We start from the raw sequence: 72,089 nt of genomic DNA on the forward strand, positions 1-72,089 counted from the left end.
ATGCAGGTAGTCAATGAGTGTGTGAAGCATGTATGTCAAGATGTGGCCCAGTGCCATACTGAATGGCCCAGTCATGGGTGTAGAGATGCAGCCCCATACGTGCAATGCAGTACCATCCATGTGTAGTGTGATAGATGTGGTAGTGTGGTGGTCAGGGTACACAACGTACATGAATGGGCTAGCAGTCACTGCAGTGTGCTGCTGCAGAGACAACTATGGCGATTTGAGGTGACATTGGGACTGTGTTCCCGGACATAACATGTGCATGGCAGTACTATGTATGTGTCCACAGGGTTAATACAATGTCCAGCCAAGGATTGGAACCCTGTAGTGAGTGAGAGTGTGTATTGTTGGTAGGTACCCCATTGGCAGGCACGATGCCAGCAACATCTGTGTTGGCAATGCCTGCATGACTGTGGTATGCCGCATTGAATGTGGATGTAGTCAAACAGCAGAGACATACCACCACACTGCGTGAGGGCCCACACTGCAATGTCTGGCAGTCATGTGTAGGTAGCTAGCTGTGGAGTATGTCATGCACCATGAGGACACACCATGACTGTCAAGTGACACACCACACACAGGTGAACATAACTACCGTGCAACAGCCTGCACATGTGCCCATACAGCACGTGTGCATGGAACAGGAATACCACTGTGGCCTGTGAAAAGGCCAGTACCACCATGTCTCAGTGTGGAATAGCATGGTCCCTACCAGTGTGTAAATGTAGCAGAAGTGCACTGTGATCAGTGTTGGCATAGGCACGTAGACTGTCCATCGTACGGGCTGCCATGCCATCACCTACCTCTGTCAGTGGATGTCAGTAATACCGGCTGTAGAGTGTATGTACCATGCATGCTGCTATGGTTGTGTGTTTAGGGTGTGGCTAGCAGGGATGAGAAGCATGGATGTTCAGCAAACAGAGGGGGGAGGTGTGTAGGCCTAGCACACAGACACATGGAGGTTTGGTGCATGCCGAGGGTAGTGTAGGTATGGTATGTGTCGTGTAATGTGTCACCCAGCTATGCATACTGCATGGCCAAGCATGTGTGGGTACATGGGAGTCCATACTAGGGAAGGGCGTGTTGCTGGCAATACATAGCAGTAGCAACTGTCCTAGGTGCAATGTACAGTATGCCAACCCGACCGCCATGTAACCTGTGGTGTACAGTGTATTCACTGTCGCGCGTCACAATGTGCGAAGGTCACGAACATGGGTATCTGAACATGGATTACCTATGATGCAATGTGTCATGGGAATATACAGTATGTGTGTAAATCACGGTGTGGTGTGGGAACCACCCACCCGTGTGTGTTGCAGTCCAGGTATGTGCCTGGGAGGTATGATCTGTGTACAATCTGGACTGGCAGGTGTGCCGTAGGGCATGGAGGCAGGTCCCAGGCACTGCAGATAAATGACATGTGTGCTGTACTGTGTGTGCAGTGCTAGTGTACAGCACAGTGGAGGGTGTAAGCATTGTCACACATCACTGCATGCTGTGCCTACCTGTGACAGCCCTGCCGGAGACAGACATGTGACACCGCTGCACAGGCAGCATAGCATGTGAAGATGTACATGTGGGCTGCACACCTTAGGCAGATGTCCACAGGTCATGTGTGCCACGGTAGTGTGGTTGAACACGACTATCAGACTGGACAAACACCACATGCCTGCATAACTACAGTATGACCATAGTCAACAGTCCCAGTGACAGAGTAGGCCAATGTACACTATCCCTGCATGCAGACCACTGGCTACTGGACACCTGGCTAGACACACACCTGTGGGTTAATTCACCATTGAGCCATCACATGTCCCAGTCCATGTGGGCCGTACAATGTCATCACAGGGTGGTCACAATAGCAGGTGGCAAGGCAGACACGGTGTACCAGGTGATGTGTCATGTGTGCATATGTCGACTAGCACAGCCGTTCACATGTCTGCAACATACTGGTGCACGATGTATACTGTTACATGATGAATGGAACTGCACTGTCACCCACTACAGGGCCATCTGACACAGGTGTGTTGTGACTGGTGTAACCCATGTTTGCACAGGATACACACTGCTGTTGTAGGCAGCCATGCTGGTGGCCACCAGTGATATATGCAGTGGTCATACAGACATACCGCATACAGTGTTCATGCAGGAATGTCCATTGTCGTGGACGATGTGCTGCTATGTGAATGTAGGTGTTTGTTGTGAATGTCACACATCCAGAAGACACCATCTGGTGCAGTCATGGTTGTCAACACCAGTACACACAGCCACAGCAGTCAGAACCCAGTCCTGACAATGTGTGTCAGTCACCCTCGCACTGTGTGACATATGTGCACATGGCGGAACACCTCCCACTGTCATCTAAGCTGGCTACATGATGGCTGGAATGTGCTGTAGAAATGTACAATGCTGGTAGCCCAATGAAGTACCTGGAATCAGACACAGTACGCTATGTCAGCCATGTAAACCATGCACAACAATGACCGCCCAACAGACACAAACAATGCATTGACACATGGAACATGTGCACATGACAACCCCAATGAGGTATGTTGCACATATTGATGTACAATTGTCATCTATGGCCATAGCATGGATGCAGACACACATACCCACAGGTAGTACCATGTGATGTAGGTAGGGGGCATTGCTCGTGTACATGTCACAGTAGTTGTACACACACATGTCCTGCATAGCCGACATGTAGGGGTAGCTGTGGTATGTGACTACTGGACATGCCCATACAAATGACCATGTCCCACAGGAGATGTGTTAGGTGTGTACCACATGTGACGGCTGACAACAAGCTGCGATGTGTACAGCTGCTCGGGTACCTGTGTGACATTGTCTGTGATGGGTGCAAAGGCACATAGTATCGTATTGCATGCACACAAGCCCCACATAGGTGCATAGCCTGAACATACAGTACAAGGAGTGTGTGGGATGATAGCAACCCACAGGTGGAGATGGGTACGGACGGCAGCCCACAACCACATGTGTGTGTACGGTGTTCACGCCCACGACACATGAGCATCTGAGAGGCTAGCGCCACAGCTGTACAGGGTCGCATGCATATATGTTCAGCAACATCCCTGTATGTCCCACCACTGGCCCGTGGACCGATGGACACCAACCAAATGTGCAGATATGAGATGTGCACAGCACATCACAGATGCCTACCGTAGAACAGGCCTACCGTAGACATGTGCACAGTAGGTCTGCGCCAGCTGCAGTCAAACACGCTAGGTGCCGAACCACAGCAATAGTCCAGGCAATGCCACAGATGGACGGCATGCCTCTGTGTATGTATGTTCGTGAATGCCTCCGCATAGCAATATAGCTGTGTCACCGCTGTGAACAACAATATGAATGGGTTGTATGTGTGAGGGTGCGCCATATGTGTATGGTCAGATCGACGATACCATCAGTGGGCCTGCTATGTGAACATCCCTGTCCCCATACATGGATACCTCTGCTGAGCCCAACACCACATTCACAGAGGGAGGGATGGCGGTGTGTAGTGCAGCAGCAGACATGTGGGTGGCAGCGCCACTGGATGTACACATATGTGGTACCCACATCAGTGCAGGCAGCCATCCATGTGCATGGGATAGCGGTGTGTGTCCACATACAGCACTGTGTCGATCAATATCCCAGCACATAGCACCTGCCAGGGCTACAGTGTATGCATGGATGTGTGATACCTGCATGCACCAGACACACCCTCAACAAGCAGCGCACAGCATACCTCGCTTGAGGACAGTGTCCACACCATGGTGATAAACATGTTGAATGTCCATATTCACACAGCTATGACATATGCAATGGACAGCCACCCTGCCAATACCGCCAACCCCAGGTGGATCACACCCAGTGCCATGTATGTGGCATACCCTGCCATATCATGCAGACCTGACCAGCAAGGCTGCATGAGCTATCACAGTCCTACATGGTGCAATGGACAAAAGGCACTCTCACTATCAACCATACACAGCAGTAATGTGGCGGTGATGCACCCTGTCATGTTACAGGTGCTGTGTGATGCTCTGCACAATGTGTGTGTGTACATGCTATGCATGGCCTTTCCTGCTAATGTGTCATGGTTACACATTGCTCCATGTCTATCACATGTGCAACACAGGTGAGCTGTGGCAAGTTGTCCAACACCCGTACAGTGCTGTGTGGAAGTACATGGCACAACACATGCATGTGCAGGTGTCCATGTGTATGTGTACAGTGCCGCTGCTGACGTTCACAATGGACACAGACGTGATGTGTACTGACATATACACAGCACCCAGGTGAACAGTAGCACAGACGCCACATGGGGACCTATGCCAACTGATATGGACATAGGTGCAGCCAGGTACACATGCCCACGGCAGGCTAACATCTACATGGTGCGAGTACAGTGTGATGGGGTGGCACACAGATATGATGTGACACCCAGTGCTCAATGGTGTGAAGCCAAAACATCGGCTGTGCACTGCCACGATGCCATTCACAGATCACTGTGCAGATGTCGCACATGTCATAGCAATGTATTTCCAACAGTATGCCAGCACAGCAGTGTGAATGTGACCTGCCACCATCATTATGTCTTCCAGATAATGCCACGTTCCCGGCTTCCACCTTTCATCCGACAGGAGGAGGAGGTGATAATTCCATACCTCCATAGTAATCACGCCGTTATTCAGCCATGTGCCACAGCAGGCACAGGAACGGCAGGAGATGTGGGAGGAGATGTGCAGGAGGGTGAACAGCCTGGGCGGATACAACCGCAGCTATCAGCAAATCCGCAGGCACTGCACAGACCTGATCGGCATGCAAGACAGCGTGCCGCTGCAATCGCCAGGCAACAACGTGGGACAGGTGGTGGGCCACCAACCCAGCCCCCACTCACAGCCACGGAGGAGCTCCTGGCCAGTCTGGGGACACCCACGGAACAACACGCAGAAACACTTGCGTCCATCGTGGAGGTGGGTGTCTCCCGAACTATGAGCCTGGAGCCGACTGGTAAGTCAGTGTTGCATGTTTGTATGATAAGCGACGTGTGTGTGGGTGTCATAGTACAACACATGATATAGCAATACATGCCAGGTATATGGCCACACAAGATGCAAACCATAGTATGCTATGTTGTGTTAGCAGACATGTGCATAGCACATGCTAACACACACATGCATGATGTGACATGCACAGTGCTGACCGTGGAGATAGTAATGGCTAATGTGTATACCTTTGTGTAATGTCTTTACAGGTACGCCTGGCGTGTCGCAAGGACAAGGGTCTGTTGCAGGTAAGTCTGTTGCTAGTCAAAGGCATGTTCTGCTGTATTGATATTCCCCATGTGTCTAGGCATGACATGCTCACCTGTGTGTGCCCCAGTCACGGTATACAGCTCGCACCACCCGACACACACACCACCCATGTACAGTAGATACAACCGTTAGCGTAGAGTGGTATGACACCACACAACCTATTGGTGTGTTACGTGCATTCAGCTATGCATACAATGGTGTAGGTGTTACACAATGGCTGCATGTGTAGTATGCATTGGTATGCCAGTGCAGTATGCACACAGTACCACATAGTGAGCTGTGATCTGGCCAGAGCACAGGTGTTACCAATGTGACCCATGCCCCTGCATCGGTGCACACGCTAGACATGGCACATGCCATGTCCCATGCACGTGGATGTCTGGCTGCAGCATTGTCACACCATGACATGACCTATGCACAACATAGCAGACATCCACACTGTCAGCATATCCGTAGAGAATGTGACACCTCACACTAGTATGGTTGTATGTCACATGGGCCACCACAGGGCCGTGTGCACGATGTCTACCACACACAATTGTCAATGACTCAGACAGACAAGGCCATGGTCGATACCTACAGGCATGTTGCCACACAGCACATCCACAGTGGGTAGTCACCGCTGCACCCTGTACACACATAGTGGGTTCATCACTGTAGTGGACCCCCTGGACATCCGATGTAGTACACCAGTGACATGGAATGCCTCTCCACAGCTACTACAGGTGCCTCCAATGTCCACTATATACGTGCTGCTGAGCAGCTGAACTGACTTACAGACATGGCAATGTAATGTGCCCAGGTCACGATCGCACAGACACATAGCTGTGTCCTGCTACTGTGCAGTGGCACAGAGCCCGCACTCCACACTGTACAGCTATGTACACAGCTCACAGCAAACGTACCTGCACAGACATCAGTGTTACCCATACATTGTATCTGTAGACTGTACACATAACACTGCACCATGACAGCCGAGGAGATGTGGTGCATGCGGTGGGACACCAACGCCACATGTCCACATGATACCGCACATGTTTGGGGTGTACAATACATAGTGTGGGCAGGCAGGTGTACTCTCAACTCGCCTGGCCACACGGTGTATCACGCTGATGCATGCGAACTACCATGAATGTGTGTACTGCATGCCTACTAAATGACACCTGCCTGTTGTACTGTCCCCACCAGGGCAGTGTACATACTGCCACTATGAATGTCTGGTCTGCATTCACTGGTCTGTGTTGTGTGAATGCTGCATGCCACCTGCATTATCACATGCATGCTGTGTGTGTGTGTGTGTGTGTGTGTGTGTGTGTGTGTGTGTGTGTGTGTGTGTGTGTGTGTGTGTGTGTCTGTATTGTAACCGATGGTATGTCTTTGTATTGACAGGTGCTGTAGGTGAGTTCCCTCCCGCGGTCAATCTGATGCTAGTGTCCCCACAGATACTAGTGGTGATGACCATGTGCATGAGGCACAGGCAGGGTCGTCACAGGCAGACACTGTGCCACCGGAGAACATCACACATACGCCCCTTTCAACCCCGCTCACGGTTCAGATGCCGACACATACCCCAACACCGTTGCCCATAGATGACGGTCAGTCAGCGTCTCTTGGCCCCGAGCAGGAATGTGTGGTGGCTGCAGAAGGTGTGGGTACACACGATGTTGCCAGTGTAAGGACTGGTGCAGTGCCACGCAGGCATGTGGCAGGTGCTGCTCGTAGGGGAGCACCGCTAGACATACACCTGCCGTACAGGTGCAGCAGCTGGTATAACCAGACGCATGTTCCAGACTGTAATGGCGGCGCAGGCACGCGCCGAACGGCAGAACCAGGAAGGGCAGAGGCTGCAGAGGTCCGCAATCCGCATCTTGAATGACAACATCCAGGCATTGGCGAATGCACAACAGCATCTTGCCGATGTTCTGATAGGAGATTGGGTGACATGGCTGGTATCCTCGACCGAGGCATGGCCATCCTTGAGCGCGGCGCAGTCCGTGCAGGAACCCCAGGTAGGGGTGAGGCATAGGGCACGTGGGCGGTGCCAGCAACACCACCTGCTGCAGGTCAGCGTGCGTGCCACCTCCCATGCCCACCCAGACAGTGCTGGTAGCAGCAGCAGTGCAGCTGCTACTACACCATCCACACCAGGACAGAGCAGGCCACGCGGACGTGGCCCTGGACGGCCCCGTGGGCACGCTTCCAGCGGACATGTGACATCGGAGAGTGGACAGTCCGCACTCCACCCGGTCGTGCCTGCGACCCCAGGCAGGCGCTGGTCACGCCGCCGCCGGCAGACACAGTGAGCCGTAACACCTGCAATGTACAGTCAGGAGCTGCCAAGCATACCCCTAGTAGGCATCACAGATGACTGAACTGTGTACACACACACCCACACACAGCAGACACAACTGTAGGGCTCCACCACACCCACATGCAATCTACATAGTCATGCCCACTCAATGCACAGGCCCTTACACACACACATGATGTCATCCATTGGTACAGCCCATGCCTGTGGCACACATATCACCCTGTGCATATGATGAAGTCTCTGCCGATAACTGTGAGCTACACCATCACTGCACGGTTAAGCTAACATATTCTGATGCACAGGGTGGACACGATAGTGAGAGGTGTATGTGATACCTGTGTCCGCATAGTACGTGATGTGTATGTTGTGGTGTGTGTGTATGGCTGGTGACAGGTGTGTATGTGATGTGGGTTGTGCACGGACATCATGCAGCAGACATACCATGCAGGACAGGTGCAGCATTCATTGATATGTGTACACAGTATGTGTGGTGGTTACATGTGTAGCACCATGTCGGTGCAGTTAACCCGTATGATACTGATGGTGTACTTGCACGTGCCTACTGGGAGCACTGTAATTAGTTCCCCACGTAGTCGTGGGTACCCACAGGCATGTCTGGCAACATCAGCATAGCACAGTTACCCGCATCCGCATGGACCCCTACATAGGTACATAGGCACACATGAACGTAACAGGATATGTGCCCTACGACATGTGTGGACCTAGCATGACTGTGTGTGGCGACTAACACCCCACAGGATGGGGATGCCATATCCATCAGTCCCCAGTCCCTGGTCTAGCAGTGACACACAGATGTTGCCTGGCGCATAACTATTGACACACATCCACAGGCCATCAGCAGTCCTGGAGGAAGGCAGTCAGGGCCTTTCCTTCACATGGCCTGGCACTCCTCCCCGTGTTGTAGGGGTGTCTGGCCGCTAACCCTGTTCCCCAGCACGCCTCACTCATCTTTGTGTTGAGGTGTTTGACAGTCGCTTCTGTGCCCGTGTTTGCATGGAGCCTGGGAGGTGGAATGTGCCCATGTCACCCAGGTCAGACATGGCCGCGTATGCCAGGCACAGATCACCACGGAGCAGATGTGCTGTGAAGATTTACAGCCGGTGTCCCCTTGGCCGTGCAGCTTGTGACACATGTCCTAGCACCGGCATCCCCGGCTTGTGGAACGCTTATGTCCTTCCGAAAGTGCTGCAGGCGCCAGGTTAGCTACAGGCCACATGTGCCATTGTACGCAGTCATTGCTCTGGTGTGTGATGTGTACAGGGTACAATGAACACCCCTGATGTGGTTGCGATTCCATCCAGACCAGGAGGCCACAATGGAATGTCTTCACACCCACATTGCCATTGTGTGTGTTGACAGAGGTTGCCGACAGGTGTGGTAGCCATTTCCTGAACATGTCCACCATCTTTAATGGCGCACCACCTACATGTGACATTGGGACGAACATGTCCTTCACACTGGGTAGTGCTGCACCTTCTCTGGCATTTAGTAGCAGGCCATGGCTCTGGCACCAGTCATCCATGTCTATGACGCCCTAGGTGGATGTCCGTAACGGGGTGTTGGGTATGTTGGCGGTGCGTAGTCATCTGCATACCTTGTCTGCTACAATCCCCTATGATTGCATGCACATTGAAGGTCGGATGCCATATGGCAGGGGCCCAGGAGTGAGCCCTGTGGGCCTCCACTGGGTCCAGATATGAGTGTGACAAGGCACCTTGAGCACCAACCCTGTGTGGTGTGACCTCCAACCTGTCTGAGAAGCATCGGGTGACATATGTCCCCACATGTATGCTGGCGAGCCTTCCATGGGTCCCATGTGTAGTGTGCTCTGAACGCCCCACCAGGTCATGGTACTGTGTGCAAACCCACGATCCCCATCAATGGCCTTGGTGACCACTCCAGACAGGACGAGCAGGTTCGGGAGGCAGGATCCGCCTTGACTATGTAGTTGTGGGTATGTTCCGCATTGGCTGTACACCGCTATCTGTAACCATGGCCACCTGTATGGACCTCCCACAGCTTTGCAGACAAGGCTTGTCAAGCGATAGGGTGTGGCTGCCGACAGTCCATAAGAGCACTACCCTGGCATAGTGGGACCACAGATGCCATATGGCATCCATTGGGGACATAGCCCATAGTAAGGCTAACATGTCACAGTGGTCGCATGTGTGGGCCGAGGGCCTCAATGAGGATGGGTAGCACACAGCCAGGGACACTATCGGTGCCCATTGCTGACGTGTCAACCGCCATAGAGATATGGGATCACCCAGGCCATATGAGATGTCTGGGAGGATACACTCTGGTGGGATGGATATGTTCCTCTTGGGAATGTATGCATGGAACATGTCCGCTGGTTTGCAGACAATGTCTGTGGGTGCAGTGACTGTTGTACCATTCTGGACCATTTCCAGCCAAGTCTGTGTGCCCCCAACCATGTCCTTACCACAGTTAGGGAAGGCCCTATGGTTGTCTCATGTGCCCTCTGCAGTACCACTCCCACAAGCGGCCGTGGATGATGGTATGTGGTCCGTATGGTGACGCCGGTATGAATGGGTGATGGTTTCCCTGGTACTGTCATTGCTCTGCCATGTATTAGCTCCAACTGTTGATGTACAGGTAGTCAGTGGCTGCGGTCCACCACACCATGTGCCTACCTGTGGTGGACAAGGTCCTGATGTCATCATGTTTGCCTGTTGCAGACATGCATGTGGGTGCTCAGAGAAGGCATTCGTTAGGCGTTTGCCGGTCTGGCCTGTGTTCAACACTGGCATGGAGGACTTGTAGGGTACCACACCGGTCGTATGATGTGTGTGGTTTTCTGTGGAGAGGTCATCACTGAGGTCCCCCATGCTGGTGTTGGTTACAGGATGTGGATGACCAGTGGATCCACTATACGGTCTTGCATCACCATTGAGGGCTGTACATCCTGTGTGGGGCATATCCTCACCATGTGTGATGGGCAGAACTGTCAGACATCCCCCCCTAGTATGTATGGTGCATGGCTGTTTAACAGTGGCCAGGTGTGTGAACACCTGGGACCGCTGGCGAGTGTGTTGTGCCATGGGTAATGTTCCCAGGCTATGTATGGGTGGTTCATGTCACCCAATACGGTGCTGTTGTGAGAGCATGCCCACTCACCAGTGTCCTCAGGACATCTGTGAAGGTATCCTGTGTTTGGGAGGGTTGTCTGTAGCATGCAACAAACTGTAGGCCAGTCCTACACATGGTTAATTGCACCTAGATATTCCCCGCAGCAACGGCCACGCCTGTGGCATGGCCGGGTTGCTGTTGTGTGGCTGGACACACAGGACGGTCCACATTCCGCCACCCATGCCGCCGCACCATGTGTATGCATGTCTGCTCTGTGCCGACTCTAAGTGTCTGAGCATGCCCAGTAGGCAGCTGTGTAGATAGACACACAGCACAGTGCACACCCCGCCCGTCTGCAGTTATACCCCGGTGCATGCCTGTATCCCCACGCAACGGCCACGCCTGTGGCATGGCCAGGTTTCTGTTGTGGCTGGACACACACGACGGTCCACATTCCGCCACCCATGCCGCCCCACCATGTGTATGCATGTCTGCTCTGTGCCGAGTCTAAGTGTCTGAGCATGCCCAGTAGGCAGTGATGTACTGATCAGTAGTTACTTGGTATTCCGACTGCAGCACTAACGCAGTTACAGTACGGCGACCTTGGGATGGTAACAGACCGCGTGACTGCGCACTCTGACTTAACTCCCGATCGGGCGCATTGCCTCTGCAAATGATACCACTCACGAGGGGTATGCCTCCTGACAGCGCCTGCTCAGTAAACTCGGTAGCTGCTCTGTAAATGCTTCATACTGTAGTGTGTTCATGTAGATAGGCGAGGTTCGCCCCCGTCCCTTCCGTGTGTCTGTGTGTGTGTGTGTGTGTGTGTGTGTGTGTGTGTGTGTGTGTTTCCAGCTGCCTCTGCGACTGATCATGCTTTTAGACGCCCGCAACACATGCCTTGGCTATTGCCAACTATTGTCTTGCGGGTGACGCCAGCAGCCTACAAGTATGCGTGTGACAGCGCCTGTTCAGTAAAGTCGGTAGCTGCTCTGTAAATGCTTCATACTGTAGTGTGTTCATGTAGATAGGCGAGGTTCGCCCCCGCCCCTTCCGTGTGTGTGTCTGTGTGTGTGTGTTTCCAGCTGCCTCTGCGACTGATTATGCTTTTAGACGCCCGCAACACATGCCTTGGCTATTGCCAACTATTGTCTTGGCGGGTGACGCCAGCAGCCTACAAGTATGCGCGGTGACAGCGCCTGTTCAGTAAAGTCGGTAGCTGCTCTGTAAATGCTTCATACTGTAGTGTGTTCATGTAGATAGGCGAGGTTCGCCCCCGCCCCTTCCGTGTGTGTGTGTCTGTGTGTGTGTGTTTCCAGCTGCCTCTGCGACTGATTATGCTTTTAGACGCCCGCAACACATGCCTTGGCTATTGCCAACTATTGTCTTGCGGGTGACGCCAGCAGCCTACAAGTATGCGCGGTGACAGCGCCTGTTCAGTAAAGTCGGTAGCTGCTCTGTAAATGCTTCATACTGTAGTGTGTTCATGTAGATAGGCGAGGTTCGCCCCCGCCCCTTCCGTGTGTGTGTGTCTCTGTGTGTGTGTGTTTCCAGCTGCCTCTGCGACTGATTATGCTTTTAGACGCCCGCAACACATGCCTTGGCTATTGCCAACTATTGTCTTGCGGGTGACGCCAGCAGCCTACAAGTATGCGGTGACAGCGCCTGTTCAGTAAAGTCGGTAGCGCTCTGTAAATGCTTCATACTGTAGTGTGTTCATGTAGATAGGCGAGGTTCGCCCCCGCCCCTTCCGTGTGTGTGTGTCTCTGTGTGTGTGTGTTTCCAGCTGCCTCTGCGACTGATTATGCTTTTAGACGCCCGCAACACATGCCTTGGCTATTGCCAACTATTGTCTTGCGGGTGACGCCAGCAGCCTACAAGTATGCGTGTGACAGCGCCTGTTCAGTAAAGTCGGTAGCTGCTCTGTAAATGCTTCATACTGTAGTGTGTTCATGTAGATAGGCGAGGTTCGCCCCGCCCCTTCCGTGTGTGTGTGTCTGTGTGTGTGTGTTTCCAGCTGCCTCTGCGACTGATTATGCTTTTAGACGCCCGCAACACATGCCTTGGCTATTGCCAACTATTGTCTTGCGGGTGACGCCAGCAGCCTACAAGTATGCGCGGTGACAGCGCCTGTTCAGTAAAGTCGGTAGCGCTCTGTAAATGCTTCATACTGTAGTGTGTTCATGTAGATAGGCGAGGTTCGCCCCCCGCCCCTTCCGTGTGTGTGTCTCTGTGTGTGTGTGTTTCCAGCTGCCTCTGCGACTGATTATGCTTTTAGACGCCCGCAACACATGCCTTGGCTATTGCCAACTATTGTCTTGGCGGGTGACGCCAGCAGCCTACAAGTATGCGGTGACAGCCTGTTCAGTAAAGTCGGTAGCTGCTCTGTAAATGCTTCATACTGTAGTGTGTTCATGTAGATAGGCGAGGTTCGCCCCCGCCCCTTCCGTGTGTGTGTGTCTCTGTGTGTGTGTGTTTCCAGCTGCCTCTGCGACTGATTATGCTTTTAGACGCCCGCAACACATGCCTTGGCTATTGCCAACTATTGTCTTGCGGGTGACGCCACCAGCCTACAAGTATGCCTCTGACAGCGCCACGCCAGTTAACTCGGTAGCTGCTCTGTAAATGCTTCATACTGTACTGAGTTCATGTAAATAGGCGAGGTTCATCTCCGTCCCTTCCGTGTGTGTGTGTGTGTGTCCCGTTCTTTCGCAAATACAACTGAATAAGCAAATCCTTAAAGTGTTCACAATCAACAGTGTGATATTTAAAATCATGTTAAGACTCACATTGTTGATTGTGAACATTCTTAGACATAGCTTTTTTCTGCACACGTTGTGGAAACAACGAAAACGTTGCATGTTTTAATGAACTGTTTAAATGTTACGAAGACTTGTGTTGTGTCGAACTACGGGGACTATTCTTGCTGCAGGTTGCTGGTTTGTTTGTGTTTCATAGTACAATATCATGTAATACGGTGTTCATAGTATGCTTTCTGTGATGTTGACATGTGTGTGTTGCGTTAGCAGTACGCCTCTGCTTTCTATGCTGTGGCTACATCTCCATTGCTCGCATAGACAGTGACAAATGGAAGTGTAAGGGTGGACATTTAAAGCCTGGATACTTCCATGTTATGTGTAAGTCTCACGGGGCCAACGGGTGATAGCGCATACATGTCTATGAAGTACCTTTGGATACCATATGCGACCTGTCGTGGACGAAATGTTTAAGTTGACTGTTCCATCTACCTATGTGTGACATGGTTTGTGGCCATAGGGTGCCAGCAAGTCTTCCCTGTTCATTGGGTGTTTGCCATGGTCTATTGACATCAATCCTATTAATTCACCGAAGGATGTCTTTCATTGGTGGCAACGCCATAGTTTGACCATCGTATGTCATTCCCAGCAGACGTGGAGATTGTGCCATTGGTATGTTTACACAGGTGACCCATCTGTTCCACTGTATGGAAGCGCAGGATCCCCATAGATGTGCTGGCAGATTGAGTGCTGTGTACGCCGGTATCTGCCCAGCGGTCTGGCTTTGAATGGGGAGTGTCTACTGTAGACCCTATCTGTATTCCCTGGGTTATGCCTTGCAACAGCTGTGGATTCCCCCAGGTTTGCAGCTATGGGTGCCATCTTGGCCGTGACGCTTGTCCATCCATGGAACTGCCTACTGGACACTAGTATCGGGCTGTCAACATTTCACAGCTGCATTCTCCATTTCCGTGGATGATCGGTATTAGTATTGGCGGAGTAACGATATGTTATGGCCACGCCCCGCACACGGGCAGGACAACGAATCATCTGCCAATCCACACCGACACCCATTTTTGCATACCCACGATCCCATGTCTGCAACCCTCGACAGTACCCCTTGCACACCCTTCATGTGTGCGGAAATGGGATGTGAACGACGGTATGGACGCAGCAGCCTGGGGAGTCCTATTCATATGTCCTGCATTTCATGGACGGCTGTCATCACCCTTGAAGACGCTTGTGGTGCATATATCTACCTGTGCCGTAGTCACGGCTGTCACCTCTTCCAGTTCACACTATGCTGCCCACACTTACTTAAGGAGTAATTTTTGGGTCCTGCAATGGACACCGATGTGCATATGTAAAGTTTAGAACATGTTGGACTGTGTCCATTCGGCCAGTGGGTTTGACTGCCGCTGTATGTTCCCCAGTCCCGGATGTCTGTCCGCCTACCCATATTATGTAGTGCTACGGAACCCGTGTCCTTCCACAATTTACCCATATGGTGTTACTGTAGTACTGCAGGTTGGCAACTGCTTTAAGTAATCCTCAGAGGTACCATTGTGAACTATCCGCCACTGTATTGTCATTATAACACAGCCGGTACATGTAGAACCTATTTATTCATGACAGTATGTTATTTATGTGTGGGAACGCCATATTTTAACCATAGTATGACCTTCCTAGTTGACGTTGTTGGTGTGCCATTAATATGTGTTCCACAGGTCGCACGTATGTTCCACAGAGTGGAAGCGGGTGATCCCCACATACTTGATAGCACCTTGGCTGCTGTGTACGCTGGGATTCGCACGGCAGGATGGATGTCTACTGTTGTTTCCATCTGTATGTCCTGTGTTATGCCTTACTACGGCTGTGTGATTCCACCAGGTTTGCTATTATGGGTGCCATCTTGTCCGTACGTTTGTCCATCCTTGGGAAATGCCTACTGGACACTGATGTAGGGCTGAACACATTTCACACCTGCCTTTAGCATTACCCAGTGGATGCTTTGCATCCTTAGTGGGGACTAAGGCACGCCCTGTACCCGCAGCCCTCCCACGGGCGGACAACGGATTATCTGCCAAACAACACCGAGCCCCATTTTGCATACCCAGGATACCATGACCGCAACCCCGCACGGTACGCATGACACATCCTTCATGTGTGCGGAACTGGGATATGGACGCACATGTATGGACACGGCAGTCTGGGGACCTCTGTTCATATGTCCTGCATGTCATGGACAGGTATCATCAACCTTAAACACGCTGGTGGTGCATATGTTCAGCTGTGCCGTAGTCACGGTTAGTACTCTGATTGGCCGATCCCGATGGATAACGGAGCAAACGCCGTAATTTTTGGAGTCCTACAATGGACACCGATGTGCATTTGTAAAGTGTAGAACGTGTTGGACTGTCACCATCTGGCCAGTGGTATTGACTGCCGCTGTATGTTCCCCAATCGTGGATGTCTGCTTGACTACCCATCGTTTGTATTACATGGCCTATCTATATCCACGGGCCAGTATGCGGAAATACAGCAAACCTTAAGGCCCTGCCCATCTTCATAAACGACATTATGGAACATATATCGGCAGAAACAGACACTGTCAAATACGATAGACTCCACAGTGAAAGGATACTGAGCTCTTTCACCTACTAACATGGGGCATCGTCGGAGTACGGAATGCATGACATAGCCGCCCCTTATACACTTCCTTCAGAGTCGGTTTAAAGCGAAATAATCAATAAACCTGCTCATAGTTAGGTGGACAGTGCTCCAAGTCTTGATTATAACGTGACATATACATATCAGTGTTGCATGCCTTACTTCATGGAAACAATAATACGGCAACAATGTGTTAATATATATACAATATTGGTAAATACAATCAGTATCCTGACACATAGTTGATAATTGTTGTGAGTGCACCTTAGAATGTAGTGTGTTGATCAGGATATTGTATATCAATGTGTATAATAGTAGCATTACGATAACAAAGCATGGAATCAATAAGTACTATTTAAGCATATATTTTACAATTATGAATGTAAATGTGTGGAGGAGACATCCTTAACCTTCCCTGGTTCCACTGGATCACACACGCACACGCACACCGCATGTCCGGATTGTGGGTTACGCAGGCGCACATGCATATCCGTAGTCCGCTTATATATGTTTACAGTGTCTGTGTGGTTACGTGTTTTGCGTTAGTTGTGACTATTCCGTAACATATGTCTGATCCGTTGACGGACGGTGCAGAAAGCACTTACAGCTTTATATATGTAACAGTCTTTGCAGCATGGACGCATTACGCATACGCACATCTATATGTTCTATAGTCGTAATTCAAACGTGACTGCATTCACGCTTGCCGGTTACTGTGACCAGTACACGGTAGCTGTTCGTTGTCATTAATATGCATACCCATGGTACCTATGTACATTTACATATCCCCCCCCCCGCACACACGCCCGCCACAGGCATCCATTCTCCTCCTGGGAAAGGTGCGGTACTGCATGTTGAACATTCCTAATTCCCTCGCCATGGCCCAGGATGCATATGTCGTCACCGCAGGGCTGTTCAGATGACAGGTGCTTATATCCCATACGCATACAGGCCTTCGATTGTCAGGGTGTTGCTGTGGTGCTTTGGGTTTGGTCTTGTCCGCCCACTGTACGGGACTGCCCTGACCCTGTACGAATGTTAGATGAGTCACATGGGCACGTTTTGTCCGTGTCCATGGTACCATGTCACGCCCCCAATTATTCAGAATCGTGTGCGCCGATTGGCCGGTGTACCCGGTGTAGATCTTGTTATACTAATTGCACACGGTCTGGTCGAACGGACCAATTTCCATTACTAACCCTCCGTATGTATGGCCTGTGTCGCAATATTACAAGGGTTTACCATTGCGTGACGACTTTCACTGAGCCACAGACATGTCCGCTGCTTGGTTTGGGCCGGTTCCGTTGTGCTACACATTTAACATGGCGGAACAGGTTGAACAGCTCAGCCACGAGGACATCGGGTTCTCCGTCGCTGTTTAGTATTGAATGTCTATGTGGAGTTTGTTTCACAAAGCGAGACAATGTCGACATTGTTAACGGACATCTCGCAGTACGCCCGCACCGCCGCTGGTGACGATGTCTGCCTTTTGGGCGAACAGGCATTATGCTGTGCCATTATGTCTGGGGATATATGGTTTCTTGACATAGATGATATGCCATACTAGCAATGACCCTAGCAATGACCCGCCTGGGTGTGGGTACTGCTGTATTACCCACGGGAAGAGTGGCCTTAGGTTAAGTGGTGCCCTAGGCAGAAGTTGCCACCGATACATCACCCGCTACCCTCCTGGTCTACCTACACCAAATAGAGTCTGGAAAGGTGCCCCGAGTAGAGCAACGCCCTAGACGGCTACCTACTTGGCCTATGCCTAAGGCCGGCTATGTGTGTGGTCCCTTGGGCATCGGACTCGAACGCCGCCACGCCTGCCGTGGGTATGTCCAGCATTACCCACATCCAGCCCCAAGGCAGTCAACACAGCATCCATGGGTCCAGATGGTGTCCCAGCTGTGTACTCCAGGAACTCTATGGGGAATTAAACCCACACTTAGGACAGCTGTTTAATCTTAGCCTCACCTCAGGATACGCACTGAGTAGTAGCACAGGGCTTACTGTAGTCACACTCCACATAGATGGTGCCTCCACTGACCCTGGTTATTACCATACCATTAGTTTGACAAGCCTTATCTGCAAAGCCATGGAGATGGATCATAATGGAACACATAGATAAAGACATAGGGGACTCGTGATACTTTGGATACAACCCAGTTTAGCTTGGTCAGAGTCAGATCATGCCTTTACACGTGTTTCACTTTGTAGAATCAGTCACCAAGGCCATTGATGAGGGTAAAGCAGTCCATACAGCCTACCTCAACCTGGCAAAGGCCTTCGACACAATACCCCCCTCGGGTATAATTGATAAACCCGCCATCTTGAATGTAAATCCATACATCGCCATATGGGTTGCAAACTGGCTAAGTCACAGAACACACATGGCCATAGTTGCTGGCGCCATGTCATACTCACAGCCAGTCACAGGTGGTGTCCCATGGGGCTCAGTCCTGGGTCCACTATTTCTCAGCATCTACGTTTCCAATGTACACGCATACACAGGGGGTTATGGTGACAATGTTTGCAGATGACTGCAAACCGGTGCCAAAGTCAGACACACATCTGACACAGATATCCTTCAGGAGTGCCTCACAGATGTGGATAAGTGGTACCAGAGACATGTCCTACAGCTAAATGCCAGGAAATGCATAGTCATACCCTTCGGGAAGAACAAGGTTACCCCTAGCTACCATATAGGTGGCAATCCACTGAGCACAGAGGGGGTTACCAGTGATCTGGGGACCCGGTTGTTGTTAACCGTTCGTTAGACACACATGTTGCTAACATAGTTAGGTAGACCTTCCACATTGCCCACATCATCATGAAGGGATTCACATCTAGATCAGGGGAGGTCATTGTCCCCTTGTACTCATCACTCATTAGACCTATGATTGGGTACAATGCACCGCACAGAATGTATCTGACCCAACACCTGCAGCAGCTGGAAAGGCACCAACAGTTCATCGACAAACAGATGCAGGGTCTCAGGTATATGTGTTATACTGACCAACTGAAAGAATTCCAGCTGTATACAGTTGCATACCACTTGCCCAGAGGTGACCCGTGCCTGGCATACAAGGCTATGTCGAACCCAGATCTGATGACTATGCTTCACGAAAGAAGTTAGATCCTCAGAACCACAAGGGCAGCTGACGACACCTTGACACTGTCATTAATCGAACGTGTTGTTGGGACAGATTCATCACCCAGACACTCACTATGCTGTGGAACAACATCCCAGTACATGTGAGGGCAAGCACCTCGCTGGCCTTGTGTTAGTATTTAGACATGGATGTCTGAATTGATTTATTTAAGTAACCTTCTAAATGAATATTTACATTAGCACATTGTGAATCTTTACATTTCGCTGGTCTATTTTACATTAGTCATAATCATACGGTTTATGTGTATATATTATGGTTCATTTATATTACTAGGTGTCTGCAGTTCTGTTAATATATTGGCACAATCCGTAGGACATATATATGTATCTTACACAGTCAGACATTTGGAAAACATTTTATGTTGGTTCATCTTTCATATATGTACATATATTTCTATTTTCCGATGAAGACTGTACCTTCAAGCAATGTCTGATGTCCTCACTGTGTGGAATCTGTAACCCAAGTAAGGTTTGTTTGCTTGTTTGCCTTTAAGGCATGTAATTAGTACCCAGCACATCTAATTTACTGACCAATTAAGGCTTTTAAATGTAGTAGGTTGGACTGCATTGTATGTATTCTGAATAAGTCTGCTTATGAAGCAGACGGCGGGCTCCAATAGACTATGGTGACTGCCTTTAATTCTTGGTGTGCTCTGAGTGGTCACTGACGGTCTCTACAGTACCTCGCCTTTGCTTTGGACTTCATCGGCTGGTTGTCTGTGTTTGTTGTATGGGGAATGTCAACTGTAGTCCCTATGTGTATTACTTGTGTAATGCCTTACTACGGCAGTGTAATTCCACCGGTTTGCAGTTATGGGTGCCATCTTAGTCATACGCTTGTCCATCCATGTGAATTGCCTACTGGACACTGGTATAGGGCTGTACACATTTCACACCTGCATTTTGCATTCTCCGTAGATGGTTTGCATTATTAGCGGAGAGTGAGGCAGGTGCTACGCGACACATCCTCCCACGGGCGGACAAAGGATTGCCTGCTAAACAACACCGAGGCCAGATTCTACATACCCAGACTCCCTTGACTGCAACAGTGGACAGTACCCATTACACATCCTTCATGTGTGCGGACTGTGATGTGGACGCAGTTCAATGGACCCGTACCCTGGGTATTTCTGTGCATGTGTGCTGCATTTCATGGACAGCTATCATCAACATTGAACACGCTATGCATATGTGTACCTGTGACGTGGTGACGACAATGAGATCACGTGAGTAATGCAGGAAGCTAGCGGCATTCTCTGAATAGAATTTTGGGTCCTACAATGGACACCGATGTGCATATGTCAAGTTAGATGTTGCTGGACTGTGTCCACCTGCCCAGTGCTTTTCACTGCTGGTGTATATTCCCCAATCGCGGATGTCTGTTTGACTACCCATTCCACATGGTGCTACATAACCAGGTGATTTAGTACTGTGAACAAATGACATACATCCAAAGATGCTGGTTAGCAACTGCTTCATATAAACCTCAGACATCCCAATGGGACATATCCGCCACTGTATTTCCAATATAACACCACCGAACATGTTGATTACCTATGTATTCATTTAACCATGTTGTCTTCATAGGTGGGAATGCCATAGTTTACATATCCTACCTGACGTTGTGTGTGTGCCTTTAGTATGTGTTCCACAGGTCGCACATCTGTTCCGCTGTACGGTAGCGGTGCTCCTCATTCTGTTGCTGGCAGATTGAGTGCTGTGTACGCCGGTGTTGGCACGACGGTCCGCTTTGTATGTGGAATGTCAACTGTAGTCCCTATGTGTATTTCCTGTGTTATGCCTTACCGCTGCTATGTCATTTACCCGGTTTGCAGTTGTGGGTGCCATCCTGGCCATACGGGTGTCCATCCATGACAATTGCCTACTGGACACTAGTATAGGGCTGTACACATTCCACACCTACATTTAGCATTCTCCGTGTATGGTTTGCATTATTAGCGGAGGGTAAGGCAGGTGCTACGACACATCCCTCCCACGGGCGGAGATAGGATTGCTCTGAAACAACACCGAGCCCAGAGTCTACATACCCAGAATCCCTTGACTGCAACAATTGACAGTACCCATTACACATCCGCCATGTGTGCGGACTGTGATGTGGACGCAGTTCTATGGACCCGTACCCTGGGTATTTCTGTGCATCTGTGCTGCATTACATGGACAGCTATCAGCAACATTAAACACGCTATGTGCATATGTGTACCTGTGACGACAATGAGTTCAGTTAGGTGATGAAATAAGGCGGCATTCCTGTCTTTAGACAAATTTTTGGGTCCTACAATGGACACCACTGTGCATATGTAAAGTGTAGAGCTTGTCGGACTGTGTCCTTGTGAGCAGTGGGTTTCACTGATACTGTGTGTTCAGCAATCGCGATGTCTGTTTGACTACCCATTCCACATGGTGCTACATAACCAGGTGATTTAGTACTGTGGACAAATGACATACATCCAAAGATGCTGGTTAGCAACTGCTTCATATAAACCGCAGACATCCCAATGGGACATATCCGCCACTGTATTTCCAATATAACACCACCGAACATGTTGATTACCTATGTATTCATTTAACCATGTTGTCTTCATAGGTGGGAATGCCATAGTTTACATATCCTACTTGACGCTGTGTGTGTGCCATTAGTATGTGTTCCACAGGTCGCACATCTGTTCCGCTTGTACGGTAGCGGTGCTCCTCATTCTGTTGCTGGCAGATTGAGTGCTGTGTACGCCGGTGTTGGCACGACGGTCCGCTTTGTATGTGGAATGTCAACTGTAGTCCCTATGTGTATTTCCTGTGTTATGCCTTACCGCTGCTATGTCATTTACCCGGTTTGCAGTTGTGGGTGCCATCCTGGCCATACGGGTGTCCATCCATGACAATTGCCTACTGGACACTAGTATAGGGCTGTACACATTCCACACCTACATTTAGCATTCTCCGTGTATGGTTTGCATTATTAGCGGAGAGTAAGGCAGGTGCTACGACACATCCCTCCCACGGGCGGAGAAAGGATTGCCTGCGAAACAACACCGAGCACAGAGTCTACATACCCAGAATCCCTTGACTGCAACAATTGACAGTACCCATTACACATCCGTCATGTGTGCGGACTGTGATGTGGACGCAGTTCTATGGACCCGTACCCTGGGTATTTCTGTGCATCTGTGCTGCATTACATGGACAGCTATCAGCAACATTAAACACGCTATGTGCATATGTGTACCTGTGACGACAATGAGTTCAGTTAGGTGATGAAAGAATGTGGCATTCCTGTCTTTAGACAAATTTTTGGGTCCTACAATGGACACCACTGTGCATATGTAAAGTTTAGAGCTTGTCGGACTGTGTCCTTGTGAGCAGTGGGTTTCACTGATACTGTGTGTTCAGCAATCGCGATGTCTGTTAGACTACCCATTCCACATGGTGCTACATAACCAGGTGATTTAGTACTGTGGACAAATGACATACATCCAAAGATGCTGGTTAGCAACTGCTTCATATAAACCGCAGACATCCCAATGGGACATATCCGTCACTGTATTTCCAATATAACACCACCGGAACATGTTGATTACCTATGTATTCATTTAACCATGTTGTCTTCATAGGTGGGAATGCCATAGTTTACATATCCTACGTGACGTGTGTGTGCCATTAGTATGTGTTCCACAGGTCGCACATCTGTTCCGCTGTATGGTAGCTGGTGCTCCTCAGTCTGTTGCTGGCAGATTGAGTGCTGTGTACGCCGGTGTTGGCACGGCGGTCCGACTTTGTATGTGGAATGTCAACTGCAGTCCCTATGTGTATTTCCTGTCTTATGCCTTACCGCAGCTGTGTAATTTACCGGGTTTGTGGTTGTGGGTGGCATCTTGGGCATACGGTTGTCCATCCATGACAATTGCCTACTGGACACTAGTATAGGGCTGTACACATTTCACACCTGCATTTAGCATTCTCCAGTGGATGGTTTGCATCATTAGCGGATAGTATGGCAGGTGCTACACACACATCCCTCCCACGGGGCGGACAAAGGATTGGCTGCGAAGCAACACCGAGCCCAGAGTCTACATACCCAGAATCCCTTGACTGCAACAATCGACAGTACCCATTACACATCCTTCATGTGTGCGGACTGTGATGTGGACGCAGTTCTATGGACCCGGTACCCTGGGTATTTCTGTGCATCTGTGCTGCATTACATGGACAGCTATCATCAACATTAAACACGCTATGGTGCATATGTGTACCTGTGACGACAATGAGTTCAGGTAACGTATTGAAAGAAGACGTGAATCTGGTATGATGTCAATTTTTGGGTCCGACAATGGACACCACTGTGCATATTTAAAGTGTAGAGCTTGTCGGACTGTGTCCTTGTGAGCAGTGGGTTTCACTGATGCTGTGTGTTCAGCAATCGCGATGTGTGCTTGACTACCCATACTGTGTAGTGCTACAGGAACCATGTCTTCCGACACCAGAACCCAATGCTATACATCCAATGTTGCAGGTTAACAACCACTTTCATACCATACCCAGAGGTCACGATTGGGAGGTATTGCCACTTTATTATCGGAACAACACCCCAGACTGTGTACATCACGGGAACTTTAGGCCAGTCTTACCGCCATTTGCAATTGTAATTAGCAGACACGTGTCAATACATGTATGATAAGACATATTGTCATGCAGAAGTTGATCTATGTTATTTGGACATTGGCTTCTGCTTTTGGCATCCGTTGCTGTGAGTGTTGCCAGTTACCATACACATTGCTTGCTCAGAGGCAGACTACACAATTCTGCACACTACTGTGGTCTCCTTTAAGGACCCTGAGCCAGTGGTCGACAGGACGGCAGCCACTGCATCAATCACATTTGCCATCTACCAGTACCTACAGGACTGCATGAGCCAGGCATTCACTTACCCAACTGTGGTTCATTGTACCAATGCCAAGCATCCAGTGTGGTGTACCCCAGCCATACACAGGATGTACAACACGAGGAGGTGGCTACTACAAGGTGGAGCAGACACCTTGTGAGGTATGACACCCTTGGTCATCATATGTGTAGAGTTACACACTGTCATGAAATTGTCCAGGGCACATTCCACAGATATACCTACATGGACCTGGCTAACAATCATACCACCTTCAGTTGCTATGCTCGACACCTGGGAGCTCACTCCCACATATGCTCTGACTGGGTTCACATAGAGGTGGGGTTTACTCAACATACACACATTGCCAACATACAGGCTGACAAGTCCAGTGAGGACATCTCCACACCCTCCCCCACACATGAGGAGATGTGTGTACCAGTGGTTTGTGGTCACCAAATGTTCTGTGACACACAGGTGGGACATGCTCTCTCCAGGGTAGTGGACATAGCATCCATGAGACCAGCTGGTGACCCCGCTGTGTACTCCACTATCTCATTTATGAATTGGACCCACAGTTAGGACAGCTATTTCTTTGTAGCCTCACCTCAGGTAGGGTACCCAGGTTGTGTCACATGGCAACTGTAGTCCCACGGCACAAGGCCAATACCTCCACTGAGGCTGGTTATTACTGTCCCATTACCCTGAGGAGACCTATCTGCAAAGACATGGGGAGGGATCATACTGCGGCTCGTACATGACTGCATAGGGGACATACATACTTTGCATCACACACGGTTTGTCTTGTTCAGGAGCGGTTCATGCCTTTAAAGCATGGTTGACATTTTCGACAGTCGCCGAGGCCACTGATGGGGTGTTGCAGTCCATACAGCCTACCTCGAGCTGGCAAAGGCCTTCATCACATTACCCCCTCAGGTATCGTTGATAAACCCATTGGCTGGGATGTGAACACGCACATCACAGAATGTGTTGTAAACTGTCTATGTGACACAACCCACACGGTCATAGTTGCTGGCAGCATGTCAGACCTACTGCCTGTCACAAGTGGTGTCCCATGGGGCCCTTCCATGGGTGCACTCCTGTCATACACCTACATTTTCACGGTACAGGCACACACAGGGGTGCTATGGGCAACAGTGTTTGTAGATGACTGCAAAACAGGTGCCATAGTGGGACAGACATCTGACACAGATATCCTTCAAGGGGCCTCCCAGGTATGCATATCTGCTGTCAGGGACATGTCCCACAGCTAAATGCGACGTAATGCAACATCATACCTGTGGAGAACTACTAGGTCACCCCTGTCCAGCATATAGGTGGCTGTCCACTCAGCACAGGGGTGATTACCAGGATCAGGGGACAGTGTTTGTCGGTCACCATTCATTCCACACACACGCTGTTATCGTGGTTGTGTGGGACTTCTACATTGCCCACCTGTTGGTGCAGGGATTCACATCTACATCAGGCTAGGTCATTGTCTCCTTGTACCCATTACGTGTTACACCTATGATCTACTACATTGCCCCATTCAGACTGTATCTGACCATACACCTACAGCAGCTGGGAAGCCCACATAGGTTGATTGTTGTACAGATGCAGGATGACACCATTTTGTGTAATGCTGCCCCACTTGTAGGACCCCTGCCACATTACGCCACATACCTGCTGTTTAGTGTTGACCTGTGCCTGACATACGAGGCCATGTCAACCCATATGTCATGTGTATGCTTCACCTACTGTATCCGCATCCCTCAGAACCACTAGGGCAGGTGACATTTACCTTGTCACGGTCATTAATGGGATGTGTTTGAGTGACACATATATCACCCAGACACTCATTATGCTGTGGATCTACATCACAGTACATGTGAGACAGACATCCTTCCTAGCCTTGTTCGCAGGTATGTTGTCCATTGGATGGAGAATTGCAGGTATAGGCCAGGGATTACATCATTATCAGTGCTTGACGGAGATACAGCAATATCATGGGTATTTCATCTGAAGCACAGAAGGTTGGCAAAGTCATCCTAACTATGGTGTAGTATTATGGCTGGGCCTGGGACGATGGCCTACCCTGTACCTATGGACGGTGAACCTATATTCATAGTTTGTCACATTTACAATTGTCTATCCACTATACTCTTTCGCCACTGTATATTTCTGTGGCACATGATTGTCCTCTGTATTACATGCAGGTATGCTGTGTACGCTGCACATACGCCACTGTTGATGACAGTGTATCTGTGTCCCTAACACTGTGATACTGAGGACTACCACACATCCTTCACAGCATTACATGCATATGTCCATTCTATTCTTCTTTGGCCTATGTTGGGGTGTTAAGGCAAACATTACTCAAGTCCCTGTTTGTGCATGCTTCATGTTGGTGTTTGACCAGGCTCCGCTGCAGTCATGTGTTGGACAGTAGTGTGTCTGTGTGTTTGCCATGTGTTTTTATTGCCGGTACATCTGTGGGAGGTGTAGTTGGCACATGTTCCTCTTTGCAGGGACACCCATCCTGGGGTTTGTGTCATGCATCTGCACTTGGCACGTGCCATATGTCCTGTACTATTCCCACAGTCGTGTATGCCTTCATGCACTACTACTGCGTGTTACTGGCTGTGTGTATGTGGTACACATGGACATTGTGATGGTTGGCTTGACCTATTCCCATGCTAGAACGTACACATCTGTCAATTAAGTCTTTTAAATCAAACTGTAACACTCATTCGTATTTTCAAAATGACACTCAATAACACAGGAAGCTGGGATTAATAACATTTTACTACTGTGCAGCAGGAGGCAAAGGAGTATGCAGTAAAAGTTTAGACATTTGTTCAACTCTATACATGTTACATCTGTATGAGCATTCTGTATACTATCATCTTTTGCACACATTAATGATGTGGTCAGTCACAAGGCATTTACATTGCTAGAGTACAGAACATTGTATTCCTACAACAGTGCTCAGGTAATGCTTATTACATGTTTTCCCATGAGGATAGCCCAACCTTGCGAGCCACATATTCACTTAGACTGTACTTCAGTAAATTCTGCTCTGTCACGGTTCCAACACTGTTCATATCCAGTCCTCACCACATGTCCTACTAGGTTCCTGTGTCTCTCTGCTGAGCAGCTGTACTCTGTGTTAGAGCTCACAAGCCTATCCTCCTCAGTGGAAGGATGACAGATATACCTGTACATACATGTATTATTCTGTAACCGAGCAGATGAGTAATGCTGACTGACATACACCTGCTGCACTGGTTACTGCTAGGGTCAGGGTTCAATCACACTGCAGCTACACTACAGGCAATTACATGCATGAGAAGCTGTACTGCCATATTGTCAGGTAGAATAATATGCATTATACACTATTTGCTTCTAAAGTTGCACGTCATATATATGTTTAAATATGTATTTTGCTAACATTCTCCCTCCTTTGATTGCTTCTACTCTATCCAGAAACATATACAACATTATTTCATTCCCTAGCCTCTTCCTCTGTGGAACGCTTAACTAGGCAAGTAATTTGTTGTACATTGCAAGTAGGATTGCATTTTCTATTGACAAATACCACTACAGGTCTTGATACATAGTCTCAGGTACAGGTATGTCGCCAGAGTCCCTGACTAATACTTACATGCACAGTATCCCGCACTAGACACATGCTCCCAATATGAGCAGAACAACACAAATGGCAATCATGATATTCAGTATGACTGACCCCATCCACCCAATGGTTTGTGGAAATGGTTCGTCAGTGGGTTTGGGCCTGGTTCCGCCATGGATGACACCTGCTGTATTACCTCTAGGTGGGCGTTGCTTTTGGTCTCTTCATGTGGTAGTTGGACACAGCGATCTTCTTCAGTAAGCGCCAAGACGCAATTCTCAGCGCCACGGTGCAGTCGCGCGCTATTACATTTTGTGACACAACAGTTCTCATTGCATCCAGTTCATCAGTCACATGTTCAAGAGCGGAAAGTCACATTCATCCTTCCTCCGACAGGTTTTGATAACTTCCTCTGTTCCCTGATTGATTTCACTACTCCAGAAGCTGGGAGTGTTCCAGCCCAGGTTGTGACGCTGTCACCAAGTCCATATGAATCGATATTCCTTTATCTCTTGCAGAAGACTGGAATGTCAGAACAGCTTCCATTTCACCCACTGGATTAGTAGGTTTCTCGACTGTGTTCCCAGTTCTTCGAGCTATATGTGTTATAGTTCGCTTCGCACCCACAGGCAATTGTACAGTATGTCATGTGACTGGAGCCAGATAACCCAAATAACAACTGCCGGACCAATTCCCAGGTAACCATTGATATGCTTATTTCCCACAAACAACATAACAATATTCTACTTTACTACTGATGCGGGTTACCTCTGCATGTAACATATTCCTGTCTCTAACAGAGGACTGTTTATACAATTCAGGATGTTTCTGCACATCCTTCAACATTGTTCTCATGATGTTTCAATACAAATTAGGAATGGTGCTACAAGTAGTACTGTGATCTTTGGCTGTTATATGACATTCGTGAGAGACACAGTTATGTTACAAATACTCCCAACAACTGAAACTGTATCATGTTTATGATAACATACAATTCCTTTTTGTGTAACAGGTAAGTACATTGCCACGTTGTCCTGTGATCTCACAGAACCTGTATCAAAGTGTAGATATTCACAAGTCTCAATCTATCCCCAAGGGGACAACATGCATCGGAAGTCCTCCATATGATGTAGGTATGGCAGTACAAACACAGCAATTTAAAGTGTTCCTAGTCTCTATATGCACACGCCATGCCTAGGTATCTGTTGAAGTGTGGAAGACACTCTGTGGCCAGTTCATCACGTATCAGTATTTGTATCCGTGTAGTTATATGCAGGTAAGGTCCCAGAAAATGTAAAGTAAACACAAACATGGTTAATAGGTGTATAATCATTAGGACAGCAAACATAAATGTCTTTGGGGTTGCTTTGTATTGTTATACAGTCTTGGCCGGGTGATTCAGGCTCTTTGGTATATCAGCTACAAGATGTCAATCAGACTTGATATCCTTTACCGGTTTGAAAAATGTGAGGTGGACCCAGGACGACCTCTCTGCAAACTTTACTGCGGTAGGCGCAGCCAACAGTACCCGATACAGACCTTCGCAATGTCCACTTGGCAATAATGTTCTTTGGATAACAGTGACATACACACAGGATACTGGTGTCAGCTATGCGTCCGTCTTCGTTTGCTCTTATCTGTAACAGACTTTAACTGAAGAACAGTGTTATTAGTTAACAATCCTCTCATGTCACCTGCTACTGAGTCATCGACCTCCGGCTCTGCAGGCATGACAGCTTTCCACTCTGGCACATGATATGGGTGCAGCACTTTACATTTGGAACTGTTGTCATGCTCAGCAATGCTAGAGGTAGACAGCACATGTAACTCGTCTGGATGTCACCCACCAACCTCCTCTACTTATTTCTCGATCCCATTTTACGGCGCCAGCAGTCATGCTGACTGTGGGTTGTACATGCAATTTACATTCATGGTAATACGAACTAATCCCCCAGGTTGCGTGATTGTCTGGTTCACTACATGTATTCTATTGTCACTGTAGCTTCTTTACAGCATGCCAGATCTAGAGATACTTTATTTTACTGGCACCTTTGCCACTGCTGCTGCATCCGGATTAATGGTTGGGAATGCTTCTACCCATTTTGATTATATATATGTGTAATCGCTAAACAGTATTTGTTCCCTTCACATTTATGCAGATGTATGAACTCCATACAAATAGTACGGAACGGTTATGGTGGTGTAGGTAAACTCACTCCCTTCGGTTTAAATACTCCCTGTGCATGATATCTACTGCAAACGTGACACGCTGCTCATGAGGTTTGTATGTGGTTCGTAATTCGCGTATGTTAGGGTATTCTGTTAACCAAATGTACCATCCCCTGTTGAGACATGTCTCTACCCATGGCTCCACAAAGCCGCATATCTGAATACATTAGACGTTAATATTGGCTTTCTCACTGTGGATATGTGCAGTCCGTGTTCAAGGATTGCTCCTCGCCATAACCACGCCGGCTTTTCTGCTTTCGTAGTTGCTGTTTGCATTGTTTGTACAGTTTCTACATCTAAACTGTCTGAGGTTTGTCATTCCTCATTCACACAAACACTTTCCAACTGTGAGGCTGCTTGTTTTGCAGGTGCATGAGCTCATGCCTTACCTTTCCTACTGTTATCCTGTTGCTTTCTATGCCCTGCACATTTACAATTACCTACTTCAGTGGGTAACTGCATGGAGTCTAATGCATTCAAGATCGAATGCGCATGATTAATCGGGTTTACCGTGGATGTTATCATTCCCCTATTCTTCCACTGCTGCTCATAAACATGCACTGTACAGACAACAGACTGACTATCGGGACATATGTCCACACATCAGTTTTCCGCTACAGTACAAGCACGTGTTAAAGCTATCTATTCTGCTGCTTGAGCAGACACGTTATGCTGCAGGGTTTGGCCGCCTACAATCTCATTATCAATAACTACTGCATAACCTACTTGATTCGCTCCTGTAGGACTCTGTCTACATGATCCGCATACACATTAACTGTCACCTCTGCATCATCTAAGGGTATATCAGTGATATCATGTCTGTGTGTAGTTATTTAATCCATTTCAGATAGGCAACTGTGTGGTGTGCCATACACAGGTGTCGGACGTGACGCTGATAGGTTTCATGTTGTACAACGCTCAATCACCATATGAGGTTGCCTCAGTGGTATGGTCAAACATGACAAATGTCTAGCACGGGTCAGGAATGCTATCTTCTCTTGCAGCAGACTGATCGCAACTGCATGAGACATTCTCACAGTGAGAGGGTGGTCTAGTAACATTACGGCCGGGCCTGTACTGCCATGGGTGCTACAACAACTGCTCTGTACACAATGTGGCACTGACCATGCCACAGTGTCCAACTGCAATGAGTAGTCAGCTATGTAGCGTTGCTTACTTCCCTGTTGTTGCATCAAGACTGACGCCATATATCTCCGCTACAATCTACGGTCTGACAACATGTGTTATGATTATTCACGAGACCTACTACAGCTGTTGAGGCTATCAATCGTTCTAGTCTGCAGAACGCTGTTTCTGCTACTGTAATCCAGTGTAGTATGTGTTGTGCTGCCATAGGTGTATTAAAGGTTAAGGCAAACAATACAGCGGATTCCACAGCATTGTTTGGTATCCAGATTTGACAAATGTTAGTCGGCCCAGACAGGACATCATTCCCTTCTTGTTAGTTGGCTTGGGTGCTTATTATATTGCTACCTTCCTATCGCCATGTGATGTTCTACCCTACTTGGATACCAGATATGCCAGGTAATTGACCTGTATTCTCTGTAGTTGCAATTTATGCTTGCTTACTTTATGTCCCTGTTCTGCTGATTATCTCAATAATGCTATTGTATCTTCCATACATTGCTGCTGGGTAGGGGCCGCAAGCAGAATATCATCCACATAAAGTAGAACTTGACTGGCCCCGGTGGAGTTAACACCGAATGTAGCTAGCCATCTCCTGTGAGAATATCGTTGTACTTTCACAGTATCCCCGCGATAGCCGGGTATGGCTGTATCTGTCACCCTGACTGTACATGCAAAGCAATACGGACTATGTGGATGTATAGGTATTGCAAAGGAAGCATAGCTTATATGTACCACGGTAAGATACTTCTGTGGCATGTTCATAGCATTGAATATAGTGTGTGGGTCTGGCACCAACGCTACCCTAAGTATTCTTACATGATTTACAGCTTGTACATACTGTACCATCCGCCATTCCCCTTTTGGTTTCCGATCAGGAGATACAGGGTATTGCATGGTGAATAGCGATTACTTTGTGGATGGGGAATTCTCTATGACTTTACAGATATCTTCTGGTGTCCACGGTCTATACGCCACGGGGTTGGGTCCTGGCCTTCCTGTCCTGCATGAGGGTTCGGTACTTCAATTAATTGACAGATATCCTCACTCTGTTTTAGTACTGTGTTCTTACCGGTGTCCCTAGGTATGTTACGTGTTCGGGATGTGGTTTCAATAGCTTCTGTTACATTTGTTCACAGTGCTACCTCTGTTGCCACAGGATAACGCGTGGGGACTAGCCTGCCCTCCCGCTTAATATCCTGGCTGTCGTATCGAGGTGGTAGGGGTTGTGGGGGCTATCGGTACTACTGTATTATGATCTTCTCTGTCTATGTATGATGCTTAGCCTTTTGTTGTGTTCTTTTCCCTTCGTACACTACCTCAGTCCACCTATGTGCATGACGGATACCCAATTGTCGCTGTTTTGTCGCCTGCACATCTTAGGGCTGCCACCTTTTCAAATGCACAATGTGGGACATTAGTGTGTGGAACGTGTAATTTTGCTGGAAAATGCATACGCACGGCCAGAACAAACGTGAGGTATACACGTTTTGCCAGGAGAGCGACCAATTGTTGTAGCATTTCAGTTGCTTATTCTGTTTATTATTATATTTTGCTGTTCCACATACAAATTTACTGTTTTATGCTACCATTTTGATAGATATCTGAAATGTTTGTCCTGAGATATCAGGACATTTGCCATTTGTTCGGTTTGTTTACAGGACACGGCTGGCCAAAGAGGGACTGTCCCTCTCAGGGTGGAACAGGTGTTTACCCTGGAACATGTGCATCAAATTTTCAGGGATTACAATGTTTCAGTAACGATATTTTGTGTAATATACCATCAATGTCATATTTATTACCCCATTTTGCTGCGTAACTCACATTATGTGCTCTCTGCGATTGCATATACTTCACGCCACCCGTCAAACGCGGATCACATGATCTGTTTCTTCAATAATCTCCCATATCCTCTACACGACTGCTACGCACCTTCTGTCATACCACGTGGTGTCTCCTTCCCTGTATCCACTGTAGTGTCTACAATCACTATTTACTCTGCTGTGTGTTCCCCTGACCTATGTTCAGATTTAACAGAATTTGGATAGGTGTTCCACCCGCTATCACAACTGTTAACAGAAACACAATGTAGTCTGGTCCCTGATCTACAATAGAGACAAAAAGGCAAACACTCCTTACCTGGGCCTCCTGTTTAAGGCTGCACGTTTTCTTCTTGGGATCCAGTTTTCCGCTTTTCAGCCACAGATCAGACAGTAAACAGCCTCTTTACACACAACAATTCAGTCGGAGGTCTTTTCATTCAAGAAGAACCATTTATGCATATTCTCCTGCGTACATGTCTAACCAGCCATGCACTCTGACCTGTAGCTTACCAAGGGAATTCCGGATTACAAGGATCACAATGTGAAATAAGTTGTTAAAACCAGACTGTAGTTATCAGTAGGCTTTTCTAAGTGACAGCCGATAACACAGGAGGCTCGGGTTCGAAAGTTTTAGTAGTGTACACAGGCAGGCTAAATAATATACAGTCCAAGTATGTGAGTTTTGTCTGACTCTATACAGTAAGCAGTTTCTTTATATAGTGTTTACAATCAGCTTTTGCCCACCTTACTGACGTGGTCGGTCACAGGGCATTTCCATCACTATGGTCCGCAATAGTCTATACATACGTGGGTGCTGGGGTCGTGCTTTTAAAATGTTTTCCCATGGGAATAACACAGCCTTGCAAGGCACCTTGTACATTACAGTGTCCTTCTGTGATTGTAGCTGTTTCAAGGACCCTAGACTGTTCCGATACAGTGGACAGTTAATTTCTTAATACGCTGCTTTGTCTCTCTGGTAAGGAGTTGTACTGTTATCTTCGATAGAGCTCACAAGGCCATCCTCCTCTGGGGAAGGAGTGCTGTTATGCATGTACATACATTTATTGTTCTGTAACCCAGCAAATAATTAATGCTGACAGACATGAGCCTGCTGTACTGCTTACTGCCAGGTTCAGAATTCCATCACACTACAGCTTAGCTTCACCAATTACATGCAGGCTTAGTTCTACTGCCATATTGTACGGTACAATTCAATGCATTATATAGTATTTCGAGTCTAAACTGGAACTTCATATGTGTTTCTATATATTTTCGAACAACATCCATCCGCCATATGCATGTTGTTCCGCCCTTACCTTGACCGTGTGTATTTGTCCGTCCGCAACGCTTACTCTCCACATGTGATGTCCCAGCTTCCCTTCTTTGCCTGTAGCACCCTGTTAGGACGCCCTGTTTGGTAGGCACGTGTTCCGCTATATGTGATCGACTTCACTGCATAGATAATCATCGATGCGGTGGTCCAACGACCGACTTGTCCACATGTGTACAGTTATGTGCACCGTGTCGTATGCAAACCTATATGGTTTGGACGGGTACATACTACATGCGGATGTACACATTCTGCTGACACATTCACATGCAGCCATTTACATATCTGTACCTGCGGTGGGTTGGTGACATGTGGGTAATGATTTGCCCGCTGGCATTGCCTAACACAAACATCTTACCACATTTCAGGTATGCACATTGTGTGTGGTTGTATAGCTGCACACGGATGCTAGCAGGTTTGGGTGCAGAGGTATACATGGGTGGGACTGACATGTACAATGAGGCTATTGTGTAGTACATCCGAATGCATGGGTTCTGCTTCTGGATATTACACTTCAACATACGCCATCCAGTGTATGCAACAGAGACGTTGCTGGGTGTGGGATATGTTGCTATGCACATGTTTGCCTGTGTTTGAGGTATCTTGCTTCCTTACTGTTGTTATGTCAACACAGCTACCCGGCTATGTACTCTCACTACTGCTTGTGACCATTATGGTTGGCACCTTTTCCAATGCCCATAGTGGGGCATGTTATGTGGAAACTTCGGGATTTGCAGGACTACACATACCCACGGCTAGTGCAGTTGACAGAACTTCACTTGTTTGCCATACTATAAGTTTATTCTGTAAGCATTTGGGTTCCTTATTTATTTTCTTATGCCATGTCTGTGTTTCATATAGTAATGTATATGTTTTATGCTACTATTACATGTATATTGCGGAATTTTCTTGGCAGGGGATCGGAGGTCATTTTCCATTTTTCTGATTGTTGCAGGGACACAACTGTCCAATCAGGGACTGTCCATGGCACATTGGGACAGCAGGTAACCCTGGTGACCATGCCCATGTCGCTACTGGGGTTTCCACCTTTTCCAGTTTCCGATCTGGGATATTTCCGGACTCACATCTGACTTTACAGGCCGACACATACACACGGTCACTATATAGCATAGAACTTCACTTGTTTGCCTAAATATAAGCTTATTGTTGTGGCAATTTGCTTGCTTATTCTGTTTCTTGTGTCATTTAGGTATTTCTGTTACAGAAATAACCAATTCATGCTACCATTACATTAAATACAGGATATCATTGTGTCCTACAATCGTAGCACATCAGCCATTTCTAATACGCTTTTTCGGGACACAACTGGCCATAGAGAGACTGCCCCAACCAAAGTGGGACAGGTGGTGACCTTAGTCGCTGCTCCTATGTCGGTGCGGCGCGCTGACATGCGGCTGTACACCTTCTCTGAGTGTAAACACTGACGGTGCATTGCGGGACGAACGCGGTCTTATGCGTATCCTTTGCTCCTTGGACGGGTACACTTATGCCTTCGTGGCTTGTATTTGCTTCTCCGCTAATTTGGGACGGGTACTATGTTGCATACTGTACGCGGCGCTTCATTCTGCACGGGACCTGGCTGCTGCCATTACTATTGTGGGCGGACCGTGGCTGTCAGCACATTAGGTTGCTCACCTCATGCCGGCTTAGACACGCCCAGACGATCCTACCTGGGCTCGCTCACGTACACTACGCACGTGTCTGTGATTCCGGTGCACTCTCATTAATATGTATATGGCGCTACTGCGCCGGCTATTCACTGCACCGCCGGCGCAAGCCTTACGCCGGCCTTGCGCCGAGCTTCATGAATCCCGGGGATGGTCTACAAAACGTTGAAAAAAATGAACATTGACACATTACCACTCATACGTCAAGTAAGAACTTTGGTATAAGCATCAGTCTTCAACAACAAAAAAAAAAATGCATTTTTGCAGGCTGGAACAACCCCCCCCCCCCCTGCATCTCCCCATACCTCCTACTATAAGACTCCAAGATCGCACAATCCCTGAGAAAAGGGAACATTCTTCTACCCATAGACAGTCAATGTCACATACCTGTTGACCATCGGCATATGTTGACCAAATTAGGTTGATTAAACAGATGTCAACCACTGAGCATTTTGACCAAATGCCTGAGTCCTATATATATATATATATATATATATATATATATATATATATATATATATATATATATATATACACACACACACACACACACACACACACACATACACACACATATAGATATAGATACACACACACACACACCTTAAATAACAATTACTTATGATCTTATGTGAGTAGCAGTGGCCCAATACAAAGTGGAATGCTGGAGGATAAACTTGAATATGGAAAGCTGTGTGCATGTGTGTGCACTATACATTGACACCAAAGTAGACATATGACAATATCACGGATTGAAATGGAAGATTCTGTCATTCATCTCCTGCACCATACAACCTAACAATGATTGAGAAGCATTACATATTGCCTTGATAGGTCCTGGAGAATGTAAGATTAAGCCCGAAGGTACTGCATGTATGTTGTTGCCTGTTATCTTCTTGTCTGCATATTGTCACTTCATGAACTGCAGCATCTGTACAACCTCCCACAACATTCTGATTAATTATAAAGATTACACTGGCCTTGCATGTTTTGCAGTTAACCTTAATAAAGTCACATGATCATCATAATGCTGTGTTACTGAACACAGTGACTGATATAAGTCATGTACATTTTATACCTTTGAATGTATATGGCAGAGTACACTACTGCTACCAGCACTGCTTGCTTTACATTTCCCACTGGCAGTCTGTATGCCATTGCATGTCAGTTATTACAGTCAACATACAGTTCAGAGACAGAGGCTCATTTGTATTCCTCATTTCTATGCTTTCATACCATACGCTTTCACATATCATTGTTTTTGTTATTCTGTATAAATGATATATGCATTTTGCTATGTTCTTCAAAATTATTAGCCTGCGAATATATGGACATAAATAGTAGCAGTCTGGCACTGGAAGATGTCACTGCCTCAGTGACAATATCATTGCCAGTGTCTAGGACATATATAGGTTTACAGGTATTTACTAGGTTAATGATCCCAAGGGCCTTTTGATGCCTAACCATAAAAACTGAAATCTCTGATAAGTTCTGGTACCCTTAATAAGTGTAAGCAGGGGCTTGAGAGATGAAACATTTGCAAGCAGATGCCTGGGAGATGAACCATTTACAGGCTGCCTGTCTCCATTAGAGACATAGGTACTAAACCCCGGATAAATTTCCTGTTCAGCATTCAGTTTTCCAAACTACACTTTAATTAGGTTAGGGAGAAACTCTTCTTCACATGAAAGAGGAGCCTGTTTCAGAGAAGGGGTAGTCTCTGGGATACATACTTCTCTGTCCAGCAGGTCCTATTTATATCACAGGCAATGTTTACATCTTTAGAATGGGTTATTCTGGTGCTGTTTGTTCTGCTGTATGCAGGAGGCCCATCAGAGTGTGGTTTGACAATGCCTTGTATGCCAAACATACATCTCCCCTCAACAGCCTATAGGAGACAGAATACAAGTATAGGGCCTTGAGGTGGTCTGTAGACGACATGTTACTTACACCCTGTATTCCTTTAGTGAGGAACCTCTGTGGATGTTCCAGTTGTTGGATATGCCTGGTTAGGTACATACCAAAGGGGGCATTGTACTCAATGACAGGTCTGATGAATGCCGAATATAGTGCCACAATGACTTCCTTGGCTGGAGATGCAATACCTTTATTTATACTTTGCACAAAATAGAATGATTTCTATTTCACATGCAAACATGAGGTGGTCAAAGGCTAGATTACTGTCTATGTTTGTCCCCAAGTCCCTGACTACTGGGTCACCTCTTGGGAGGAAGGATACTATTATGCATTTCTTGGCATTTAGTTTTAGTCCATAGCTCTGACACAGTTGTTTGTCTGTGTCAGCCTTTCCTGGAGAACATTTCTGCCAGTGGGAGATTCAACAACAGTTCCTAATTTGCAATCATCTACAGTTCTGTATAGGCAGTAGCATTCTCTGGGTTTATGTGGACTTGAAATTTTGCAGGTTATCACTTAATAGTAGGAAGTTAGCCTTAGAGTAGTTCCTGAATATTCTAGGGTTAGCTGGGGTACCAGGTTTTATTTTTACTAGAAAGGAGATCATTTTGTGGTCAGACCTTACCAGAAATGGCATTGCACTGGGGGGTGTACAGCAGTCTTCCATATTAGTGAGGACCAGAACCAGTATGGTTGCACCTCTGGTTAGACTATTAACAATGTGGCCCAGGTGTATGTTTACAAAATCTAGGAATCGCTTTCCTGTACGTTTGGTGTCATACAGGATTCCCAGTTAATAGTGGAGTAATTAAAGTCACCTATGAATATGGTATTGGTTGGATGGTGAGTGTTTCCAATAAGTTTAAATACATGGCATGGGTTCCCTGGGTCATAGAGGGGGACCTATAGCTTGCAAGGAAGGGTCATTGGATTTTGCCTATAGTGATTTGAGCATGGAGAAGCTCAAGTGCATTGTCTTATTTTAACAGCCTTGAAGTATATTATTTTTTTATGCAAATTGAGACACCTCCACCTTTAGCCCCTGTCTGTATAGTACCTGGTCTAAATGTATGGAACGCATTATAACCTTGCACTTTTGGTGTGCTTCCCATGACTTTAAACCATGTCTCAGTGATCGCACAGACATAAGCACTCTCCTGGGTAATGAAAGCTGCTAGGTAGTGGAGTTTTGTGTTTTGACTTCTAGCATTGAGCAGTAACTCCTTTGTATTTTCTTGGTTTTAATTTGCTATGTTAGAAGTACTTTTACTTTGGTATTTACTAAAAAGCCACTATAGAGGAGAACAATATTTTAGCTAATACTCAAAAGCCTAGAGGGGAGAGGTGCAGTCTATCCATGGCAAAGCAACATGTTATTTTGACCATCTCCTTCCATGCTGACAAATATTGCACTCCCTTGGAATGACACCAGAAACTAAGCCACTTATCAAAGTCAGTCATATTTTGTTCATATTGTGGCATCATCCTTGGAGAAGGTAAAATGCTGCTCAGTACTAGGCTCATACCAGCCTGAGACACTTATTCCAAGAGTTCTGTGATGTCTGTCTTTGTATAGTCTAGGGAGGTAAATCTCAGGTTATTTACACCCATATGGACTATGACTGAGTCATACTGGTAGTTGTGGTCCAAAGACCTAAGTGCATGTGTAATGTGGGAGATCCTCACCCCTGATAAGCAACAGACCATGACTGTCTCCTTATTCAGTCTGGTAAGAGGGACATCAGTGTGTCTCACAATGGAGTCTCCAATGACCAGTATGTTAGATTGTTTGATTGCTTGCCTTATGGACTTAGAAGTAGAGGCTCCATGAGATGTGGCTCTATGTGTTGATGTGGGTGTTGTTTTGAAAGAGTGCATTCAGGGCTGCTGAGGATATTTGTTATGTGTACTTCAAATCTAGGAGGCCTTTGGGGTTTAGGAAGGTTACATTTAAGTGTCTCAGCATATGTAGATCTGTGTGTTTGCTTTGAATTGCATGTTATAGGTGCAGTGTGTGTACTGCTGACCTACCTTATTCACAGTAGGAGTGCTTTTATATGAGAGCTTTGCCTCCAGTAACATTGTGCAAATACATCTTTCCTCATACCATATCAGTTTGTTTGAGAATTAACTTTTTGTAAGCAAACTTGATGCAATTTCTACATTGCTTCAGGGTGCTCATATCCACCAACAGCTGGTGACAGAGATAGTGAGAAAGTTCATATCCAAGGCAACAGACCCTTTTTTATTGATTAAAGAGTTGGAGTGAGATTATAAAGCAATATTAGGAGTATCCTGTTTGCAGCTCTGTGAGAAGTTCTTGCCACTGCAAACTAGTTATTTTATGTGCAACTAGGTATTGATAACATTTCAATGGTGCTTTTACAGGAAAATGTCAATTTGAATTTATACAGCTCACTGACAAACACTTGTGAGAAAACTAATAAGTAGACCCTGATGATTTATGGATGAAGGATTTAAGTAGATATCCTGTAGTTAGACACAAATCAAGTGGTTCTTACTGAAACAAAATAATTATCTTGTCAAGAATGATGAAAAGAGGGGAGTCACATGAATGGCTACTGTCTGGCTACTACTAGTGCTGGTCTCACCACCGCTTCATGCTGCTGGGATACAATGCTCCTTTGCTTCTTCTCTCACCAGAAACAAAACAGTAGAACTAAATCCAAGATGAGAAGCAGGTCACAAACTGTTTGGTGATCTAAAGTCTTGTCCCAGATGATGCAGGGGTCTGTAGATTTGTTGTAGCCTTTTCCTGGTAGATGCCTTGAACAGCAACCAGACTAATCAGGATGGTCAAAACACAGACACTCACTGCTCAACCAGAAACAGTCAGGAATCAATGCACTCTGCTCCTTCTCTCACCAGGAGCAAAATATCAGCACAAATTCCAAACTGGCTTCTGTGAAACAGTTATTAGGCTTTCTGGTGATCAGCAGTCTGCAGGAAATAATGTCCTCATGCTCCTTTTCTCACCAGGAAGCACTAATCCCAATATGATTACTGAGAGGCAGAATGTGGGCTCTTCAATAATTGGTGTTCTTGGAGAACACATTGCAGATTTTAAAGGTAAGATGGAAAAATGGGTTAATATTCTAAATACTGCAGTGTGTGTTAAGCAGTTAGATATCAGACAAGTGGTAACTTATTCTTTATCTATCTCAGTGGAGAGCCATTAATTTTGAAATCAAGATAAATTGGAAGGGGATGGGTACTTTGTATTCTGGTTCTATGGAATGCAGTGGGATGGCCAATAAATTTAAACAGTTGAAGGGAAGTGATTTTACAAAATGATAATTTTGTGCTTATTCACAGTAGCCAATAAAAAAGAAAAGGAAATGAGATGTTCGGTCAAATTAATATAAGGGGTAGGCAACTAGAAAGACAGCTGAGTTTAAAAACACAACAGCACCAGTGTGGGACAGTGGGGAAACATAATTTCTGTGTGACTCACAAGGGACACAGTTGTGGTCTATTTCCTAGTTTAATTATGCATTTAAAAGCAGAATTAAAGTAAATATTAGTGCAAAGAAAATATATCACAATATAGAGAATAGAAGAAGGCAATGAAGAAATACAAAATACAAGAAAGCTAAAACAAATTAACCTATCCCCCACAGCAAGTTGTTACAAGGTCTGGGTGAGCGTTGCCAGTAAAGCCTTGTAACATTTTATTTTACCTTTTAAACAGTACTTAGTTCCTAGTTCCACCCTCAGTTCAAAGGTAATTATATTTAACTGTTCTTTTCTAATTTCTGTCTGACTCACAAGAGATACAGCTGTGGTATCTTTCAAAGTTTAAATATGCAATTAAAAGCAGAATACAAGTAAAACACAGTATAATGGAAGCAATAAAAATACAAGAAAGCAAAAACAAACTAGTGTTTCCCTCACAGCAAGTTGTGGTAGAATCTGAGTGAGCTTTTCCAGTAAACTGTATATTTATATTATGTATGTATGTGTAATACACATGAATATACATGCATGCATGTGTGTAGAAGTGTTCAACTGACATACTAATGCTGCAAATTATTGTGTTTCTATAGATCTTTCTGTGGACTGTAGTTGTTTATCCAAACTTTATTGTATGCATATGACATAAAGATCATGCCCAGGATTTAATAAAATCTGCGCAGGCACAGTGTAGAGCCTACACAGAATGTATCTATTCCACCTCGACAGTGCACCATACATATTAATGCTGGCATTTTACCAAGGGAGAGCATAGGAACAGGGAAATTGACTCCATGTAGGGAGAAGTGTAGAGGCTACCTGTGGTTATGGATGCCTGGTCAGATGTTATGTACAGGGTGAGGCTCCCTGCAATGCTCCCCAATACTGCTGAAACACTTTGAATTGTTTTAAATGTGTAATATTTTACTTTTATGAATTTTTTTCCTCTCTTTATGTTTGCGCGCAGTGGTGCTGAGCAAACAATGCCAAGCTCTGCTCACATATAGACAGCTGACACCTGCTACACATCTAAAAATAGAAACTGGATGTAATTAATTATCATAATTACATTTTTTTAATTGCTGTTTGTGCGACACAGAGCAGATTACTGCAAAGCCGAGAAACACTTAAACATACATAGCTGACAGCTGTCAGACATCTAAAAATAGAAACCAGATGTAATTAATAATTTATTTCTGGGTCTGTTTAAGTGTGTTTGTGCAGTATTGCGTGGTGCTCAGCAAATCTAATAGGTAGCCCAGTAGTATATGTGCGGGTATACTAGTTTTCATATTGTTCAAGTAGGTGAATGGGTAAAGTTACAGTCTAATTCTTTGTAGGACCTGGGTTCGAGTCTGTAGCAGTCATAAGATGTCTGTAATTTAATTTAGTATATATGTCCAATTTTAAAAACAAATTTGTGAACTGTGGCACTGCTGCACTGTGCTGAGCACTGCTTAAAAGTGTTAATGGCTTACTACTGTTTGTGCAGTGCTAAGCTTCACTAAACCTCAGTTTTGCAAGTTTTCGTCCTGCTTTACTCTGCTTAGTGGCGCACCACTTTTTTGAATGTTGCTCAATGACATGTAAGGGTGGGAAAACAGCCTATATTAGGCATAATAGGTGGGACGTCTGCACCATTCTTTGGAGTTTTCTTATCTGCTGATATGCCAGGCAGTGTTGGAGAGGGTGTGCACTTTGGAGAGCAGAGATAGGGAGTGCAGGAGTCCAGGGCTTTTGTTGGACTTCTGGCAAAGAATTATGAACCCAGTCCAATGCAGGGCAGTTTCCAGGACTCGGAATATAAGGCAGAGGGCTGGGACCAGTAGGCCAGGAAACTTACCAGTGCTACTGGTATCCTCCCCACTGGTGAGCATTGTTGTCACCATTATGATGATCTGAAGAGGAGAAGGAGGGGAACCTTGGGCACCTGGGTCCAAGAGGCGAGAGCTGGGCATGCCCCACAAATATATAAGTATGTATTCCACTGTTTTATCTAAATGCAAGCTGAAAGCCTGCAGAATTGGTATGCATAATGGTGTGCTACTCTCCCAACAGCTGCAGCTGAGAGGACTCGCAATGTTGAGTCCCATGCTGGGCGCCTGGCCAGGTTGTGGCATGAATGAGGTAAGTACAGATTTATTATGCTAACTGTAGTGCAATAAGCAAGAATGAGTAAAGCATTTACTGCAATAAAGTATACACAATAAAAACTGTAGTGCAATAAATGGGCAAGTAGAACTGTAGTACAATAAATGGGCAATTAGAGGTGTAGTGCAATAACTGAACAATAACAACTGTATTGCAAAAAGCAATACCAATAACAGTAAGCAAAGTGATGCACAGCAGGATTGTGTTTTGTCATAACCATTGCAGTAGAGCTGTATGCATTGCTTGTCTATGGCAAGTTTGCTGCAGTGAAGTGTAACACTATCTCCAGACCAGTATCAGCCACACAATGCTCTCTGTTCCTCCTACACCAGGTCATAAAAGTATATTGGTGAGGTAGCCGCTCTATGGGCAGATATTGTGTGTGGACTTCACAGACATTTGTCAGCAATACCAATAAAGTGTTAAGCAGCATTGTTGATTCCTAAAGAAATCTGTCTTAATAAATGCAGTATGGCTGTATTCCATGCATGTGTGTTCTACTGTCACTGTAGTCAGGTATAACACTGTAATAGTTCTTGAATGCAAAACAAATGTCCTGTAACATGTATTGCTGAACTCATAGTATTGTCCAAAGTTGTCTCCAGGCCAATATCAGTTACATAATGCTCTTATTTTCTTCCGCTCCAGGAACAAAAGGTATATGGCTGAGGTAGCCCATGTTGTGAGTAAATATTGTGTTTAGATTTCACAGACGCTTATCAGTAATAAAGTGTTAAACAGCATTGTTGATTCCTAAATAAATCTGTCTAAATATTTCCATTATGGCTGTATTCCATGCATGTCTATACTACGCTGCTGCAGTCAATTGTTACATTATTTGCAGATGTCCCCTGCAGTCACAGCAATTGGGTTCTACTCCCATACTTGCCAACTAAGGCATGATGGATGTCTAGTTTATGTACTGTGCACAAACAAGCCTCTCAAGTGTCATGATTTCTCATAATGTAATTAAAACTGCCCAATCCATGTGTTCAGGATTACCAGAAAAATGATTACCTGGAATGCAATGTACTACCAAATCTGCTTACAGTACACCTTGGTAGTTATATAAGTCCACATTATGTGAAACTGTTCTGTGTAGTTGTGTACCTGCATTTGTTATTGCTTGGCCCATACTAACCCATGCTAACAGCTGGAGAGGTATGTACATGCTACATCAACTATAGGAGAATTATAGTCACTGTTCTCAAAACTGAGAGTATTTATTATCAGTGTTTTAGGGATATAGTCTGCATTGTCAGCAATGGAATGTTTTTTCTCTCTCTCCCCACCCCTTATCTTCATTTATTTATTATTGTTATTTATTATAATGATTTAATATTAGCATATTTTGTTAAACTAACTATATTTTGGTAAAATGTGATTTATTATCATGTTTTATTATGATTCAATATTAATATATTTTGTTAAACTAACTGTTTTGTTGGCCTTATGGTTTAATTCTTACTGGCATGCTGTTAACATGCTGACTGTTATATTACTTAATGTTGTGTTACACATAATATGCATTAATATGTATTTGGATTAATAAATATAATGTTCCTTTCTGTTAATACTAACAATGGTTTGGTTATTACTAACCTTAACTTATTGCTATACCTCATTTACCACAGCACATCAAGGTAGGCTGGTTCTGGCTGATCTGACTACCTTGCATCCTCTGGCCATGGCACCGGGTTCCAGCATGTCTGGGACCTAGACCCCCCCCTCTGCTGCCCCTGCACTACCTGTAGTGTTAGGTAGTACTGCCCCATGGGATGGCGATGGACCCCCTCTGGGAGCAGTGGTGGAAGGGGCGTTGTCACCAGGGCTGAGCTGCCAGTTTTCATGTGCAGGATAGTCTATCATGGTTTTGACCACCACCTGAGCTGGATTGAGGACATGCTGCCCAACCTGGTGGGGCAGCCTCACCCCAGTCTCAGGCTCCACCAATGCCACCTCCAGGGCAGTGACGGAGTAGTGCTGACAGTCCCATGGGTGGGGATGTGAGTCATGCTTCTGCCTTGTGGAGGCATATGGGACTTAGATTCCGCAACATACTACCTATCCAAGGTGTTCACTCCCTCGTGTGTCACAGACCACTCCTGTCTGCTGTCTTGTCTGTCTTTTCTTTCTGCAAATGTATCTTTACCTACCTAACTTACCTCCCCCGTATGTACCTATGCCCCTTCCCCAACATTCCACTCCCACATTAAAAATAAAATGGGCACCTGTCCCAAAAAAAATATATTGTCCACTACATAGCTCTCCATTTTGCACAAATGTCCACTGGACACACATCATTTGTTCCAAATTGCATGGCAATGCAGTTATGTTGTCCTCACCCTTCCCTCTCAGGGTGAGAGTTCAAAGTCATGTGCCAGTTCTGACAAATTGCACAGTTGTTGCTGTACAAGAAATGTATAGCTATGGTTCTTTCTTACACCCTTCCTGCACATCCCTACCTGCCTTTCAGTATGTTTTCCCCCTGACTGCACCTCATTTCACCACTTTCCTATCTCCCCATTTTTCTTTTCTTTATATTTTGTAGCACTACATTGTGTGACATGCCATGTCACGCAGCTTCGTTAAGCTCAGCTAAATAGAACTATATTAAATATATGTGCTTTTAAAATTGTAATACACAGTTGCAAAATATACATATGTCCCATATTTCAAACCCAAGACCATCGCACCTGCAGACCACTGCATTAACCTGCCATGCCACACAACTCTTAATTAAAACAGGTGGTTTAAACAAAACATAGTAATTGCCAGTTACAGTCATTAAACTTGTTTTAGCCAAGCTGTGAGCTGTGCTGTGTCACGCAAACTTGATTAAAACGTAATGGAAAGATTGGGAGTGTATCTTGGACTCTGATGCAACATTACACTGCTAGAAAGCCAGAGACACAATAATGGATGCAACTGAGGCCTGTGATAGCAGATAAATCTGCCCTTTTATCAGCAACATGTAGAAAGGCACCTACTAAGGCATGAATGGCAAAATACATGTTCAGCTGAGACCCTGGTGCAGAAATACATCCAAATAAAGCCATGCACATACTGATTGGTGTATAAAATGTTTGTCACAGCCTGTATGTGTGCACATATATCTTGCAACTACACCTGCCATAGCAGTGACTCAGTAGCTCAGTCTGTTAAATGCTTTGCAAACAGTACATTTTGCCAAACCCAGTCCTGGGTTCAAATCCAGTGGTGTGTAGCAGTAGAACTGTAGTATTATGACACCAGCAAATAATGACTGAGTCATGCACTCTTTATCCATACAATGCAAATCAAATGAAATGTCTGCATATCACTGATGGTAGTCACAGGCCTGCAGATAGAAACACACTTCACATATCCCTATAGCAAAAGTATAAGTGCATAATCATCATGCATTAATATGCATTCACATAGAAATTCAAGGTACAGCAAATGAGGGCCACCATATCAGAGTGCACCATAGAATCCTTTCAAACTCACAGTGCTGATTAGCAGCTGCACAACGCACACATTTGAAGTACCTGCTTGTAACATGGACTGCCCTTATACATGCTCCAAATTACTACCAGACTGAAACACATGGCCTGACAGTTACCCAAATGGTGGACATATTGTTATATTTATCCCCTGTGTGGCTCAAGGACACAACAAACATGTGGCCCAGTACTCTGTTAGTGATATTGTTGCCTAACATGATTACCTTAAACACATACCTTAATTGGACCGGAAAGGGTAGCCTCATTCTATCTCTGCCTCTACAACAAGGCTGATACAGCTCCCACAGTTACTCCTACAACTTGTTGTCCTCCAAAGTGTTCACACTCTCTGCCTATGCCTATTACCTGCAGCAGCAGCTGCAGCCTGTAGCACATCCATCTCTATGTAGAAGTTGCTGTTACAGACTTCCCATCTGTGATGAAGCAGTCTATTCACCCCAGTAATGTCCAGCACTACATATCAGAAAGGGCCCTTAATCTACATGAAGGCCTTATATATTGTACTGTAGTTGCATGTGATTGGATGATGTTAGTGCAAATCAGCTGTGTTGGATGCAATTAGCATTTCAGAACCACAGATTGGATAAGAGGCAATTACCTGCTGATGAGAAGCATATTAAAAAGGCAAGCAACTGGCTATGGGAAACCATTCTATATGAGACTTTCCTCACACAGACCACAGGTATGCAAATAATTAACTATCATCACATATCAGTAGAGTAATACTGCACTCCATCAGGTATGCAACTATCTTGTTTACATCAGGATGCAGATGTCTGACTATACTTACAGTGAATAGGGATTACAGCATTAAGCCTTTTTTAGAACTGTGATAATGACATGTCAATGCTGTCTACATTTGTTACACATATAGAAGATGTGCAAGGCATCAATGATGGAATGTATATTGTCAATGTGGCACACTGGGCTCATGGAACTCTCCCTTTACAGTGGTTGTAATAGCACACTGCTATTTGTTTGGCATATTATCGGGGGGGGGTTCCACTTGGGGACACACTACAATAGACACCAGTGTTGGCTGTATGAACATAGAGCAGTATCTGTCATGGCACACATGGGAATACCTGACTATTGCTAGTATCCTAGTTGTATCCACACATTTATTATGTTTGCACATTGTAGAATATGACATGTGTGATCAAGCAGTGGATATTGCCAGCCATTCTGTCCTTACTTTATCTTTACATAGTGTACTTCCATGTATGTGATCCTGACATGTTGTTGTCTTTCAGGGAACATGTATGCAAGCTACCATGCAGCTTTTATGGATTCAGAGAATGAGTTTTTGGAAGGGCTCTGTCAACACCATGAACTTCTACTGTCCAGGAACAGGCACAACAGGGAACAGCGGGAGGCATTGTCGGCTGACTTTGTCTATGATGTCAATGGCACTGGTCATCAGAGCAGGACATATGAGCAGGTTCGACATTGCGCAATGGACATGATCAGTGCTGCACGCAGAAGAGCAGCAGATCTAGCCAGGGATCATGGCACCACCAGTGGAGGGCCTGCATTGGAACAACCACTCTTAGCCACTGAGGAATTCATGGCAAATCTAGGCACACATGACAGCTCCCAGGCATCCATCACACCCTACATTGTGGATGTGGGAGCCACAGTGTCCATGGCAGAGGAGTGTGCAGATAAGTTTAGTTTGATCAGTATTGCAAAACTGTAGCACTCAGTGTGTCAGGGCATACATAGTTTTATGTTGGTGTCAGGTCTGTCAGCTTTTGGGGGGGGGGAAGGGGTTTCACTGCAGTTTGACTGTCATGCTCAGACTTTGATCAATATAACAATGAACACAGTAACTACTGTAAATGTGAGATATAGGGATGTATTACCTTCTAGTGGTGGAACATGTGGTGGTACTGACATTACCTCTCCCTCAACTTTTTACAGGTCCACCAGGTATTGGCAAAGCCTGTGGTCCTGCTCCTTGTAAGCATGACACTGTTTTGTTATAGATGCAGGTTTACAGCAGTGTAATCCCTAGACTGTCATTCCAGGCCTGCTGCCTGCATTGCTGCACTGTCGGCATGATTGCCAACTGCACACATATATTCTGACTGTACACATGTTAGACTCATACCTATGCCTTGTAGGTGTGACCACACTGATAGATGTGATGGTATTGTCAGGACTACAGAGTGTCATATATATTAACTGTGCAAAGTCTACACAAATGTCAACAGTGTACCTCACTGTTGCTGATGAGATTGTAGTGTAGTGAAATGTTATTTTCAAGTAACTATAGCTGTTAGTGGGAAGAGTACTGTCCTCATGTCCTACTATATGAAGTTGGGGTTTCAACAGGTCTGTCATACTGATGACAGTGTATAGAACCTTACATATATCAAAACATAGTACTGCAGAGCATAATGGTCCAGCTATTAATGCACTGCTTTTTCCTTTCTTATCACAGGTGTCCGGGGGTTTGGTGTCTGCCCCCTTTACAACCTGATGTCAGTGTCTCCTCAGACTCTGATGATGATGGTGGCCCCAGTGTGCCACAGGTGGGGTTTTGAGGGCTGAATCTGTGCCAGAGGTTGACATCCCTCTTCTGCCCTCATTGTCACTGCACACAGCCAGTATGCCCACATATACCTAGTCCGTGGAGGCCACAGATATTGGATTGTCAGTAGGTGGGGACATTGAACAAGAAAGTGTGTCAACTATTGCTCCAGTGAGTGCAGACACTGGCCATAACCAGAGAGCTGGTGAGGTCCCACACAGGTGGATTGATAGGGGTACTTGTAGGAGGCCAGTTGCAGTCCACCACCTGTTGCAGGTGTCACATCACTGGCCACTTGGCGCATGTTTCAGGCCATCATGGAGGCAAAGGCATGTTCTGAATGGAACACCAGATGTATGGTTAGCAATATGGATGCAACACAGTCTGACATCTGTGACTGCCTCGTCCATACTGGGGACACCCTGGATCAGTTCACTGATGCAGTGGACAGAAGGTGGGCTGAGACAGTGTCTGTCTAGGACTGCACATTGTGCTGAAATGTGTGGTTGGAGTTGACAATCGGACTAGTGGACATAGGTCAGCAACCCCATCTGCTGAGAGTCCACTTGGCCATGCACAATCACGGTCCCATAGTGGCAGTACATCTAGCGCTACAGAGAGGAGTGTGCTGTCCACACCCTGACATGACAGGCCATGGGCTTGTGGTCCTGGGTGTTCCAGTGGGGGACACGGTCCCAGCCATCAGCAGCCATCATGAGGTACTAACACTGTTTCTGATCTTAAGCATGGAGGTGACAGTGCAACTCCTGGCAGTGTCAGTTCCCATGTTCAGGGCCAGAGATGGCGAACTGTAAACTCTACCATGTATGGTCTAAAGCTGTCCGACATACACACATGTAGGGCTAGCACTGAGCTTGACTGTGTAGACGCATGCACTCACACACCACTGTCAAATGCAGGTGACCTACAGACACACACTGCACCTTTCCATGGTCCATCTTATCTGCTTCCCTTCCTGACTCACGCACATGCTGTCAACTGTTTGGGTCAGCCTAGGCCTCCTGAATCCCCACACAACACCCTGTGCAAGTGATGATACCTGTGCCACATCCCTATCATCCTCGCCATCGATGCAGGGAAATGAAGCTATGTGTCTGATCCACAAGCAAGGTGACTATATTAGTTAACATGTACTTGTGTAATACAGTAATGTTGTGCCATGCCACTTGTAGTTGTTACTGACAGATACTGTGTGCTGGAATTTGTCATGAGTACGCCACATACTTTCATGTATCTTATGCTGTATGATGTTGTAATGGATGTATAGTTACACAATGACAGGTGTGTCACAGGCCTGTTTATGTTTCTGTTTCAGGAGTCTGTTATGATAACCTATGATACACAGTGGCAATAAAGCAGCACAGGATGGCATGTCAGCAGAGCAGAAATCTGTCTTAAGCAAGATACAGCACTATAAGTGCATGGCTCCATAGGTTCACATGTGTATAACAGGCTAACAAGAACAATGCCGGCATTCAGTGTACTTATGCATCCCTAATCTGTGAAAAGGTCTGCTACCATTGATAAGTGTCACCAGGGTTTTAGGAACTAATACAGCTACAAGCTGTAGTGATGGAGATGACCCATCTACAAATATCCTGTGCCCAGTAAAGATAATTGCCCAACACCAGTTATGATTGTCGTGTTTTGCATCCCATTGTGTAACCTGCACATAATGTGTGTCACAGCAGATGTGTGTTTGACATTTATGGGGGGCCTGTTTCATGTAGGGTGTACTGTCTTTGTTACATACCTGTCTCTCCAGCATGTACTATGTATGCGACAGTGATGTTGTAGGCATGTAGAACAGGTGAGACGTGTTAGTCCTGCCTCAGATATGCAGGAGGTACACAGGGGAACCAACACCTCCCTGTATGGAGCCATACACATCCCCTCAAAGCATTTAGGAGACAGACTACACATGTACGGTCATGACAGACATCATATGACATGGTATCTGCACTGTGCATTGGTGTCCCATGGAACCTGCATGCCTGCTAAAGTTGTGTAGTGACATAGCAAGGGTGCTGTAGATCAATATGTGTGTATATGCCTTTATGAAGCTATCTAAGGGCTTGCACAAGTGTATAAATACTGAGCATGTGCAAGTCTGACTGCAATTTTGTAGTTAGCTGTTGAGATGTAGGCATGTATGTATGTAAGATCTGTCTGTTAACTAGTTTGTTCATATTTAATGATGCTGCTATCCATCCTAATGTGTTTGTATGTATTAAAGCATCTGAACAAAACCCCAAGCCTTCTCGTTAGATGTGTTACAGACAAATGAGTGACATGGTGTCAGAAGTGGCATGTCTGAAAGGACATGGAGTTAGAAGAAGCATATTGAAGGGGTATGGCATCAGAAACGGCTTGGCTAAAAGACATAAGGCACTTATTAGATGCTGGTGGAATATACATGAGTGGATTATTCCTAAAATGTGCCAACTTTGCAAAACAGGTTAGAAATAAATTTCAGGTATAAAACCTGGCTCAGCACTATTTCTTTTCACATAATATGGAATGGGGCATACAGAATGTTCTAAATAATTTTTACATAAACAGATATGTAAACTATCAATAGCAATATTCGAATTACTATGAAAAGTGTTGGAAATAAAGTCTGCATTGCATAAAACAAATACGATAAAGGGAAACAACCGCATTTTTTAGAAAAGCATATGTATTTTTTGTATAAAGCAAAGATATTCGAATTACAGAAGTGTATAAAGTGTTTGCATGTTTGTGCAGTGTTACAGTAAAGCTATTTCACAAAGCACAGCCATTATAAGGCATATTTCACAGATTACAGGAATTACAGAGCATATTTCACAAAGTAAAGTATTTTATTATGATTTGAATGTTATTACAAGCTCACAGAACAGTTTGTTTGTACATAACTGCAGGGGCCATATTTACAGTGTGTTTGTGTATACTTTGTGGGAATGGCAGAAAGATTTTGAAAACCCAGTGCACTTGTGTTTGACAGTAATATTGCTGACAACTGGAGAGTGTTTGAGCAAGAGTATGGCATTTTCATACAGGCTGCATTTTCTGATAAAGATGACTGTACAAAGGCATTTATTCTACTTGATTTAGCTGGGTCAGAAGCAATAGAAAGGGAACGTTCGTTTGTGTATGCACCTGCTATCTATACAGGAGAGGTGGAAAGTAGTCATATTGTTGCACCAGTTGAGTCAAGAGAAGACCCAGAGTACTTGAAATGTAAATTTAGAGAAATGTCTAACCCCCAGACGAATGTTACGATGGAAAGGCACTTATTTTACACAAGGGATCAAAAGCCTGTTGAAGCTTTTACAGCATATATAACTGACCTGAGAAATAAGGCTAAAACATGCAGATATGGTGACTTAAGGAATGAGTTGATAAAACACAGAATTTTGTGTGGCATAAAAGATTATGCTGTGAGAAAGAGTTTACTTTGTGACAGTGATTTAACTTTGAATAAGGGTATTGAGGTTTGTGAGATATGCAAGCTCACAGAAAAGCACACAAAAATGCTTATAAATGAGAATAGCTCCAGAATGCACAATGATAAAGCTCATGTTGATAGTATGTAGCACGTTGTTAAAAAAAAGCAGGTCCAAGCACATGGCAGCAACTGTAACTCCTGCAGCACTCACTGGTAAACCCCAGAACTTTCTAGCAAATTTCAGAGTTCGCACAGTCTCAGAGAAGGACAAGAGTGAGTCAACAAATTCAAAGCATAGACCCCAACCCAGTTTCTTTGCCAACTGTCACAATTGTGGTGGAAGTCATGAATCTAAAAGGGAGAAATGTTTAACTTTTGATCAACAATGCCACAAAATGCAATAAATGGAATCACTTCGAAAGATTTTGTAAATCATCATTTTTAGAAGCTCTACATTATGAATATGAAGATAGAATGTTTTCTAGATATATATTATGTATTTTAGATTTATTGTATTTTATTAAATAGTCACACTTTTGCTGTGTCATACACACTTAGCTTTAAGCAATGCTTTCTGATTTATAAGAGAGAATACAGCTTTAATGGTAAATGGGTTATTGAGTCACATGATTATTTTAGTTAAATATATATAGGTGTGGTTTACCTTTGTTAGTATACACCTGAGGAAGCAATATGTGAAAGCGCTTGTGTGACAATAAAGAAGACTTCTTATACTTTTATTCTTCGATTCAAGTCTGCTTTTTTACCTTTATTGAAGACTGAAGACTGCTTTTTTACTTTGATTTGGACACTGGAGCCTAACCTCAGCATTTTTTCTGGATATTTTTATACTGTTGATTTATGCTTATTAGTATTCAGAAAGTGCCTGTTGCTCTGTGTTTAAGTAGCAATGCTTTAACGACCATCTGGTAAGTTTGTCTGAGATTGTAAGATGCAAGTAAGTTTTAATAAGCATACTGTTAATGAATTGCTAACATTGAAAGCCTTTCTGTTGTTGCCATGCAGAGAATACTTACATAACTAGATAACATATAAGTCTTGAGTATTGAAATGCATATGACAGTATTTGTAATAAAGGATATGATTACATTATTTTAAGAGCTCATTACAGGCTTTACCTGCAAACTAAACAGAATGCCAATCTATCATGTGTGGTCCATATCCTGTGCAGTAATCCTTTAAGCAATGTATGTTGAGCTTGTTTCCTGTTTGCTTTTCATTTTTTTATTTTGATCATGTTTTCCCCATGAAACAAGTAGATAGTTGTTGTCAGGCAGCAGGTCTTTTTTGGATAAGAATTTTTTTTACAAGTGGGGGTATCACAGAGATTGCTACTTTCAGCATGTTACTTGGTAATTTAATAAAGCTGAATATAAATTATAATTAGAACTGGAGTGCAAGGAGAAGTGGTTTGAGTTGAGTGCTGCTTGTTTTTCTTATACTTGATTTTGACTAGCATTCCAGTAATGTATTTAAAAAGTAATTTATTTTTTATGCCTCACAACCTTTTTGTTTCCATCTAAATATTAAATATTAAGTAAGCTGCCATGCAGCCAATGGACTGAAATATTTGTTTTCTTCTACACTTTCCTTTTTTCTTGATTGGACTCTCATAATGATGGTTTGGCACAAAGGACAGCGTATTTAATTAAAGTTACAGTTTTTGTGGTTTTGAGCATAGCTCCTCCCTTTTCTAGTTGGCCACACCCATTCCAATTGACCCCCACCCATTCAGCTGTCTCCTGCAGCCCCCCTTTGATTTGAAGTCTAACAACACTGCTTAAATGATGACATCACTAACTTGATTAGATAAAAGGCATTGGTTTATCATATTTTAACTGTTTGTCTGAAGAAGGCTAGGCATCGTCCTAGCTGAAAGTGTAATTTACAATAAATAGCACTAACTCTTTTTGGCCGACTTTTATTGTGTTCCGTTCCAGTTCAACAGTTCGTTGTTTGTGGATTTTTGGTGTTCTGATTTGAAGTCACCAGCCGTCACTGGTCACAGGCCACTCTTTAAGTTGATGGTATGTTAGTGCTTCATGAAACAGTTAATGCAGTAGATTTAAGGGCAAAGAATGAAGTATTTTGTACTGTTTGGATAAATGGCAAGCCCACAGAACTCAGGTTCCAAGTGCAATGTTATGTCTGCACAAACATTTGCTAGTGTGTATAATGGTGAAAGGCTTGATTTAGCAAGGTGAGCAAAGCTTGTTGCTTATCGAGGTGAAGAAATTCCAACAGAAGGCACAGAAGTGCTTTCATGGTATTCTGCTGGAAGAAGCTACACCTTATTATTTTATGTGGTCAAGACGCATGTCTAGTCATTATGTTTATGGTAGACCTATCCGGATTGAAACAGACCACCAACCATTAGTCACTATCTGGAAAAAAACTATGCATTAAGCTCCAGCCAGACTGCAATGTATGATACTGAGATTGCAAAAGTACAATTTCAAACTTGTCTACAAGAACAGGCAAACCTCTTTATCTTGCTGATACTTCATCCAGATTGCCTAGAAACACCACAGAACAGCATGAGAATGAGAACCCTGATTTTGAAGTCACGGAAGTGAAAATTTTTTCTTCCATATGTCTTAATGAGCTGAGAGATCACATAGCCACAGATCCAGTTTTACAGAGGCTCAACCACATTACTAAACAAGGATGGCTGTCAAAGCAATCTAGTTTACCTCAAGAAGTGCAACCTTATTTTCCATACAGAGATGAGATTTTGTCTGACAAACGTATCATTATGAAAGGTCCAAAAGTAGTTGTTCCAAAGTCCTTGCAACAAGAGTACAATACTATCTTGCACTGTGGTCACCCAGGAACCAAATCTACCAAAAGAAGGGTGACAGAACTATTAATTTGGCCTTCTATATCACAAGACATTGATTGAGTACTTTTATCTTGTTCAATGTGTAATAGTACAAAGCTACATCAACAGAAGAAACCACTTCAGCTTAACCAAATTCCTGGACTATCATGTACAAGTCTGCACAAAGTTATTCCAGACAATGACTAGCAGTTTACAAGCCAACAGTTCAAAAGATTTGCTGAGTAATGGAACTTTATTGATGTCACAAGCAGTCCAGAGTACCCGCAGTCAAATGGTTTGGCAGAACGTGCAGTTCAAAGTGCAAAACAGTTACTTGAGAAGTCAAAATGAAAAAATGATGTTTTTCTAAATCTCTTGAGTCTACTAAAGTAAGAGCAAAGACCCAGATATGTGAGACTGGCCCCTCTATCTTGAGGGGAAATAAATGATTCAGGCAAGACTTGCTGCTATTACATACAAAAGTAGAAGGAGACTAGTTCTCAGTAAGTTAAGTTCACCTGTAAGAGTGACTCATGGGTGAGCTTAACTTATTGAGAAGTAGTCTCTTTCTACTTTTGTGTGTAATAACAGTGAGTCTTGTCTAGATAAATCTCTTGAATCTCAGAAATGTTCCACATGATAAACAAATTGGTTCACCTGCTCAGATGCTTCTGTCGAGACAAACTAGAACCACATTATCAATCAGTAGTCAGTTGTTGGTTCCATGTGTCAAGAACAACAGATCAGTGAAAGCCAATCTGTTGAAGAAGTCTATAACCCAGAAGTCCTACTATGATAGGACCAGCAAACCGCTCAATCCATTGCGAAAGGTAGAAGTGGTAAGGATGCAAACATACAAAGGTTTTGATTGGACTGGTGTCATGAAGAATATTGGTCCAGAGCCAAGATCATACAGTGTGGAATCAGAAGGCACAATCTTTAGGCAGAATTGGAAATGTTTGAGACCGGTGTTCAAGCCTATACCACAGCAGACAGCCTGTGAGAAAGATTCTTTATCTCAGAGTGAGTTGTCCAGTCTTCCAATTCCAGTTGAAGTTTCAGAGGACATTCCCATTTCTGTGACAAATCCAGAAGTTCCTGATACGAGTTGTGCATCACAGACTGTCCCTGTTGTTAAATTTGGTCCCAACTGTTATGTTACAAGATATGGTTGAATCTATAAACCCTGTAGTAGATTTGAAGCAACTTGGACGTGAACATTGTGTTTTGTTTCCAATGTATATAGTAATGGATGTCTAGCTCTGATATTGTTTTTTTCAAAGGGCAATATTTTTAAGAGGGAAAATGTAGATAAATATGTGTATATATACCTTTAAGAAGCTATCTAAGGGCTTGCACAAGTGTATAAATGCACCTGCAAGTCTGCCATTTTGTAGTTAGCTGTTGAGATATAAGCATATATGTATGCAAGCTCTGTCTGTTAAGTAGCTCATTTATATTTAATGATGCTGCTATCCATCCTGATGTGTTTGTATGTATTAAAGCATCTGAATGAAACCCCAAGCCATCTTGTTATATATGTTAGAGAAGATCAAGCGACAGGTGCCTTTGCATAGAATGATAGGTATGATGACTGCCATATTCAGTATAGCAGTGACAGTCTGGGATTTACATCCCAAACATGTCGGTATAAATTGTACAACAGTAAATACATCCCCACATATTAACAACCAGTGAAAGTCAAAGCTACATTACTCTCTGTGTCCATAACTCTGTGTGTAATGGCTCAACTGTGTGTGGTATGTGGACACTACAATATTTTGCAGGGGTGGATGATTTCCCACAGGAAAGTATTGTGCAGTCATTGGTATTTAGTCCTTGTCAGTGGCTCAGAGAACAACTGACTATGTCTTAGGCCATCCTGGATAACTGTTGGTTCTGTGTGGGAATCTGTGACAGCTCCTAATATACAATCACCTGCCAATGTACTCAGTCAAAGGTCATTGACAGTGGCTGTGACTGCAGAGAGGGAATAAGTAGATGGTGTACGCCAATAATGGAAGATGGTGAACTCCACTTGTGACTGGCATCATTGCAGCATAGGTCTCCCAAAGCTATCTTCCCAGAGTATGATTGTCAGACACTTTCCTATCCACCAGCTGAAATAACACTCTGTACATGACATACACAGTTTCCAGCAAGGCCTGCTGGCCTAATATTGTCATACACCTTGTCAGGCCATGGTTGGTGGAGTGAGACATATGTCCGACATCCATTGCATAGTGTAACAGTCAATGGGATCCACCAATTACAGTCAGTAGGCATGATCTGGCCTTGAGCAAAAGTAACACTGTTTGGTCTAGTGTCAGTAGGTCTATGGCAGTATTAGTGTTTGTATCCATGCTAACTCCTATCACGGCATTTCAGGTGACATGACTCAGAGATCTGGGGACACCACTTGTCACTATGTGCTAGTTGTCCTCTGTGCAAGTAAGTATTGCAGTTACTTCCAGCATGTTGCAAGAAGAGACTCATGCAAGATGTCTGTACAGAGCACAGGCAAACACATTAGGGAAGTGTAATATGTACACACTGTGTTGCTTAGTCATGCTGTGGCTCACTTGCCCAAAGGATGGTCTAGGTCCTTACCTACAATGTCTTGCAGCAGTGCCGTGACATCCCCATATGGGGAATCAATGTAGTGCATCATCTGTTTATCAATATGGATGCCAGTACAGCCCCCCAATGTGAGGGTCCTCCCTGGTGGGAGCTGGCCACAGATAGGTCTCCTTAGAACTACCAGCACATACCCCCCCCCAGCAGAAAATACAGACATATATGCCAAGGAACCCATTTATTAACTCCTGTGGGATGGTTGACATAGTGTGACTGCACCTCCCCTTCAGATGGGACAGGCAAGTATGCAGAGCTCTAATCCCATGCATTATATCATCAGCATTACAACTGCATGAAATTGGCTGTTTGTGACAGGGGGGGGGGATACAGGCTTATAGGTTCATAGGTTCATAGGTTCCCCAGCTTACGCCACTGAAGAAAGTTAATTTCCTGTGCCCCTGTCGAGCAGAGCCACAGAAGTGATCCCCGGGGTGTATTTCCTATTTCCCATCCACTCATCAAAATTTTTCTTAAAGAGTACTAATGAGGAACTTTGCTTGACATAGATAGGTAGCTTGTTCCAGAGTATAGGAAGTCTTTGGGACAGGAATCTATCCCTCCAGCATGTCCTGTTTATTGTGGTGACAAGGTTTAGATCCCTAGAGCATGTAGCTTGGAGGGAGTGGGATTTCTTTAGGTGTAGCATGTCCAACAGCTCTGGGTTTAACATAACTTTATATGTTAGGCAGAGATCTCCTTAGAGTAGGTGATATGCTACAGAGTAATGCTGGAGTTTTTTGAGATGGTCAGTGTAGGTCATCTGTTTGAGGCCAGTAATCCTCTTTGTGAGGTACTTCTGTGGCCGTTCCAGCTACTGCAGATGTCTTGTGAGGTGCATTCCAAAAGGGGCATTGTACTCTATAATGGGTCTAATGAGTACCGAGCAGAGGGGAACAATGACCTCTCTTTTCATGGATGAGAATCCTTTTGTGACGAGGTGTGCCACATAGAAGGATTTCCTGACTACTCTGGTGATATGATTATCAAAGGAGAGACTACTGTCCACCTGGGTCCTAAGGTCTCTTATCACACATTCAGTGTTAAGTAGACTGCCGTTTATGTGGCAGTTCATGGGTACAGAGTTTTTACCAAAGGGGATGACAATGCACGTTTTGGCACTGAGCTTGAGGCTGTGCCTCTGACATCAGGCATCTGTCTCAGCTAGGCCCTTCTGTAGGATGTTCACATCATTTGGGGACTCGACTATAGTTCCTAGTTTGCAGTCATCTGCAAACTTCATTAGCCAGAGGCTTTCTGTGTTAGCCTGTACTTCAGAGAAGTAGATACCAAACAGGAGAGGTCCCAGGATGGAACCCTGTAGTACTCCACTTGTCACTGGTTTGAAGTCAGATTTGGAGTCTGCAACTTTTACAGTGTGGGTTCTGTCAGTGAACCAGTTGGCAACCCATCTTGTGATGTAGGGATTTATACCTAGTTTAGTGAGTTTATCTATAATTCCAGAATGGGGGATGGTGTTGAAAGCCTTGGCGAGGTCAAGATATGCTGTGTGAATTACTTTACTCTCATCTACAGCTTTGGTGACTGCCTCAAAGAAGTTGATCAGGTTCAGAAGGCATGATCTGCCTTTCACAAACCCGATCTGGGTGGGGTCCAGAGTTTGGAGGTTACCAATGCCTTTGTTTATGAGTTCCGTGAAGATACGTTCCATGGCCTTGCAGACCAGGCTCGTCAGGCTAATAGGGCAATAGTTCCCAGGATCAATGGTGGCTCAGCAAACCTTACTGGTGGACAACTGTCATTAGCAGGCTGTACAATAACAGGTGGATAGTGATGTGTAACAGCTGGGGTGAGGGTGCCCCCCTAACATGGAGGCACTACCTCCTCAGCTAAGAAAAGCACATAGTGTTGTTGTGATGTTCTGTAGACACTGTAAGTGACAAAAGTAGCCACCTACATTCAGCAGAACTACAATAGACAGTGTAGTTACATATGTGACCGGCCCAATTTGTCGGTGACCTCATACATCATGATGCCACATATGATGAGTCTGTACTCATGCATAACTTGTACTCCCCCACTGTCACCATCAACTATACTCCCTTGTCCCCACCATGTGACACATGACATTCCTACAATCTGTGCCATAACTTACATATTTACAGAGCAATTCATAACTGGCCTCTCACTGGAAGATACACAGCATCTATTGCACATGCTAACATTCCAGGCTGCATCCCACATGTGATCTGACAAGGATTACTAACACCATTGGGAAACTCTTGCAATCCTACTGACACTAATGGCTGCACACCAGCTGAATGGACAACGGCAACTGTTATACCCTTGCACAGAGGTGGTACATCCACTGACTAATATAATTATACACCTCTTTGTCTAAGTATCCATATCTGTATACCCATAGGGCAATCATCAAGGAGCTGATCAGCACACATATATGTGATCTACACACAGTTGACTGTACACAGTTTGGATGTGTGATAGGGGGAGCATGACTGTTACACATGGTTGACATTTCTGAGGCAGTCACCAAGGACCTGGGTGAGGGTACATCAGGGCATACAACCCCTTAGACTGAGCCAAGCCATCTGACTATAAGTCTGGCTCAGGCAACATTTACAAAGCACCCACTCAGGCATCCATGATACTGTCATTGTAGGGCTCACTAAGTGGCCCATTGATGACACACATACGCAGCATAGCGACATCCAACACCAAACATACTTGTCATAGGTGACTCCATAGTCAGACACACTGACGTCCCACTCACCAGGCTGAACAAGGAGAGGGTCACAGTAAGCTGCCTATCGGGCACTAGAATCCGCCACATAACACAAGCACTCGGGTCACTCCACGGCAAGTACAAATATGACACAGTCATTGTCCATGCTGGTGTGAACGACCTGAGACGTACCTCCCTGGACTACATGAAAAGAGACATAGAGGAGCTCTCTGACTATGTAGCCCAGGCAGGTATGACCCTAACCCTGAGCAGTATCCTTCCTTCACCAAGAATGATGCCACAATATAGAGACAAGATGATCAGCTTTAACAATTGGCTTAATGTCTGGTGTCATTCAAAGGGGATCCAGTGTCTGTCTGCCTGGGATGACATGCTTGACAAGCCACGCTGCCATGAGGGATGGCTTGCACCTGTCACCCTGGGATTCCGGATATTGGCTAAGGCTCTTGCCACCCCATAGTGCCTTTTTAGGCAAGGCTCAAATTCTAAACCTACCACCCTAGAAAACAAAAATGGGAAGAAACTGAGGGTAATGCTGCTCAATGCCAGAAGTCTAAATCTCAAAATGCACGCACTCGAGGCCCTTCTCAGTATGGAGAACATCGATGTCTGTGCTGTAACTGAAACCTGGTTCAAGGCTCCTGAGAGCACCCGGCACTATTAGGTTTTACCTCATATCATGCGTTCGGCTCCAAAACCCGGACCACACCACAAAAGGAGGGTGTATCCATATTCATAAAGGATACCCACACCTCCAGGTTGGTGGCAACGCACGAAGCTTTGGAAACCATCCAGGTGCAACTAACCATAGGCAAAACTGCTCTACAAATTGTAGCATGCTACAGGCCACCCTCTCAAACTCAGGAACCCCACACAGCCTTCCTGAAGACACTGGAGGGTATAAATGTATCTCCAAACACCATCATATTGGGTGACTTCAACTACCCGAATATAGACTGGGAACATTACTCAAGCCCTAACTTTCTAGCCCAACGGTTCCTGGAGTTCATAAATTCAAGTGCCATGGAACAGCTAGTCACTTTTCCCACGAGAGGAGAAAATATACTAGATCTCATTGTCACAAACATGGGGACAAAATGCTCCACACCGGAAGTATATCCCTCATTGGTGAGATCTGATCATAAACTAATCTCACTGGAAATCCACATCCCCCACCCCAAACAAAAAAGACCATAGTGAAGAACTTCTCTAAAGCAAACTTCACACTACTCAAGACTGGTGTGGTATCCTTCAAGGCCCCTGAGCCAGTGGAAACCACAACCCAAGCTGCGGAAGCCCTTACAAATGCCTTCTATGAACACCTCCAGGACTGCATGGATCAGGCAATCCCAAATAAAACCAAGACTCTTTCCACAAAGGGCAACCATCCAGTCTGGTGGACCCCAGCCATTAACAAACTTTACAATAAGAGGAGAAAGCTATTACATGATAGAACAAAATCCATAAAAGGGAAGTCACCCCTGATCATTATTAGTAAAAAATATGAGCACTCATAAAATCAACTAAGGCCAATTTTGAGAGAAAAATTGCCATGGATTCAAAGGACAATCATAAGGCCTTTTTCAGCTATGTTAGGAACCTGGGTGGAAACTCCCAGATATGCTCAGAATTAGTCCAAAATGATACAAAAATCACTGAACCCACAGACATTGCCAACATACTGGCAGACAGGTTCAGTGCAAACTTCACCCCCTCCCCTAAAGGAGAGATAACTATCCCAGCCGAGTGTAGCCTCCCGGACATCTCAAATGCGCAGGTGAAAGCTGCTCTCTCTAAAGCTAAAAACACAGCATTAATGGGACCGGATGGTGTCCCCGGCTGTGTGCTACGAGCTAAATGAGGAATTAAACCCGCACATAAGGCAGCTGTTTAATCTCAGCCTTACCACAGGATACGTGCCCAAGGAGTGGCGTACGGCAACTGTTGTCCCACTCCACAAAGGCGGTGCCTCTACGGACCCTGGTAATTACGCCCCATAAGCTTAACAAGTCTAGTCTGCAAAGCTATGGAGAGGATCATAATGGAGCTCATAAACAAAGATATAGGGACTTGCAGACATTGGACCCGACCCAGTTTGGCTTTGTCAAGGGAAGATCATGCCTTTTGAACTTGGTCGACTTCTTCAAAACAGTCACCAAGGCCATTGATGAGGAAAGGCAGTCCATACAGCCTACCTTGACCTTGCAAGGCTTTCGACACAATACCCCACTCGGGTATTGTAGAAAAACTTACCAGCTTAAATGTAAACCCATATGTCACAAGATGGGTTGCAAACTGGCTTAAGGACAGAACCCACAGGGTTAGAGTTGCTGGCGCTGTGTCAGACTCCAAGCCGGTCACAAGTGGTGTCCCACAGGGCTCGGTCCTTGGCCCCTATTGTTTGGCATCTACTTCTCAGAAGTACAGGCCAACATCGAAGCACTTTGGCCGACAAAGTTTGCCGGCAACTGCAAACTGGGCGCCATAGTGGAAAGTGCATCGGACACGGATATCCTTCAGAAGGGACTCACGGAAACAGATAGCTGGTGCCAGAGTCATGGCCTGAAGTTAAACGCCAAAAAATGTATAGTCATACCCTTCGGAAAAAACAAGGTAACCCCAAGCTACCATATAGGTGGCAATCCACTAAGCACAGAAGGGGTTATCAGGGACCTGGGGACCCAGGTTGACATTGGCCTTTCTTTTGACACTCACATTGCTAAAGTGGTTAGAAAGACCTTCTACATTGCCCACCTGATCATGAAGGGATTCACATCCAGATCTAGTGAGGTCATTGTTCCCCTGTACTCTTCACTTATCAGACCAATGATCGAGTACAATGCCCCATTCGGGATGTATCTCACCCGACATCTGCAGCAATTGGAGAGACCCCAAAAGTTCCTCACCAAAAGGATAAAGGGACTCCAAAATCTGTCATATGCTGCCAGATTGAAGAAACTCCAGCTCTATTCAGTCGCATACCGTCTGCTCAGAGGTGACATGTGCCTGACATACAAGGCCATGTCCAACCCGAATTAATGGACATGCTCCACCTCAAAAATCCAAATCCACCAAAACCACTAGAGCAAGTGACTTAAACCTTAGCACGGATATAAATAGGACGTGCTGGAGGGATAGATTTATCACTCAGAGACTCCCTATGCTGTGGAATAAAATCCCGGTCCATGTGAGGCAGAGCACCTCACTGACTCTGTTCAAGAGAAATCTAGACCTGTGGATGGGAGATCGTAGGTTTACCCCGGGAATCATCTCTGTGTCACTGCTGGACAGAGGCACAACAAACTAATGGGCACAGTATTTTTTCATATAAGGGGTGGCGTAAGCCACAAAAATTTGGGCTAGGCTTATAAATGCCTTAGGGCAGATAGCCTATTATAAACCTATGAACCTATGAACCTCCAATAGCTGATCTGTAAGCAGCAGTGCTCAACAGGGCTCAGTCATGGGTCCTCTACTGCTTGGAATTCATTTAACAAAAATACACATGACTACTGACTGACTGTGGCTAGCAATGTTGGCTGATGCCTGCAAATTGTGAGCACTCACAGAGTCTCTGTGGTATGTCACTATCCTGCAAGAAGGTATTGCGAACACATGCCTGTTGATATATTAATGGCCATAAACTCCATGCAAATATATATGTAGTATAATTTCTATCAGTTAGACCTATGTATGTGGTAAGTAGCACATCCATTGCAACATGTGATGCACATACTCAGGGATGAAAGAACTGGCCACACAGACCTGACCACACAAGTTTACACCTCAAATCACCATGTCTCTACAGTGGTATGCCAGGAATCATATGGCATAGCTGAGGTCACAGTCAGCTGTAAGTAACATACTCATTACCTCCGAGTACTCTTCCCTCAGCATGCCAATATCTAAGTGCAATGGCCATCTGTTGATGCACCTTTCCAAGTAGTACTGGCAATTGCACACAGCGGTATGGTCCATCACAAGGATACTTGTCATCTTCAGTATGTGTTCAATGGGGATCGTCTGCAGTGAGTCTCATTGTCGCCTCTGGCATGTAAACCACTCAGAGGTGATCTGTGCCTTGCATACGGGGCAATGTGTGACCCTGCTTGATTGCATATGCTACCTATCTGTAGGAGGCATAGTAGATGGATAGCTCACTGTAGGAACATTAACTTCATATGTGACATTAGTACTACATGCTTGTGGGAGAGATTTGTCTAGCAGACGTAAACAGACACTTGAAACAGAACCCTGCCTAATAGCACACATAGCACCTCAGTGCATCTCAGCACATGCCATCTGTATGATTGGCTGGGCAACCATCATCTCAACACAGGGCATCTGCCTGTGCCCCTCTTGGACTGGGGCAATATGTGCTGATCCTGTAACTATGGGTATAAAGATGTTTATGATTGTGAGGGCTGTATGGCCATTATCCTAGTGAACTTCAAACATCCTATGGTTCCATAACATGATGTAAAATGCTCTAACAGGCTCACACACAAACATGGCTACATTGAGGCTAGTACCACTTCCAATCACTGCGTACAGGACATGCCAAGGCACACATGTTGTACAAGTTGGCTGTATGTAGATGAGAACACTTATCTATGTAATGGTACACACTACAGATCACAGTATGTGATGCATGCAACACACCTCATGTCTGCTAGTACTATCAGTTTAGGACATGTTATGCTTGATGACATCAGCAGGACTTGTTGTGGTCAGTCCTTTGGCGGGGGGGGGGGGCACATCACATGCTGGAAATAAAATACTGCAAAATCCTACCTTTTTTAAATTACCAAGGTGATCATATCTATGCGATATGGACACATAAATACACACACACACACACACACACACACACATATATATATATATATATATATATATATATATATATATATATATATATATATATATATATATATATATATATATATATATATATATAGATATCAGTATATATCTATTTCACACTACATAGAGATAGATATACTAAGTATGTGTGTGAGAGAGACAGTGACAGATGGATGTGTATACATATACATCTGTATGTATAGACATATCTATACATAACAGGTAATTTTGATGAAGGGGCAACAGAATTGTGCTCATTTTAACTAAGTATATGGGCATGCCCAGTGGGACTGTCAGTACTTATAAAGTGACTCCAGGCCACACCAACCTGTACTCCAGTCTGGGATTTTGTGTGTTACAGACAATAACATCTGTCCCTGTTTCTGCAGTACTGCACTTCACTCATAATGTCCGCAGAATTCCCCAGCTGCCTGCTGCACTTAATATGTGACTGAGATTCATAATGTTACACCACACATAGACTGACAGTCTGTGAAAACACCAACATATTTATACCTCATATGCAAAAGATGTGACTACTTCCAGGTTTGAACCATCAACACAATCACCCATGCTAACTTCCGTAGACCACTGACCCACACAGGCTGCCACAGAGAGAGAGAGGAGAAATTCATCACACAATCAACAGCATAAATATGTACATTTGTTATTTCTGCATTATTTGTGACATACAATGTGTAATCTAATCAAATTCTATGTTACAGCATTGAGATTGCCTGGTCTGCTGATATACCATTGCTGACTTACTGTTAAAGCAGTTATATGGGAACACTGCTGTGTTGGAGGTTGGGGAACAACAGCACATGATCTGCTGGGATAGACAGTAGTCCAATTATCATGTGACCCCCCCCACTATTTAACATCTGCCTTGACTGATGTAGTGAATATTCCAACAACGAGGCCTAGTGATTATTAAGGAAGACATACTATTGCACTGGGTATCTGTAGTCCCATGTGGATGTTACTTCTGTCCACATAGCCTACTATATTTCCTTGTATAAATGCAGCAGATCCATACATACAATACCATATTATAGTAATCCTTAGAAGTAGTGTGTAGGTTAGAGACTTAACTTACGGATGCAGCAGTTGACAGGACTGTAGTTCAGGGCTGACTCTGTGTTATGCAAGCAGTACACAGCAAATACATGGACAGATACAGGTTGTGTGGGTTGCCTGGCATCAAAAAATTTAATATATATATGCGGGTAGGAGTACGGCATCAGTCCCTAGGGCCCTAGATTGTCAGTGAATGTGATATGCATTGTCTCTTAGCCAAAGCCAGGACATACTGAGCATGCCTATGTCTTCCTACAGGGACATCATCAGGGGGTTCTTCCTCCCAGTCCTCCTGTGACTGTGGCTGTGGTGAACTGGGCACTGGAGGGGGGCTGTGTATCCCTTCCCTTTGCTGATCCTGCTGCAACTGTTTCTCCAGGAGCATATTGTGCAGCTTAGCACATACTGTGAGCAGATGTGCACATGTGCTGGAGAGTACTGCAGGGCTCCACCAGATATATCGAGGCATCACAATCATGACTTCAGAAGCCCAAACACCTGCTGTATGATGTTCCCTAGTTTGTGTGTGTGCCTCATTATGGTGTTCTTCCATGGGTGTGTGTGCATTTCTGATGGGTGTCATCATCCATGGTTCCAGTCAGTAAATGGCCATGTGGGATGCCCCTCCAGCAAACATCTGGTACAGCTGTGATGCATTCCAGATTTAGGAGTCATGATAATTGCCAGGGCTGCCAGCACACACATTCATGATAATCCCCTGGGCATTACACATGACCTGGCAGTTGATGGAGTGGTAGCCCTTGCGGTTGACTTAGATTCTAACCTCACTGGGTGGTAACTTAATGTGTACATGAATGCAATCTATAGCACCCAGTACCTCAGGGTAGTGTACTACATGGTAGAAGTATTGCATATTGCTAGGCCTTGCCGCAGGGGTGAGGGGAAAAGAAATGTGCTCACTGGCATGTGGTAGCATGACATCCAGGAACAGGTGGAGTACCCTGGATGCTGATGCCTGTGAGACCCCCATCATGTCCCCAGTCAGTATTTGTAAAGTACCTGTAACTAGTATCCTAAGGGCTGCAAGCACCTTTGTTTCCATTGAGATGGGTTTCCCTCTGCTGGGTCTGGGTCTGAGTTGAGGATGGCACAGCTCAGTAAGTTCTTGTAGTATGTCCCTGTCCACCTTGTAGCGCTCTACAATCTCCAGCTCATGTAGTTCCTGCAAGGTTACCCTGGGCCTAAACACTCTTCTCCTTCTCTGTCTTGGCCTATTATGGGCAACACCAGCAGCACTGACTTCAGCATCTAGCACATACAGGTGCAGCAGACCTGCAGCAGCCCCTAGCATTCTGTAAGTTAAAATTCCCAAGTCTGTACTTCAGTGGTCCAGGGTATTAGGGAAAAATCAGTTTGTAGGGTGTATGCATACTTCATAGTGCTCTACTGTAGGTGCTGACTGTGTGATTGGCTACTTGTGATGCATTCCACCTACCTAGTATATCAGTAACATCATTTAATGGCCCTAGTTTAAGTTAAACAGGGATCAAAACTAATTAGTATGTCATTGGCTTTTAGAGACACTGAGCACTGTGGCACGCAATGCAAACGCAAGCCCCGTAGGTAAACAAAGCTTAGTATTTAGTGTACATCTCCCCAAACTTCCACTCTCAGCATAGTGGTGTGCCATGCAAACATGCAGAAACATGCGCCCCTTAGCTAAACAAAGCTTAGAAGTTAGTGCAAACACTCCCCTTGAAAAGACATGCTCAGCACAGTGGCATACCATGCAAACAGGTGCAGCTAAGCTGAAATAAGCTTAGAAGACATTGGACACACCCTCCGCTGATGTCAGCTACCTCCTCTGTAAACACCAGCATGGTTCGCTGCCTACATGAAGGGGATATACAGACACAATTACCCCTTTATCTTATTCAGCAACCCCACCTCATTTGCATAGGGATCCATGCTCACAGCCTGGAAACTACACTCTTCATAGCCCTACCACATTAACAACAGCACCAATGCACCTTTGTAGATTATCCATGCAAGGTCCTGTAATACATTTCTGTCACATAATATTAATTTTGTTTTTTCCAATTTTTTTTCTTTTTTTTTATAAAGCATGTTTGCATTCTGCAGAACACCAGGCAAACATGCCCAGATTATTAAAACAAATCAAATTAATTTAACGTATTTCCTTTAATTTTTTAGGTACACAAGAGGATAGTTTCACTCATATCTGTATGTGGTATGCCATTTCTGTCCATATATCTACATTTTTACAACCCCTTTTGACTGTCTACACTTCTGTACATGGAATTTTTCCATGTATACTACAGACGCTTACAAGTTGTCTGAAGAGCTGCCTATGTGCTTACTGGATCACTCGACCTGACTCATTTGCATGAGAGTCACCTGCATATGAGGTGATTTGCATGCCACAGAACTTTCCATGTTGGCAAGTGCATACGCACCGCTCAGCAGTGTTTACTGTATCTAAAACCTGCTTACTTTCATGTAAACAGCATGGCATGATGCCTACACAGTAAAAAACACCATGTAGGCTTTATTTAAGTCCCCCATTTTTATCATGGTTACAACTTTTTAGATAAGAGCTAATGCTACGAGCAGTATCCCTTGTAACACCATGGTGTGGTACATGCTGAATCACACACAAAGAATTAAACTTCATTGCATATCAACTCAACATAAGGTTTAGCTATGATGTGCTGCAACATACCAGTCATTGTTCTTGGTCAGTAAGTTTAATGTGAATTGTTTGGAAAACCTTTTGCTGGCTATTCTGTGCACTAGCCTTTACTAGATCCTGCTCAAAGGACCAAAGATGTATATCTTACAAATAGCTTATAACTAGCAATGTCAGAACATACAATGAAGAACTGAGAGAGCAGTTAATGATGTCCTTCAAGGATGCATCTGCAGTCCTTACATATGTGTTGTCCTGCCTCAGGCAGCCATTCGGTCGGCCGGATTCCAAAGTCTGGGTCCGGCGTCGGCTGATGTCGCCCCTTTCCCGACGTCAGAGCGGCTGGGATATAAAAGCGTCAGCTGACGCCATCTTCCCCAGTCTTTCTTGCCGCACGGTGCCCGAAGCAGAAGCAGTTCGCAAGTGCCGGTCGGCCAGCTCCTGTAAATTCAGCTACCGAAGACTTCAAAAAGCTAAGTACCCCATTGGGGACTCTTTCTTGCCTCAGCTGATGTCAGATAAAGTGAATAATTGTTTAACTTGTGGGAAACAAATACCTCATAAGGATTTCCACTCTTACTGCCTCCCCTGTCTAGGCCCAGACCACGATGTCTCGGCCTGTGCAGCCTGTGCCTCCTTCAACAGACGCACTCTTCGGAGTTTGCAGAGGAATTTTTTGGGGATAGTTTTTGTTATAAGATGCCGTCGGAGCTTCCGACTACTCAGTTAACCAAGAAAACGGAAGGACAAGGACCGACACACGTGGTCCGTGGTTTCGGCTGAAACCGTGCCTAGGCCTACCGCGAGTGTCTCGGTACTTGCCGATACAGAATCCTCGGTGCTTCCAACCGACAAAACCGCACAACCGACAACCTCGGCCCCGGAGGCCTCCTCTGAGTCAGTCATAGAATTCCCCTCGGAAACCGGTGCTCTGGAACCTACCGACACCATTTCTTTAGATAAAACTACCCCAGCACATGGGGCGCCAGGCCTCCTGCATCCATGTCCATTAAGGCATTTTCACGTGCTAAAGCTGCTAAGCAGCCAAAATCTCTCCCTCCCAAGACTACTCCTCAGGGATCCACTACAGGTTCACAGATTTTAACTGTTAAATAAATTTGTTAAAGTCAGACTGTAAAATTCATCTGGCATTAAAAAAAATAATGACAGTCAATAACAAACAGTAATGCAGGAAAGCTCAAGTATCTAAAACTCTAATACTCTAATGTACATTAGGAGGCAAAAAACCATACACAAACTTGTACAGAATTTTGACTGCTTTATTGGTGTGACAGACGACATTTTATACAGTTTATTATCAGCTTTTGCCCACCTCACTGACGTGGTCAGTGACAGGGTCTTTACATAGTAACTTATGAAAAAAAGTGCTGAGATGGTGTTTTTCAAAAAATCTTTTTCCCATGAGAATGTTACAGCCTTGCAAGCACCTGGTCAGTCACAATGTCCTTCTGAGGATGTAGCCAATTCAAGGCTCTTAGATTAGTTCGAATACAATGGGTGCATGTCTTCTTAAAAGCTTTCCTTTGTTCCTTCTCTTGTTTACCAGCTGGACACTATCTCTGATAGTGCGCTGAAACTATTCTTTTGGTGGAAGCAGGAAAAGACACACGTGCAGGCAGATTTATTATTTTCTAACTTTGCAAAATAATCTTTACTTGAAAGACATGAGCCAGGCTGCGCTTGAGCTGCCAAGGCCAAATTTCTGATTACACTGCAGCTTATGCTTCAAGCAATAATATGCGAGTTTATTTCTACTATTATTCTAGTAAAACAGAATTAAATGCATTACATATCATACTACTTTTCAGTCTTTGTTCCCTATTATAGATTTAAGTACATTTATTCCTATCTAAAGCACACATTTCTCTATATATCTGACCACACAATTTATATATGTCTGAATGTTTGAATACACATTTTCCTAAGCAGCATATATGTAAATATATATTTTTCTAAGCAGCATGTATGTAAATATATTTTCTAGGCAGCACATATGTGAATATATATATTTTTCTAACATTCTCCCTCCTGTTAATGCATTTCATTCTATTTGAAACATAAACAGTATCATTTCATTTCTTAGCCTTTTCCTTTCAAGGGCTTTCAGCTAAGTAAGTCATTTGTTTT

The sequence above is a fragment of the Protopterus annectens genome, chromosome 3.part0 (genome assembly GCF_019279795.1).
Source record: "Protopterus annectens isolate FY-2018-M chromosome 3.part0, PAN1.0, whole genome shotgun sequence".
Lineage (NCBI taxonomy): Eukaryota > Metazoa > Chordata > Ceratodontiformes > Protopteridae > Protopterus > Protopterus annectens.